Genomic DNA, 70,339 nt, shown 5'->3' with positions numbered 1-70,339 from the left:
GGTCAGACACAATCAGACATAACAGCGAAGATCTCGAATTTTCAAAAATAAACAGTTTGGTGTGAAGAGAGAGTGATTCATTGGCAGAAACATAGAGAAGCATGAACAGGGAATGAACAGCATATTTCTCTACTGATTAAACATTATGACTCAACAGTCCAATATGTGATGAATAGAACTTTCAGGGACTAGAGTATATTGCATGTTTTCAAAATTAATTTTTACTTTAACAATGATACATCAATTATAAAAAAGTCCTTGGTCTAAACAAAATCAATATGTTCCTAAACTACTACTAATTTATATCATGGAGCTCCTCAGTCAATTGCCCTTCCCGTTGTTCATTGAAAAAATACTATCAAAGAGGTTAACAAAGTATTCATGGAAAAGAAGTGTCCTTGTTAAGACCCACTTGGCCAACAGAACTCGCAGGCATTAGTTTTCTCTTTTTCTTTTTCTTTTTTTTAATTTGGTGGGGGGCAGAGTCGACATTGGCCAAATTACAGAACTCGTCAACCAAGACAAGACCCTAAATGTACTGGCGCATCTGAACGAAAGCGGTTGTGGTTCCCTTGTAATAGCTTATCACTTCATTCCACCAGATCCACTTCAGAGGAGGACATTTAGGTCAACGAATAGAGCATAATGGACGTACAACAGTGTATGTCTATCCAAGTATGTGAAAGGTTCAACATACCAAGTAAACCTAGATTAAAATTCCCCACTTGGTGGGATTTCACTGGTTTGTTGTCGCTGTTTACAGAACAAAATTAACTGAAAACAGCCATAAAATGATAAGAATCAGGTACAATATGGGTTCCATAGATAGACATCATATGGTAAATATTCTTGAAGTATCACATATTTAAGTTGAGAAAGTACCTAGTGGGCTCTGGCCCAACAGCTTCACATAGTTCGTACAGCTGGTTAGCAACCATGTATCGAACGCGCCAAGACTTGTCCTGGTTATTAGGAGAAAAACACAAATTATGAACAAATGAAATTTCCATCCAAAATATGTAGATTCTTCAAGACAGAGAGGATCATTACTATAATAGTACTCAATATTATCACAAAACTTTAATAATGACACCTACAGTAAGTTCTTTTATCAAGGCTAAACCAATATAATGGATCACCGAAAGGTTTAATCCTTCAGTTTTAGCGCTTTTTTACCTATTTTTTACTCCTACAACTGTACTTTCCGCTAGCAAATGAAGGCAAGTGCACCAAGCGTTCTCTGGAATCATATTGTGTTACTATGTTAAGACTTATTCGTATATTTCATACTGTAAACAAAGTAAAAATGTACAAAGACTGTAATGAAGACCCATCATATCACATTCATCCTGTAAAGCTTATTTTGGAACAAACTCACTCTAACTTAACAAGGTGACTGAACCACCAAGATTTAGCATAAAGGCTTCACCTAAATGAGCCTATACTCAAGCAATTCATCCATGATTCTTTTCTCATTCCCCTACTCAGACAGCTTGTGGAAAAACGGCAAGCAATACACCAAAATAAATTTATGATCCCCATCATATTTTAGATAGGCTCACCTAGTCTAACCCTATGCTACTACCTAAATGCTTCATATGAAGATAGTGGCTAGGATTTGAATGCAAGGTTCTTTTCCATATCACATACATCGGAAACATTCAGAGAGCTTATGCTACTACCTAAAAGCTCATATGAAGAGAGTGGCTAGGATTTGAATACACGGTTCTTTTCCATATCACATACATCGGAGAAGAATAAGATGACAGAGCACAGCAAACTGTTAAACCATGTGTGCGTGACTTTAGTGACATTCAAAGAACTTAAGGACTATATCTTTGTGAGGAAACACACTCTAGATCAAAGGGCACGCCTAATGTGCATAATTAAATAGAGATTCGACAAGATATGAGAACTATATTTATTTAGATGAAAGATGATAACTACTAGGAAATTAAGTTATTGTTTCACTAGGAGCTCAATCAACCATCAAAAAGAAGTTGTTACATGATGGAATTATTTTTATAAGTGAACAAAAGAATCTAAAGCATGGTGCAAGGTGCGAGATTTCAAGGATCTGCATGAGTCAGGACAGCACGACTCCAAAGTTCAAACACAAACTAGAGAGTACCTGAGAGAAGTTGACAATGACAGGCAGGATATGTGCCACACAGTCCTGGGGCTCCAACAGCTTACCAAGTGCAGCACAGCCCTCAACAGCTAATAGGCGCACAGAATCCTGATCTGGAATCAGAAGACATTAGATAAGCAACAAAAATATGTTTTGAGAAAAAAAACACTAGAAAACCGACAATTGATTCCACACTAAAACGCATCCTAAAGGAACTTCACATTTAACCAAAAATAATTATTTTATTGCTGTAAGAAATAGGCTATATAAAGTAATATCAACTTAAAAAGCAACAACTTCATAAAGTGAAACTAACTTAGAAACCTTTAAAAGAGAGAAATTTGGATAGACCCTCTCTAGTCATAAGTTGCTAAATATAAGTGAATATATTACCATCCTGGGTAAGATCATCAAATATTGACATGATGTCACTCTTCAGGTAAGCAGATTCAACTGTAGCAGCAAACTTCCCCAAGTTTGTAGCAGCCGACCTTCGCACCATAGGCATGTCGTCTTGACACAATTGGCTGTAAATAGACCGAAGCTCTGCTTTCAACATTTCTGGGGCACTTGAGTAAGCAATATGAAAGAGCCCACATGCAGAAACCCTTGCTGTGAACCATTCACCAGCTGCTAGCCTCTAGTGATTGGAAAGAATAGGAAGATGTATAAGCATTTGACGAATCACAAACCATGATATTAAGTAAAAGACAAAAAAATATACATACGAGTAATGTTCAGAATTTCACAGACTAGAATTATATTAGAGATTGCAAGTGAAAAGATAAAAACATATATGGGTGACATTCAGAGTTTCACATGTTAGAATTATATTAGGGATTGCAAGCAAGTAAAGGTCTTTGTATGTTTGCGTAACTACCCTAATGTCATAAAAATGAAGGAGCAAACAATGGTAATAGTCATAGTCAAACCTTCACAAGTGGGACGAACCAATCAACTAAATCACTCTCCCTCATCTGGGATCCAATTCTACACAATGACTCCACAGCTTTATCCCTCACACAGGTCTCCTCAACTGTACAAAGGGTCTCTAGAGGTGGGAGAAGAACATGAGCATGCTCCACACCTCCAACATAAGGAATAAACACGCCCAACTCTTCTGCCATTGCCAGCAACACTTCATCATCGTCGTCATTGTTTTCACTCAAAAAAGGGATCAACTCCTTTCTGGTTCTTTCCTCACCGAGTGCACGCGCAATAGTTGATAACCTCCTAATAGAATTCAACCGCAATTGGATATCATCATTCTTAAGTTCATCTATTAACACAGCTATCGGGTACAATGGCTCATCTACCATTGCCATCCTCTCAAGATTCTGTTAGAGCTGCAAACACCAAACTTCAATCAAACAATTCCGAAATGTGAATCCACAAACAACTATAGCAAAACTACAAAAGCATCCGACCTAAATCCACCCAAAAAATCAAATTTTCATCTGACCAGCCAGATCCAAAACAAATCCAGCGCATAAAACAGGAAAATAATCGAATGGAACGCTCAATTTACTAACATAACATACCTCCAAATCTGAGATCTAGACAAAATCCCTAGCGAATTCCAATAAGAAAATATACAAAACAAATACCACCTAGGAATCAAATATTTAAGCTAAAAATAACTTAAACTAGAAAGATGTTAACAGCTTGTTCCAAATTGAACCAATTAAGCTCCACAAACACTCTCTTACCAAAGAAAAATCGATTCTTTAATGCATGTTTTTTCTGTTTATGCCGGAAAATGATAAGAAATCTGCCCAAAGAGGAGGAAAACAGATCGTTACCGGTGGAAATTTTGCCGCCGTTCGCCTGAGATTCGAGCTTGAATTTCGTCAAAATCTAGAGAGAGAGTGAGAAAGAGTTAGAAATGGAAAAGAGAGATATTTGCCTACTGATGAAATGACAATGTAATGTTTAGATGGGTCGCTTTTCATTTAGGCCCAACAAGATTACTTGGGCTTAAGATGGCTAAAACCAATTGGGCCTGTTAAGCAAGCAAATAAACAAGCCCACTTTTAAATTAAGCGGAGGTTCGATTTCAGTAGTTCAGTTGGTTGATTAGATTCTCCGTATAGTAATAGAATGAATAATAGTTTGGATGTTTTATTTATATTTAAACATATGTTGTGCGCCGACATGTTTGAACTCCAACTACCAATCTATTTTGTAAGAAGTTTTGGCGCTTTAAATAACTTTCACGTTTAAATTGCTTTTGGCGAAAACAACAAAAATAAGTAAATTTGGTCTTATGCAGTCTCTATCATGTGTAAATTTATTTACTTTCTTTATAATAACTTTTGGATTACGTTAATATAAGAACTCGTACGAATTTATTTGAAAAATGTCAGACGTCCTAATACGTTAGAGGTCAAGCATTGACCATTTAGAGATCGTTGGCTACTCATTTGGATCTTTCAAATCAAATAATTTGTGATACCAAGCAAAGAAAAGCTCAACTGATTAAGTCACATTTTATTTATCATATTAATTTCATTTTTCTCCTTGATTAAGTCATATGTTTCTTTGACCACACACAATATACAACTACTGTGAGAAAAATTGATAAAATGATTAAAGAGCCTCTCTTAAGTCTCAAATGACCTCCAAATCTTAAAATAAGCCAAATAATTCTCTCTCTTAATTAATGACAATGACTTGATGAGGTTAATTCGAATACAAAAGTGATGGTACTTATCTAAGTTAAAAAAAATTTAAAAAGTAATTAAAATTCAAGATTTATATTAGTTTAGTTTGTTAGTTATATAAGGTTACATTTGAGCGAAAAAATATTAAAAGCAACTACCGATTAAAAGGTTAAAAAAGAATATTTTAGTCATTTTTGATAAATTAACGATATTTTTTATTCTTTTCATCTCAAAAATAATGTGTTGATATAATATCATCAAATCTCGTATAGAACATTACAAAAGGATCTCCTTATTACTATAGTCTCAAATGCACTATGACTCATTCATTAACCATTTCTCTTTATATCTCAATGTAGAAAGAAGAATCAAATCATAACTTAAAAATTAATGATAAGAGCTGAGCAATTTGATATTACTACTAATATTTTTTTTGCCTCGAGTGTGTGTATATATATATATACACGATAAAAGAGATACCTCATATATACATCAACATACATATTTCATGTTTCTAATTAAACTTCTTTCCTCCTTACACAACTATAAAACAAAAGACAATTTTTGCCTATATAATATCACACAAACTTATTTCATCATGAACATACTTGATAAAGAGTTATTATTTTCATTTGGTGTTCAATATTTACATTGGAGTTCGATTAGATTCAAATTCGCGCTGAAAAATCCCATTTTGGAAAAAGCGCTTCTTAACAAAGACGACTCCATACTCAAGGAAATTCGAATCTGAAACATCTAGTTAACGATGAAGGAGTACTTGATAAATTCTTCTAACTCTTTACACTAATGGGCTCTTTAAACTCTGCCCTTTGACTTAATTCTTCAAAACAATCAACCACATTTTGTAGCCTTGCAACAAATTCAATGAGAAGTGAAGCAAAAGTAGCCAAAGACAAAGCACTAGCACTTAAATAAGTTTCAATTTCATCAATTGTATCAATCTCTTCACCATCAAGTATTGAGAGACATGAAGGCCAATGATTTTGCTTGTTGAATAACATGGACTTTGTGACCAATTCATCTTTTGGATATTGTGGAGTATGCAAATCCCTTATGTCAATGGCTGTTTCACTAAGTGATTGAAAATTTAATGGCAAATTTTCACTACTACCATTTTCATAATTTGATGAATCATCAAAATTAATATTTGGTTTTCCAATTTCCCAATTTTTTGAGTTGACTAAGAGATATGACTTGTTGTCTATTTTTTTCTGAAGATTTTGTGCTGTCTCATGTACTTCTTTTAGGATATTTTCATGACTATTTAGCGCTTCCATTTTATGTAATTTTGTTCCTAGCTCACGTAGAACATTTGTAGCGTCGATACCGACTCTTTTAAGCTCATTTTGAAAAACCTTCCTCTTATCTGGTGGTGCCTGCAAATATATTTAAGAATTTAATTTCAACAACATATAACTCTAGTTATTCTAATTTTATAACCTAAATAATTCAGTAAATAATGATATTTTTTTTACTATCATATTAACATGATACATATAATAACATGTGAATGTTTATAGTGATCCTAATTTGACAATCTTAGTATTATGGTAAATAACCCGTTAAAATATAAAAATTATTTCGACCTCTTTTCATGTCTCCATCGAAAATGGAGGATGGATGCAAAAATTAAGCAATATTTTGATTTTTTCTTTCCCTATGTTGGTTGATTGGATTTCCAAAAATGATATCAGATACGTGATAATGTGGGGATCTAGGGATTCGTCTAAATAACTCTGTCAGAAAATTATATTATTTGTATATAATAAGGTGAATACATTTGTTATGCATATAGATAAACACAAGTTTTTCTTGGCTTCGTTCTACTAAAAAAAAAACAATAAAAAACCTATCTTAACAAGTTTTTTTTTCTTTTTAAAAAATGGACTTTGGAGTTCATTTTTTTAGTAATAATATGTTTGTTTGTTTTTTAAATGAAAATTCTGAATCAGTTTTATGTGTCAAATTTTTCAAAAATAACACATTTTTTAAGAACGATATAGAGATATGACGACACCAGTTAATTAGAGAATAAGACCTGAATTTTTGATTGGATACATCCATGTAATGCCATAACCATGAATGCACAATGCCTCAATTCACTGCTTAATTTGACAAAATCTCTCCATGGATTCTTGTGCATTTTATAACGTCCATGAGGTGGCTCCCAAATAGCAAATCCAAGCTGTTCAAACATATACAAATTTTGAATTTCATCGCTAATTACTTGTATAATTAATATAATTTTACGATAATTCATCACTAACTATAGTTTGTTAATACTAAATATAATTATCCATACGTACCAATGTTTGCTCTCGAGTTGTAGATTCGATGACCGATTTGTATCCATTATAGTTCGAGTGATTTGTAGATTCATCACACTCAACACAATTTAAGTATCCATCAATACAACCTACCCAAAAAAAAAAAATAGAATAGAAAGTATTATATAAGTCGTTCTTCAGAAATATGAAATTTTTTTATATCGATATATATATATACCTTCTAAAGACGTTGCAAGATCCATGAAATTCTTAACGACCAATCGATGCAAATCTTCACCAGCCCAAATAGGGCAAATACCAATATTAATAATCAAGCAAATACAAGCACCAAGAGCAATTAGGGCTAAACGAGTTAAAATTGCCACATTATATCCTCCAGTCCTATTTCCAGCCATAATGAGAATACAATATGTCAAAATAAATACTCTATATCCATATTCATATGGTGCCATTGTTGGATATAACTTCAAATATGTTCCACAAAATGCTGCAAAATAAATAAGTAAATGACATTAATTAATAACATCTGATCCGTGTTAATTCATACAGACTTTAAAATTTGATGGACCAGATCGGACTGACTCACTTTTTATGTGGGCCAAAAAATATTCATCTTAGCCCACAAGTACGTGGTCTAGGGGCTTACCAGACCAGCTCTTTTCATAAAAAATTTGTCCTATTATATATGGTGTATATAAATTAAATTCTTACGAGGATCTATGCTACTAGAAAGTTTAATTAATTACCTACGATAAAAATACTGAAAACCCATACAACTTTTTCCCATTCTCCAGCACATAATGCTAATTGAGCAAAGATGAAAGCAAGCATCCCAGCAAATAATGTACCCAAACCACGATTAAATCCTTTAATAAGTGTTCCTCCTGCCAAAAATAAAAACATTTACATTCTCGTTATCTCAATTTATGTGTCACAGTTAAATTATAGTAGCAAAAATATCATGTTGCAACTAGCAACAATGAAGCACGAAATATCCAGATAATACTAAAATCGAAGTATAAGATTGTAAATGAGTAACAATAAATGAAACTAGACCGCACTCAACTTACTAACTTTCTATCCTAATTCTTGACTCTCATATTTTTGTTATCTACTGTGATGTCCTCAGTAAACTAAATAGACCATGTCTTGCTTAACCAGATCTCCTCAAGACTTTTTTCAGTTTACCTCTATCTCTCCTTATATCTATTATAGACAACTTATCACTCCATATTTTTGTTATCTGCGATCATGTCCTCAGTAAGCTAAATGACCATGTCTTGCTTAACTAGATCTCCTCAAGACTTTTTTCAGTTTACCTCTATCTCTCCTTATATCTGTTATAGCCAACTTATCACTCCGATCCTCTTCACTAGGGCATGCCCCGATGCATTCTTCTCATCACATATCTGAATTATTTCAATTTTGTATCTTGTATCGTATCCACAACGAAGACTACTCCCATCTTGTTCCTAATTCGATCCTATCACTTCTAATATGACCACACATATATCTCTGACATATTAAATTACAATGATAAAGCAGAAAAAATTAATTACACTGACTGTCAGTATATATAATTTAAATAGGGATGTCAAAGTTTAGTACCTATGGTGAACTCAAACATAATAAGAACTGTTAAAATTGCCCATATTGAGAACTGAGCAATCTCTGGAAATGGTTCCTTCCAGAAAATAAGAAGAGACACAAAAAATAAAGCAAATCCCATTTTTAATGAAAAAATGATTTTTCTTGGATCATTTTTACCCATTTCAATTGCTTTTTTAGCAAAATCTTGAATATTGTTGAAGTAAATACAACAACCATTTCTTTTTTCATCATGTAACAACAATTTTTCTTTGTTGTAAGAAGAAGAATCCTTCTTGAAGAATTTTTTTATATACATGACCATTTATTGTTGTTGTTGTTGGTATATTTTTTTTCTTGGAAAATTAAAGAAGAGAAAAAGAGGGGATGATTGATCAAATTAAAGAGTCTATTTGTGCTCTCCAATAGGTGTGGAACTTCTCTTATATAAGATATAACTAATTTTTTGTGGGAAAAAAATTAAAGGAAAAAGAGAAAAGTTGTCAAGAGAAAGAAATGAAAAAATGACATAGAAAAATGAAAATAATGAAGTTGGTAGAAATATTTTAAAGAATATCAAACAAAAAACAAAGAAATATTTTATTTTTCTAAAAAGAGAATTAAAAATAAATGTAGAACAAACAAATTAAAACAGAAGAGAGTAGTAATATAAAAATGCACTCTATATGTATATTGAAGCTTAACTAATTTAAATTTATGTCATATAGTGTTTATTCGGAGAAAACGCTCCAATCAAAAAAGAAAGTACATACCCAAAACTCATAATTAAAACTTCAGTTATGGAAGGAACATTTCTCTACTAATTTCGTCACTCTATTAAGAATTGTTAATATCTTGATATTAAAAAAGATGATGACGCTCTAGAAAATAATTGATTTATAATTTTATAATCTGACAAGTACATAAAAAATATTATTTACATTTTTTTTTCTTTATAACTGTTTTAAAAATCATTTCTCATTCTTTGAACAATTATAGGCTTGAAAAAAAATATCATCCATAAAAGGTGTTCCTTAAAATCTTTTTTTATTATTTATCTTAGTTTGAATTTGTTGGATCTGTTTAAATGCACCCGACAAGTTTACAGTGATTTATATCCTTATATTTATTATTCTATAGAAAATATTGTAATTTATTAAAGTGGAAAAAATTACTACCACTAGATATAGTTAAATACAACATGTTAATTTATTAAAGTGGAAAAAAAATACTACTACTAGATATAGTTAAATACAACATGTTTACACCTTAACTCAGTTTTTTAGATTTGCTGCATTGGGAGTTGCGCGAGTCGATTAAATATATGAGTTTAACTACTATCTATCGACGGTGGACAAAAAATTACACGGGCATATTATTTTTGAAAATATTTAATTTTTTTAATTAATATATTTTAATATTATTAATATTAAAATAAAAATAATAACAGAGTGTTATATGGTAACTTGAATTATAAATTAATTGTACAAATTTAATTAGGATTCTTATTTGTCTTACCAAAAATAAAAAATACATAATTTCTTGTGTTTTCTTATTGGAAAGCACTTCAATCCTTCAAAGAAAATCATTGCCAACATATTATTTTTTTTTATAAGAACCGGTACTTGTTGCCATTGAAGCAATGCTAGCAAAATATTAATATGAAACTATTCCAGAAACATAAAGTGCAACAAAATCAACATATTCAAACTTATAAGAGTAAGCAAACAAAATCAAACACTATTAAATACGGCCCATGATTTAATCACAATTGCATTCTTGGTTACAAATTTTATTCTTTCGGTGAAAATTTTTTGTTGCTATACGTTGTTATTGCTGCTGCTATGTATCAGAGAGTGGAGTATCCTTGCTAACATATATGAAGGCATAAAAGAGTAACTAATTCACTATGAATAAAAACACAATCAACAAAAAAAACTAAAGCTAAAACTCTGAGTTATTGTATGTAAACTTAAAAGAAAAAAAAGTCTTGAACAAAAAATATCCCTGGATTTATATTCTGCCAAAGAAAGAAAACAGAACAAAATGAATTTTGAATAATTGTCTCTCTAGACATCCTTTATAGTTTTAAATTCCACAAACTCCAAGTCACCTTGTAGATTAGAAACCTCTTTGATATGGATACGAAGTTGCTCTCATCAAATCCTGAAACAGTAATTGTTTACAAATGCATATATGCTATAAATAAAATACATACAAGCGCAGTAAAATAAACCCACCATAAATGAGGTTGGATATGAATCAGCACGACCACTTTGCCCTTCAAAAGGTTCTGAATATGCTGAGAATTCCTTTAAAAATGATTAAATAAAAGAAAAAATTGTTAGCTAAAAAGAGAATGATACATAAGAATAAGTCTTAGTCAAAATTCACATAATTTATCAAAATAAAACCTTACCATTGTAGGATCTGCATTAATGATTGTTTCCCTGCTATTGAATTCCTTTTCAACATTAATGTGTGAACTGAAAATTAAGCAAATAATTGAAATATGTGATTTATTCAATGAATTCACATTAAATTAAAGATCAAACTATAAAATTACCTTACTCCTTTGCCTTTTTTTCTGATTTTGGTTTCTCTTTTTGATTTCAGCGAAGAGCTTCTTTTAACCTTCTGAGAACTTTCTAAACCACTTTTCATTCTCAAAGAACGAGGACGTCCTTTAGTAGCCACGCATGGAGGGTCAAGCAAACTAAATTTTTCTCTTTGTTCACTTGAGTTCAAATCATTATTTGACTCGTTAACTTGATCATCACAAACATTATCATTATCCTCATATGGAAGTTCATCAAGTTCTTTACTTAGTTGCAACAATTTCTGATATGTAAATTTATAATGCTTTTCTGAACGAGTAGCTCGTTCAGAGAGCCCAAGATAATGTGTCATAATGTTATTAAACCATATAGTAGAAGACTTCAGATTATACGCAAGCGATCCTGCACTTGAAATGTCATTAGCTTTTTCTGTAGTTGCATACCTTGTCCATCGATCCAATAAATAACATGGTGGAAGCGAGTGAATCTGTTTCTTTATAAATATCATAAGCACATGTCTACACAAAATTCCCATGAACTCAAACTTATGACAAGAACAAGTAGCATTCTTTAATTCAAGATTCAACCTAACAATATATGTCGGTGTTTCTCTCTGAAACAAATGCACTTTATAAATATGTATCCCATCCTGAACCTCAATTTTTTCTGAAATAAATTTTTGAGATTGAGTTAACTCTTCTTGAAATTTTTGAAATATTTTTCTGGTATATATTTTGGCTGCTTCATCCTCCATTGGATATAATGTTTTCAAGATAGCCTTTGAATGCTTTGTCTTATAATCCTTCTCCCTTACTTTGTCATACCTAGCGTCAACAGCTTTATCATATTGCGTCACAAATACACTCATTGGCGTACTAGAGTTAAGATAATCTTTAAAGTATTTATTCATACTTTCACTTCTTTGAGTTGTTGATATTCCGGCACAAAAAGTAGTTCACACATATGCTGGAATCCATTTCTCGCGAATGGTGTATATCTTACGCAACCAAATATGCTCTTCTAAATTGTACATTTTCATTATATCGATCCAAGCAATTTCAAATTCCTCAGGAGTTGTTGTACAATGTAAACACTTACTAAACTTATTTTTAAAATCATCAAATGCATGAAAAACATGACTTAGATATTCAGGAATCTTCTTCTCAATGTGCCACATACAAAAATGGTGTGCACTATTCAGGAACACCTTTGCAACTGCATTTGTTATTGCAGCATCTTGATCTGTGATTATTGTACGAGGGGAAATACCAAACATTGCCTCTTGCCAAGTATGAAGTAACCACTGAAAAGTTTCTTCCGTTTCATCCCAAAGAAGAGAACATCCAAATAAAATGGATTGGTGATGGTTATTAACTCCGGTAAATGGAACAAAAGGCATCTTATATTTATTTGTCAAGTATGCAGGATCAAATAGGACAACATCTCCAAAATTCTTGTAAGCTATCCTAGACCTAGCATCTACCCAAAAACAATTAGCTAAATGACCCTCCACATCCATTTGTATTGCATAAAAGAATCCTGGGCTATCAGATTATCGCTTTTGAAAGTATTTCAACATCAATTGTGCATCTCCTTTCTCAAGACAATTTTGCCTTTTAGTGCTCAAATAATTCTGAATATCTCGTCCAGTTATATTGAGATTCTCTATGCCTCCCGCCTGAGTAGTTAACACTGATGCGATTTTACTTGGACGAATACCAGAATTATTTAAGAGATCAATAAGATTTTTTTGAGCCTCTGATTTTTTTCTTTTTGATCGCAAGAATTTCTGACTATTAGGAGAAGCAAGTTCATGATTATGATTCAAGACAAGCCTAGCTATAACCCACTTTTCTTCTTCTTTCTTGGACATATATATCATCACTTTGCACCCCTCTCTAGTCTCATCTCGTTGCTTATTACTCTCAAGACATTTTTTTGAACGAAATCCTTCTTTTGAACAAACAAACTCTTGATCAATAATGGATTTATCTTTTCTTGATCTACTAATTCGATTTTTGCGCACACTAAAACCATTACGATGAGCATAATCAAGATAAAATTTAAATCCAGTATCAAGTGATTGAAATTTCATACCGATGTAAGGTTCTCTTAATTCTTGCTCACCTAGTTGAGGAACAAAAGATACAACTGCATTCATGTTGCTTTCTATATCCTCCAAGGAATCTTCAATTCCTTCTGCATTTTGCTCTTCTAAATTAGAGATTTCAAAAGTTTCCTGCAATACACAATTATTAGATATTAGACTGATAGGGTAAGTTAGCTTTAAAATTTTAAATATTTTTCATGGCTAATGTATTGAACTTCTTCAATTTGCTAAAAAGTTCTTAAACGTATTCTTTAAATATCTTCATCACTACAAAACATAAATTTCTTCATACATTAAAACAAGAATATTTCTTTGAAACGTTTATTCATGTTGCGTAAAAGACTTAATAAGTTATGTAAAAAAAGATATACGAGGAAAACGCTACCATGATAATTGTTTCAAATTGCTTCAATGGTGGATAGTTGGTTGCTTCAATGGTTTATGTAGAAAAAGAAGAACGTTAATACAACTAAGAAAACACAAGAAATTATGTATTTTTTATTTTTGGTAAGACAAATAAGAATCCTAATTAAATTTATACAATTAATTTATAATTCAAGTTACCATATAACACTATGTTATTATTTTTATTTTAATATTAATAATATTAAAATATATTAATTAAAAAAATTAAATATTTCCAAAAATAAAATGTCCGTGTAATTTTTTTGTCCACCGTCGGTGGATAGCAGTTAAACTCTAAATATATTTTCCGTCACATTTTATATGTCATTTTTTCACTTTGCACTTACAAAAAGAAATGATGTAACTTTACCCTTCTAGCATTATTTAATTTTTTTGAAACTCAAGTTTCATTGAATATAAATTAATTTATTTTGATCATTAATTTAACCAATAAACATGAATCATTTACTTAATTTTTCTAAGTTGGTCAAATGTATATTTTCATTTTTCAAGGCCAATAACTCATAAGAGTAAAAAGAAAGAATGTGGTAATGTATGCATTGATTTTATAAGATGACAAGTATTATGGATCAATTATTTATAGAAAGGGATGACTTATTAAATGGGACGTATGGAGTATTAACAAGAATATAAGTAGAATTAGGGGTGTTTGTAGTTCATTTAGATCGGTTATTGATTAAAATCAAAACCAAACCAGTTTAGTTGACTTTTTTTAAATTTCTAAAATCAAACCATACCAAACAAAAAGACATAACCATCGATTTGGTTCGATTTTTCTGATTTGTTCTATTTGTAAGTAATAATTTTTTTGACGACGTATGTATCTCGACAGAACACAAGCACCAATTACATGAATAATCTACAGAAAAGCTAATGTCAGTTCAATTAAGCAATACTAGAGTTAGCATTACACAATAAAGTGATTCATTTAAGAGAAAGTGTGACTATTTTATGTGATGTACAGTAGGTAAAGACTGAAATGGATTTTGATGGACTTGAATTTGAGATTATTATACTTGGGCTAAAGTGTTGGCTTGAGAAAATTGTAAAATTAAAGACTTAAATTGATTAAAGTTTAACAAAATATTTTTAATTTATTTAGGGATAATACTCAATTACCCCCTAGCCTATACCCAAAATCCCTACGACACACCTTAGCTTTGATGAGGTCCTATTACCCCCTCCAACTTTTTTTTAAGTAATTTATTACCCCTTGCGTGCCTACGTGGCAATAATAATCTGCAAGGTCGATTTGTTTGTTGAACACACACTGGGACCCACTGTTTCAGCTTTCGATAAAGTTACTTTACACTTCCCAAGTTTGAAAAGCTGGCGTTTACTCTTTTCCAAATTAATTTTACCAAAAAGTAGATGAAGTAGGAAGAGGGAAAGTGTTGCATGTGTGGACGGGATTGATTTCAAAGGTTAGAAATTAGATTTCCAACTGAAATTTGATTTTCGTTGTTGGATTTTGGGAGTTAATTTTTGGTTGCAGTGTAACATTGAATCGTTCTCATCCATACACAACTTATTCAACTCGGATTTTGTCATAACCCTAACTTTATAAACATTGTAAAAAAAAAATAAGAATTAATAATCGACATAAGAAGATGTAACGAATATATTAAATTTTACTTTACCTTTTCAAATCAAGGAGCTATTTAACTTGAATGATAATGGATGGAGCTTCTTCAAAAATGAAGAACCATGAACATGGGGTTATTTTTTGAAAAGAGGAAGAAGATGCTTTTGAGAGAAACAATAAAATTTATTTTTGAATTTTTTTTTAAATTGCTTTGACACGTGGCTAACTTTTATTGGTCATTGTTAGCCAAAATCTGCACTCACTCTGCACTCATGCGCCCTACATGGGTGAAATCACGACTATTGTCACGTAGGCACGCAAGGGGTAATAAATTACTTTTAAAAAAAAGATGGAGAGAGTAATAGGACCTCATAAAAAATAAGGTGTCTCGTAGAGATTTTGGGTATAGACTAGGTGGTAATTGAGTATTATCCCTATTATTTAAGATAAAGAAAACTGAATCATCAAATATTTATTTAAGTAAATTGTGGTTGGAGTGAATCTTGTTAGGTGTCACAATTGGACTGCTCCTTTAAAAAATATGTATATATTTTCTTTATTTTTCTCCATTTTAAGATGACGTAAAAATTAAAGGGAGGTCAAATTGTTAGGATCTATAATAATAAATATACATAGGGACATTATATTATGTTGTGACATATGCCAAGAACAATAATGTATTACCTAAAGTATATATAGAATGATATTAAAGTTGTTGACTATTTTCAATTATATTATAAGAGAAATATTGAAAATAAATAAATTTTAAAGTGGTTGTTAGAATGATATAAGTAAATGAAGTACTTAAAATTTACTAAATAAATGTGATAAATTCATGTATTACCAGATAATTTAATTAATTCAATTAAGTAATTTGACGAGTAAGTATATATAATTATATACATATACATAAAATATATAGTTATTGATTTAATGTAAATATTTGATGCAAATAAATATTGAAATATTTTAATTGAAATTAAACATTTATAAGTGTACGATTTTCTCAAAACTCTCTTCCTTGGTGAGAGGAGAGGATAGGGTAAGGAAATATACGCTTAAATTATGGCTCGTTTTATTTGTTCTCTCGAATATACAATAAATTTTTTCATTATATACTTTTAAATCAATTTGTTTCGAAAATAATGTATTATGTGTATTCTTAAGTGTCCGTTATTTAGATAAGTCAACCACATAAATTATATCATCTCATTTAATTCTATTCAATAAGCCATAAGATTATGGTATAATATGACATATTTTATATAAGTAGCTTAATTACTTAATAGAAATTTAAAAACACAAAAAAAGTTTAAATTTCATAAATATTTAATTATATATACAATTATCATCATAATTAATTTGAAACTACAACAGAAGTTCACAAATTTTTAATTTAGAATCGACTTTTATGTTTAATAAATATATTTAGAATCGTAATTCAAATATCAAAACAATTGAAGAGAAATTACAAACAGTAAATGGGTCAAGTCGGTGTAGAAATTGGGCCGACCCGAAACTTCCAGCATTCGACGTGTATGGTTGAAAGCAATCTCAGCTTAACAGTAAAACAGTAATCAAATAATTAAATTAATTTAATTTGATATAGACATTTTTACACATGTCCACGTCATCAATTTTTTTGGAGTTATGAAAGAGTCTATAAAATTGATAATATTTACCAAAATATACAGGATAATTACAATAATAAAACAAAAAGGCAAGGGCAAAAAAGCGAGAAAAAAAAATAGCACTAATAATGATGATGGGACAGAAGTGGAATAAACCATATGTCATTTGTTTTTTTAATTTATGTGAAAAAATAGGACAAAAGTACAATTTTAAATGCCGTTCAAATCATGATTTTATTTAAGTTAGTAATAATTAGGTTCATTAGAAGATATAATTTTGATTTGAAATATTAAAATTTTATAATTTATATGATTATTACATAATCATGTCAAATGAGTAATTTACATGGTAATTTATAAGCAAGGTTTCGAACAATTTGAATAATTTAAGGTGTCGTATTAAAAAAATCACATTTTCTATGTTTTCTTTTTAAAAAAATAAATTTTTGTGACTTTGTGTTATTATACGTTCAAATACACATCATTTTATAAAGTTTACAGATTAAATTAACAATTGTGAATTTTGATATACTCATATAATTTCAAGAGATTGTGTGTAAGGAGGGTTAGGATTGTATAAAAAATAGCTAGTTACTATATTATATAGGGGTAATACTCAATTACCCATCTAGCCTATACCCAAAATCTCTACGACACACCTTATCTTTGATGAGATCCTATTACCCCTCCATCTTTTTTTAAAAAAAGTAATTTATTACCCCTTGCGTGCCTACGTGGCAATAGTCGTGATTTCACCCATGTAGAGCGCATGAGTGCAGAGTGAGTGCAGATTTTGGCTAACAGTGACCAATAAAAGTTAGCCACGTGTCAAAGCAATTTGAAAAAAAATTCAAAAATAAATCTTATTATTTCTCTCAAAAGCATCTTCTTCCTCTTTTCAAAAAATAACCCCATGTTCATGGTTCTTCATTTTTGAAGAAGCTCCATCCATTATCATTCAAGTTAAATAGCTCATTGATTTGAAAAGGTAAAGTAAAATTTAATATATTCGTTACATCTTTTTATGTCGATTATTAATTCTTATTTTTTTTGACAATGTTTATAAAGTTAGGGTTATGACAAAATCCGAGTTGAATAAGTTGTGTATGGATAAGAACGATTCAATGTTACACTGCAACCAAAAATTAACTCCCAAAATCCAACAATGAAAATCAAATTTCAGTTGGAAATCTAATTTCTAACCTTTGAAATCGATCCCGTCTACACATGCAACACTTTCCGTCTTTCTACTTCATCTACTTTTTGGTAAAATTAATTTGAAAAAGAGTAAACGCCAACTTTTCAAACTTGGAAAGTGTAAAGTAACTTTATCGAAAGCTGAAACAGTGGGACCCGACGCGTGTTCATGTCACGACCCAAAACGGGTCGCGAGTGGCACCCACACTTATCCTACTATGTGAGCGAACCAACCAATCTAAACCCCAATCATTTCAACCATATAAATAGAAAAACAATGCGGAAGACTTAAAACTCATTAACAAAATCAATAATCAACTTCTAAAACTCAACTTATCATTATCCCCAAAATCTGGAAGTCATCCTTAAATTACTAAAGCTAAGAGTATCTAAGAAACTAAACATAAATAATGGCTAGTCTATGCCAGAACTTCAAGGCATCAAGACATGAAGAAGAAGATCCAGTCCAAGCTAGAAGCTTTAGCTCACCCTAAAATCTGGTGTGACGAAGACTGACTAGAGTTGCGGTTGAGTTGAAGATGACGGTACGTTTGCTGCACTCCACAAATAACAAAGAAAAACAATTACAAGTAGGGGTCAGTACAACCACAAGTACTGAGTAGATATCATCGGCCAACTCAAAATAGAAAACAGTATATATCAGATAATAACATAAAAATCAACCATATTCCTCAACAGGTGAAAGCAACAAGTTCACAAATCATGTGTAACCACATCAAACACACCTATGAGAACTCAAGTCTCCACGCCATACTCATTTGGGATATAGGTTCTTTTCATTCAAATTTATTAACATAATTTCAAGATTCATTATCTTTATTCCTCTTGTGTCGGTACGTGACACTCCGCTCCCCTACTACTATGTGCCGGAACGTGACACTCCGATCCCCTAATTCTATGTGTCGGTTCGTGACACCCGATCCCCTAATTCTACGTGTCGGTTCGTGACACCCGATCCCCTAATTCTACGTATCGGTTCGTGACACCCGATTCCCTAATTCTACGTGTCGGTTCGTGACACCCGATTCCCTAATTCTACGTGTCGGTTCGTGACACCCGATCCCCTAATTCTATGTGTCGGTTCGTGACACCCGATCCCCTAATTCTACGTGTCGGTTCGTGACACCCACTCCACTAATCTCATTCTATTAATTCATCAAGCCTTCTTTTATACCAAGGCATCATCAATCTCATTACTTTAGTTCATCAAGCCTTCTCTTATACCAAGACATCATCAATCTCATTACTTTAGTTCATCAAGCCTTCTCTTATACCAAGGCATCATCAATCTCATTACTTTAGTTCATCAAGCCTTCTCTTATACCAAGGCATCATCAATCTCATTACTTTAGTTCATCAAGCCTTCTCTTATACCAAGGCATCATCATTAACAAGGTAAATTTAGGATTAGAGATTCAATAGACTCATCATGCTTATTCATCACTAGAAGGTTTTATAATACTACCCAACACATATCATTCACTATTAAGAGTCTACTATGAATAACATAAAAACCATAACCTACCTTCACCGAAGATTAGTGATCAAGCAAGCAAATTCCCCAAAGTTTTGTTTTCCTCTTCGTTTCTCCTCTCTCTCGATCGTTCTCTTTCCCTCTCCTTGTTCTTTCTATTTTTCTTATTCAAACCCTCTTTCTTTTACCCTAATTAACACATAATTAATTATAAAAGATGATGAATTAACCCATTAATTAATTCAAGGTTATCTCCTTTACCCTCAAGTAGTTAAATTATTAACATTAACCCACTAAATTTATAATTATAGCAGGAATAGTCCAAACGTCCCTTAAAACATTTAAAGAAATCCGACTCAGCTTGGGATTACGCAGCCTGTGACGGTCCGTCCTGCTGCTTCTGTCACAGAGTTCAGAGACTCAATTCCTTGAAGAGTCTGTGACGGTCCGTCGTGTCCACGACGGTCCGTCCTGCCATGTCGTCACGAAGTTCAGAGAGTCGATTTCAGTACCCAAATTTCAGAATTGTAAGTGTTTTGGAACGAGACCCCTTCGACGGTCCGTCGTGCCCAATGACGGTCCGTCGTGGGATCTGTCGACCAAGACAGTTTTTCCAGAAATAAAATCTGCTGCTCAAAACGACTAAACAGGTCGTTACAGTTCAACAAACAAATCGACCTTACAGATTATTATTACCACGTAGGCACGCAAGGGGTAATAAATTACTTAAAAAAAAGTTGGAGGGGGTAATAGGACCTCATCAAAGATAAGGTGTGTCGTAGAGATTTTGGGTATAGGCTAGGGGTAATTGAGTATTATCCCTATTATATAAAATTATGAATCCTTTTAACAAAATTTAAATTAATGGATCAAGTTTTATAATTTTAAAAATTTAAAATCATAATAAAATCCTACTTTTGGAGTTTTTAAAATTGAAATTTTGTGGAGATTTTATAAACAAATGTTAATTTTAAATCAAATCTTCAAATTGGGATCCCAACTCATATGACAGAATTGCATATTTAAACAAAATTAAACATGATAAAGTGTTTTTATTAGATATTTTTAATTAAACTTGTGAAAAAATAACGAGCACTTTCACAAGCATCTAGTATGTAGATAAGTTAATAGCATATCTCTCTCTTTAATTATAAATAGTAGTATCAATGAAAATAGATTAGAAATTTCACAATCAGTTGAGATTATAATTAAAGAAGATGATAGTATAAGTGATTAATTTATCTATATTATAAGCATTTGAGAGCAAATATTTTTACACATTAGTTCTATTTAAGGATGTTCATGGTTACGATTATTAATCAAATCAAATTAATTAAAAAAATCGATATTTGATTTAGTGAGTAGGTTTGATTTTTAAATTTTAAAAATCAATATTATTTGATTTGATTTTGATTTTACTAAAAAAAAACCGCAAAATAACCAAGCTGAACCGATAAATTAGATATACAAATTTTAAAATTATTCATATATTATTCATAAATAAATGAGATAATACTCAATTACTCCCCTAGCCTATACCCAAAATCCTTGCGACACACCATATCTTTGATGAGGTCCTATTACCCCTTTATCTTTTTTTTTAAGTAATTTATTACCCCTTGCGTGCCTACGTGACAATAGTCGTGATTTCACCCATGTAGGGCGCGTGAGTGCAGAGTGAGTGCAGATTTTGGCTAACAATGACCAATAAAAGTTAGCCACGTGTCAAAGCAATTTAAAAAAAAATTCAAAAATAAATTTTATTGTTTCTCTCAAAAGCATCTTCTTCCTCTTTTCAAAAAATAACCCCATGTTCATGGTTCTTCATTTTTGAAGAAGCTCCATCCATTATCATTCAAGTTAAATAGCTCCTTGATTTGAAAAGGTAAAGTAAAATTTAATATATTCGTTACATCTTTTTATGTCGATTATTAATTCTTATTTTTTTTGACAATGTTTATAAAGTTAGGGTTATGACAAAATCCGAGTTGAATAAGTTGTGTATGGATGAGAACGATTCAATGTTACACTGCAACCAAAAATTAACTCCCAAAATCCAACAACGAAAATCAAATTTCAGTTGGAAATCTAATTTCTAACCTTTGAAATCGATCCCGTCCACACATGCAACACTTTCCCTCTTTCTACTTCATCTACTTTTTGGTAAAATTAATTTGGAAAATAGTAAATGCCAGCTTTTCAAATTTGGGAAGTGTAAAGTAACTTTATCGAAAGCTGAAACAGTGGGTCCCGGCGCGTGTTCAACAAACAAATCGACCTTGCAGATTATTATTATCACGTAGGCACGCAATGGGTAATAAATTACTTTAAAAAAGTTGGAGGGGTAATAGGACCTCATCAAAGATAAGGTGTGTCGTAGGGATTTTGGGTATAGGCTAGGGGGTAATTGACTATTATCCCTAAATAATATATTAAAAGAGGTAGTTACTATTTTTTTTTTTTGTCATTTATTTTGATTAATTTAAGATGAAAATAGAAAAAGAGGATATATATATATATATATATATATATATATAAGCAATCAAATTGTGTCACCTCACAAGATTCCCTCCAACAAAAATCTTTCACATGCATTTTGATTTATTTTCTTTAATTTAAAAAAATATGGTCCGTCGAATTATCATTAAAAAACGTGTAGAGCTCACATGGTTTTTTTCCCTCCCCTTTTTTTTTCTTTCTAATATGCATCCCTTTTCATAATTGGATTTAATTATTTACTTATTTTTGGTAATTTTGTATTCTTTTTGTAAATATTATTTTATTTTGCACGCAAGAAATATTCAATTATAGAGACAAAAGTTTTGGAAAAGGTCATTTTCATTTTTGTTACACTTAGCACATCGAGACACATCACAAACACTCCACATATCATATCACAATTAGGAATATAGAGCATGAAGATATATATATATATATATATATATATATATATAATAAAGTGATATTGAGTTCGATACGAAAGAAAATGTTTTCTTAAATACTAATTAGGATAAATGAATTTCTTATTTATTTCTTAATTGATTTCTTAGTTGATGTGAGATTCTTTTTCTTAAGTTGGGTGTCACATACACCTTATTTCATGGATTCAACGTTCTTGTTGAGGTTTATTCTATCGTATGAAGTTTGTCTATATTAAACACTGAAATTTATCATGCTTTATTGGGATTTGTCTAGACTCAATTGAATTTTGGTCCACATCAACAAGATTAAGATAGAAATGACTTCGATACCATCTATAATAACCTAGTGTGCTAGTGATATTGTTCGCTCTTGATCCAGGCTCACACAATTTTAAAATGCGTCACAGTTTGAAAGGCATGCTTACCTTTGTATATCTAAACATCTCTCATGTATTTTGTCGATGTGAGATTTCTTATCCTAAACTCGATTGTCATATATGAGTATTAGGAATATCGATAGAAGTGTGAAGGTGAAATGAAGTGTATTACAAGACAGGGAGGACATAATCAAAGGCAATGTTTAGAATTTCGAGAGGATGAGTGCGCTACTATGAAAAGGTGGATCTAATATATAAATTTTACCAATTTGATATTTAATCACTTGAACTCGTTGAACCTTAGAAATTATAGATAAAAAATTAATTCTTATATGCGTGAGAGATGTTATCCAATTTTAGAATGAAAGACAAGACAAATGTAAGATGCAAATTTCTATCCTCAATAGAGAGTTGCACCTAATTATCATCGCATTATATAATACTCTGAGGATCCGTTTGGTAGGAGGTATTAATCAAAATAGTTTATAGATTATATTTTAGTCCAAGAAAAATATTGTTTGGTTACGCTATTTAACATAATCCATAGATTAGTTATACCTCATACAAGGTCTTATCTAATCCCTAGAAAAGGGAGAGATAGCTAATCCAAGGTTTAACAGTCCTTGGATAAGACCCCTAAATTACTAAACTATCCCCAAATCCTTTTTCCTAAATTTCTTATGTAATTGAATGTTCTTTTATTTTATTTTTAATATTAGGATATTATAAATATTCTTTTAAATTCTCCAACTTTGTTCCATATAATTTGATGATTTCACAAACTAATTTTTTTCCTCTTCATGTTTGATTTGCTATATTGGGTTGATTTTTTAAAATATTTTTTTAATGTTGTTGATTGACCACATGAACTATTTTTTTTTAAAAAAATAAAAATAAAAATAAGTTTCGTCTATTTGAACTATTTAAGTAGTCTTAAAACTATGTTAAATTTAAGGTGTGTTTGACCAATAAATATTGTGCCATTAAAGATGGTGGCATATCACACCTCAAAATTAATAATAGTTTTCTTTTATGTTTTAGTATTTAACTAATTGACTAGTTAAATGAAATGAAAAATCTCACAATAAACCTAAGGATATAATAGAAAAGAAATTTTTCTAGAGTCTTACCAAACATAAAATTAGGTGGGAAGTAATGAATCAAACACTTGATAAAAATCAATTCCTGTATTACTAAATCCTGCATTACTAATCCATAGTTTAATAATTCTTGCATTATGCATCTTTGTATCAAACGACGCCTGAGTGTAAAATCACGCATACATATTTAAATACTTTTAAAGAGACTATAACATTAATCTATATAATTTAAGAAAAAACATAAATTTAAGTGAATTGAATGACTCCTTTTAAATACATCCCTAAACGCAATTAATATAAAATGTCAATACTTACCATTTCTAAAAGTGTTAAAAGCATCTTATTAAAATTATTATTAACATGCTTAAAATAAAATAAGAGGAAAGGGAGAAACACACTACAGATCAAGGATATAGAGGCCTAGGGGGATTATTTTTAAAATTATTTTGGATCTATTCACTGATTAGCAGACATGGGCACATTGAGTGAAGAATATAAACAAATTATAACAATATATTGAGCATAATTTTATAAGTAGATACATAAAATATAAAATATAGGATGTAATATAATTTATAATCTATTTTTTAGGTAATTGATCTCCTATCTCTCTTATACAACAAATTGCATTATTTATTATACTTATATTTTAATTATAATCTTCATATATTTTTTATTTAGTCATTCATGATCACGTTCTTTTAAATAATCTGACAACAAACAAATCACCAATATTTTTCTCTTTGCATTCTACGCAACTATGCCTTCACAAGAAAAGGAAAAAACTCACATCACATTATTAACATATACTATTAGCAAATGATTTAATTAACTCCTAATTAACAATAATTGGCTCTTTAAAATAGTCAACTATATTATAAGTGATCTCAAGTAGACAAAAAAGACGAAGCACTAGCAATTAAATAAGTTATCAAATTAATTGTATTAGCAAATTCACCATCAACAAGTATCGAATAAGAAACGTGAAAGTCTTACTTTTGCTTTTTAAGGGTTCGTTTGGCAAGATGTATCAGTAAAAATAATATATGTATTAGTGAAAATAATATATGTATTAATTTCAATAATAACGTAAATCTCTTGCACTATAAGAAAAGTATGAAATGCATAAAGATTTTCCTGGAAATTAGTAAGAAAAATCGCAGGAAAATAAATTTTCATACTAACTTTTTAAAAAAATTTCATGTAATTCACCATTTTCTTGTAATGTTGTTTGATATAATTTTTCAACATATACATAAATAATAAAAATATTAATTACCTACCCTATGGTGTTATCTTATGTATAAATACATAGAAAATTATGATATTAGCAAATACAAAGATCTTTAACATAAGTAAGGTTTTAGACAAAATTGTCGCGAAAGTGTATAAAGTCAAAAGAATATGGAAAGTAATTTTGTAAATAAATAATTTTCTAAAAATTATGCAATGTGTTTTTAATATATCTAATACACCAAAAAAATAATTAATAATAAATAATATCAGCATAACTAATCATAATATTATTAATTATTGCATTGCTGATACACAATATTCAACACTATTGTTATATATACTACTAAACAATCTCTAAATATTGTCCTTTATACCAAACACATCGTAAATCATTAATCTTCACTTTATTTTTCTTTCGTAGTTTTAAGTAATTAGATTCGATTAACTGTACCGACAAGTTTATGGTAATTTGCGTATTCATATTAATTTATTTCATAGACATTGAATAGAAAAATAGAGTTTGACTAATTGATATGTATATAAAAAATAATATAGTACATAAATCTTACGTATATAAAAATCATTCTATTTGAATAATTACTCGAATTAACATTAATATAAGACAGTGAGACAATACTTTCTTAATCAATCATCAAGTTTAGTAGTTGGCAAATCAAATAATTATTGAAGTATTGAAATGAAAAAAAGATTATGCATGTCTATTGTCCACACCTTTAAACTCAAATTATTTGGTGATGATGCATGTAGAATTGTGAGAGTTAATTAATATATTAATAAAATAAGTAGAACCAATTAAAAAAAAGAAAGAAAGATATACGTGAATTATGATAGATTCATGCTCAGTACCATTGAAAATTATCATAAAATATTTAAAAAAAATATTCTTAATTAAGTATTTTAAATTCGAGTTTTAAATATAAAATTATCTTTGATAAGGAAAATTTTACTAATATATTAACAAAACAAGTAGAACCAAATAAAAAGAGAGAGAAAGATATACGAGAATTATGATAGATTCATGGTCAATTGCATTGAAAATTATCATAAAATAGTAAAAAGAATTATTTTTAATTAAATATTTTGAGTTCGAGCTTTAAATATAAAACTATCTTTGATAAGGAACACCTTACTCTAAACTAAAGTGAAATTTCTAACATAAATTTAAATTGGTTAAACTTTAAAATAAATATCAAACGTAAAATAAAAAATAAAATAGATAGATATAATTGGCATGATGACATATTCATTTTCTCTATTAAAGACTTAAGTCATCTGCAGCCACTCAAAGTTGTCCGCATAATTCATTTAAACACCTCAACTAAACCTTGTGCCAATTGAACACTTTATTTGTTCAAAAGTCATTCTTATCAGACACAAAATGCTGACATGGCAAAAAACGTGTAATTCACTTTCTTTGAGCGCGTTAATTTATTAAAAATAATATTTTTCCTTTTTCTTCTCTTAATTTATCCCCTAAGTTAATTTTTTAAAAATTTAATTAACAAAAAAGAAGAAGGATAGTTGTCTTCTTCCCTCTTTCTATCATATTATTCTTTCACCATTTTTATCTCTTTTTTTGTTTACACAGCACACTACACTCCTTCCACCTCTCTTTCTCTCACCCTCATTGTTCTTTCCTGCTTTCTTTTTTTTCTTATATCGATTTTCGTCTCAAATATCTCGAAGAAGTTTCATTTACAGTGATAAAAAAATATGAATAAATTTTTTTGAGCAAAACTCTGTTAATTTTTTTTCAATTCTAATAAATAATTTTTTTAATTTTTTTTTCAATTCTAATAAATAATTTTTAATGTATAAAAGATGAAGACAATGTGTGAAAATTTTAATGCTATTGAAATGAAAGAGAATGCATATAGCTTGAATAGACAACAATGGTGTGTCATTGTAGCTCCATGGAAGAGAAGAAAGCGATGGAGAGACACCAACTCCATGGAAAATTAGAAATGGGTTTCTGAAGAAGGAGGAAGAAAGTGGGGAGGGTGGAGGCTTTAATTAATTTTTTTTAATTTTTTAAAATACTTTATGAATTAATTATATAAAGGTTTTAAAAAAAATTAAATGTAATGCCACGTGTCATCATACTATTGGTAAAATTAATATGAAATCGCGTTTAAGATACACGCGTTTTTATTTTTCAATTGATTGTCAGTTTGTGTCAAATAGGTATAAATTTTTTAAGGTTTAAGTGTTCAATAGGTACATTGCTTAGTTGAGGTGTTTAAGTGAATTATGAGGACAACTTTAAGTGGCTATGGATGACTTAAGCCTATTTAGTTTGACGCATTTTCTATATTTGTAGTTTCACGTCACATCTTTGGAATATTTTCATGAATAACTGTTTACATGAGGTGTGTTTTTGGGCCTTTTGAATATTATTTTATATATTTTAAAAAATCGTTAAAAAATTATAATTCATAACATAATAATTTAAAATAGATATAAAATAAATTTGATTAATTCTCAAAATTTTATTAGTGCAATATACATTGAAAAAGGGGAATAACATATATTACTTGGATATTACGTTATAATTAATAATTTTGAAAGCATAAAAAAGAATTGATTAGTTTTTTAAATTTCAACGATACCACAAAAATCAGTAGAAAGAGAAACGAATATATTATTTGAAAAATGTCATATAAATTATGATGATTAAAATTTTATATATTTCAAAAAAACATATAATATTACTATGGGCAAATGACAGAAATCACATACTTTTAAGATAAACTTAATTTGTCCATTATAAATCTATAATTACAGAAATTTCTCAAACTGATTCAATGATATAAGCAGCGATACATTAATCTGATGCGCGAGATACATTAATCGTTAAGTAAGATACATTACATTATATATGATACACTAATCTGATTATACATGATATATTAATCTAATACACAAAAATAGGGGATTTTGAAAATTTATAAAACTAATAAGAGATAATGATAATAAGAAAACTCGAATGTTGGATTTCTGTCACTTTTTCCTATTAATTTATTCATTGTCTTTCGAGATTTATCTATGCTGCATAAAATTGAGACAAAAAACATATATTGAATCCAAATCCATGTTATTACAAATTAGAACATAAAAAAACAATTACTTTAATTTAGCTACCTCTATAATAGTCTTTTATCACAATTTTGCAAAACAAAAACACCTCCCTATAATTCATGATGACTTATTTATCTAATTATTTATCTTTGTATCTCAATGTGATATGACAAAACAATCTTTATTACTTTTCCATATCAATTCATGATACAAGAAATATTCCACACTATCAATATACAAATCTCATTTCCCTAATCCCTTTTACTCCTCACACAACAAACAAATCACCAATACATTTAATTTTCTCTTTTCATTTCACACAAACTAATCCTTCACCCAAAAAAAAAAAAAAAAAAACTCACATCTTGAATACAAATCACATTATTAACATATACATAGTAAACTCTTTTTAACTTTTAACACTACTGGACTCTTTAAACTCCGCCCTTTGACTTAATTCTTCGAAATTATCAACCACATTTTGTAGCCTTGCAACAAGTTCAATTAGAAGTGATGCAAACGTCGCTAAGGATAGAGCACTCGCGCTTAAATAAGTTTCCATTTCGATTGTATCAGCAATTTCACCATCAACAAGTGAAAGACGCGAAGGCCATTGATTTTGCTTCTTAAATGGTGTTAATTTTGCGACTAATTGATCTGATTGTGGCCAATTCCCTTGTAATAACCTTATGTCGATAGCTGTTTCACTTAGTGATCGTGAACTTAATGGTATATTTTCACTACTACTATTTTCACTTGATGAATCGTCAAGGTTATTATTATTATTATTAATGTTTGATTTTCCAATTTCCCAACTTTTTGAGTTGACCAATAGATATGACTTGTGATCTACTTTTTGTTGAAGATTTTGTGCTGTCTCATGCACTTCTTTTAAGATATTTTCATGACCATTTAGCATTTCTAGTTTCTCTAATTTTGTTCCTAACTCACGTAGAACTTTTGCGGCATTTGTACCAACTTTCTTAAGCTCGTTGCGGAATACCTTTCTTTTCTCTGGTGGTGCCTGTAAGATTAAAAGACGTTAAAAAGTTTAATTTCTATATACTGATAAATGATAATGTACAAAGATAATTGATGATAAACAACCCCTAATTTAATAACCTCTAAATAGTTCGATTTTTTCTTAGATTAACTTGTTAACATGACATACATAACAACTTGTAAATGTACATATTGATTAAAATATGACAACTTAAATATTGGAGTATTAAATTAAATAACTTGTTTAAATATGTCGATGGTGTAAAAGTTATTTATGTGTTTTTCATGCCCCTCCATTTTTATAGTGGATGATGGAACAAAAGGGACTACCTAAATAAGACTTTTTGACTACTTATAACCTATGTTTGCTTGATTGATTTTTTAAAAAAATATTATTAAATGTGTGTCTAATCATCCAAAAAATTAGTGTATATTTGAAGAATTTAACAAATTGGTGTGTTATCGTTTGAATAATTCGAGCAACATAGGTTCTGTTTCGAAGAAAAAAAACCTGAATTTCTGATTGGATACATCCATGCAATGCCATGACCATGAATGCACAATGTCTCAATCCACTGCTTAATTTTACAATGTCTCTCCAAGGTTTCTTGTGCATTTTAAAACGTCCATGAGGTGGCTCCCAAATAGCAAATCCAAGCTGTTAAGAAAAATAAAACATTAATTAGGATGTCATATAATTTTTTTCTATTTATCAGTATTAACGGGTAAAGTAAATCGACAGTTTTTTTAACTTGTCAGTAAATTTTATTCAAATACTTAAATTATACTCTATTTCAATTGAGTAACGAAACATCTGATGTATAAAAAGGTTGAATACCTGAATGATCACTCGACTTATAATAACTAGACACCAAGTAGAAGAACTAAGTTAAGTGTCTACACATAATTATTTGATTAAATTGTTCCTCCAAATTTGTGGTTCTCATTAACATGTGATTTGAACATGAGTTATTGGCAAACCATGTGGTTAGGCATTAGTCTTATCATATCTTCACACAATTAATTAGTTTTAAAAAAAACTATTTTTCTTTAATATGACCTATTTTTATTTATTTTTAGAAAAAGAATCAGATCAATTGTCGTTCAATATGTACATTTTATTATATCAGAAGTGTTCCATTATAACACAATATAGTTCGAATGACAAAATGAAATTTCAAAAATTGTCGATATATTCAGATCATTTAATTAGTAAACACATCAATGTTAAAACGTACCAATGTTTGCTCTCGACTTGTTGATTCTATAACAGATTTATAGCCATTATAATCTGAATCATTTGTAGCTTCATCATAATCAACACAACTTAAATATCCATTGATACAACCTGCCACAAAATTTTTATTTTCATTGTAATCAATCATTAAAGAACGACTCTGATCGTCAAATATTTTAACAATCAGAAGCAATCTACTTACGATATATATTAACATTCAAATATATCCCACGTACCTTCTAAAGACGTAGCAAGATCCATGAAATTCTTAACAACCAATCGATGCAAATCTTCACCAGCCCAAATAGGGCAAACACTAATATTTATCATCAAACAAATACCAGCCCCAACAGCAATTAGGGCTAAACGAGTAAAAATAGCCACATTATATTCTCTAGTTCGATTTCCAGCCACGATGAGAATACAATATGTCAAAATAAATACTCTATATCCATATTCATATGGTGCCATTGTTGGATATAACTTTAAATATGTTCCTATAAACGCTGCAAAAAAGAACAAGCAAAAAATATATATGAGATCATATTTATTAAACTTTGAAGTAAAATTAATATAAATAGTCGTCCACATATGCGTGTAGGTGTATATCATGTATATTAGCTAAAAGTTGTCAATATTTTTGACTGACCAACCAACCAACTATATAACATCCCCAATTAAGAATAGGGTATCTTAAAGATTAGCATATGAAAATATGAAGATCTTTATTTAATTAAACCCCCTATTATTAAGTTAGACAATCTCGATCCGTCCAAATTTAATCCACCAAAAAAAATGATTTGGGCCTAGTAGGCCCAATTGACCATTATATTGATCTGTACAAACTATAAGTATACACATTTTTTTTTATTTCATATATTTTATTATATATAGATATAATAAAGAAAGAAAAATAAGTTTTGTTTGGTAATAAATAAATAATAAAAAAATAAATAAACAAAAAATTTTTTTTTGATAAGAGTTGGATAGATTAGACTATAATCTAGTTATTTAGTCCATTTTGATTCAATCCATCTCACCGTAACAAACTTTTTCATAGAATTAGCCAATAAATCATTTATTAACACCAGTTTCAACTTTCAACCCGTCCAAACTCAACTCAGACCGGACATCTAACTCGAAAATCGTAGATATTTATGCTAGTTAATTAGAGTGTTTACCTACAATAAAAATGCTCACAACAATTACAGCTTTTTCCCTTTCTCCAGCCCATAATGCTAATTGAGCAAAGATGAAAGCAAGCATTCCAGCACAAAATGTTCCCAAGCCACGATTAAATCCTTTAATAAAAGTTGCTCCTGCAATTAACAAATTAATTAAAGGATAACTTATACTAAAAATTATTTAATTAAGCTAAACATATATTAATGGGGCAAACATGTCTTGTATTGTCAAATTACACCGTCAATACATAGAACTTATACTCATATACTCATGTACACCATCAAATATATAAACCATTTTTCTTTTATAAAAAATAGTCACTCTTATTTTCAAAATCACAATTGTGAAATGTCACCTATTATTTTTTAGAAAACGTACGTGTAACATTTACATAACATATGGGATTTATTTTTCTTTGAATATACTTTTTTTTAAGAAAAGAAAATTACCTGCTACGACAGATAAAAATATCAATGTTGATAAAATAAAAAGAAAAAAAGAGAGAGGGGGTGTTAGATTTTAGTACCTATAGTGAACTCAAACATAACAAGAACAGTCAAGATTGCCCATATTGCAAATTGAGCAACATCAGTTGGTTTCTTCCAAAAAATAAGAAGTGACACAAAAGATAAAGCAAATCCCATTTTTAATGAAAAAATGATCTTTCTTGGATCATTTTTACCCATCTCAATTGCTTTCTCTGCAAAATCTTGAATATTATTGAAGAAACTTTTCAATTTTTCATATAATGGAGTGAAACAACAACATCCATTTTTAATTTCATCATCATCATGTTGTAGTAGTTTTTCTTTTTCTTGGTTGTATTGATCTTGAGAAGCCTTCTTGAAGAAATTCTTTATGGTCACCATTTCTTTTTGTAGATTTATTGCTTTTCTTTCTCTTGGTTTATATATGAAGTCTGCAAAAAAATAAAAAATAAAAAATGATCAAATAGTTATTTTTGTTTTACTCCCTCCGTCCGGAATTATTTGTCATGTTACGCTTATCGAAAGTTAATTTGATTAATTTTCAAAGGTAAATTAAATTACATTAATTCAATATTTTAAATAAAAAAATTAGATGATAAAACTATGTGAAAAGTATTATAAATTACAATTTTTTGCATATTAATATGATAAAAAAAAATATATCTTAAAATGTTAGTCAAAGTTTTTATAGTTTGACTCTGAAAATAGAAACCATGACAAACAATACTCGACGAAGAGAGTACTAAATATGTGAAAGAAGAATAGAGAAATTAATGTAATAACAGTTACGCTTCAATCCAAGCAAGTTGCGATCGGTTATATAATTTTCCACACTTCATTTAAGCATATAGTATATATTAATATAATATTATACAAAAGAGAATTTAAATTATGAGGGTTAAACTATATATTTCTCATTGGTAATGACACGAGATCTTTTTTTTTTTTTGTTATATTTACATATTTAGAATTTATGTAAAAGTATTATATATGGAAATAATTAACTATATAAAATATATAAAAAGCATGTATGTGAAAAATTATAACCAAACACAATTTTTCTATTCAAAATCGGATATGAAGAAGTATATGCTATTACTTTTTTTTTGCGTCATATAAATTTCAAACAGGACTAAAAAGAGTACTTCAAAATGTATATTTTATTCCTGTCATAATATTAAAAAGATTGTTTTCGATAAATCTTCGAAAAATAGGTATCTAAATCTCTTGAAGGCCATGAAGAGAAAAGATGGTGTCCATAAAGAAAAGACGTGCATGAAAGTGAAAAATTTGAATGATTCTATCTAACACCACCAAGTGTTCATAGTACGGTGGTGAGAACAAAGAAAAGAAACTTCCCACCCACTCCACAATAATTTGTACCAAAAAACAACAAGACTCGGATCTACGATTTAAAGTATATGATTTTTATAATGATCTCGAGTTAATATATATTGATAAAAACTAGATTTTACGATTAAATGTCTGATGAATATAGGATCAAGTCAAAATTTACTAGTTCATGTGAATCCGTAACTTATAAGCTAGGTCTGCCAATCAACGTGACACGAGTTGGTGTATTATATTATTACCTATATAGATTTTGTTTCTTACATTACATTATATTTCCTTTAGTTATGGATTTATCTGAAACAACTTCTCTAATGTAGGAGTTATAAGGTTCGTATACACCATACGCCCTCCCCAGACCTAGACCTAACTTGTAGGATTATGAAGTACACTGTACACTGAGTATGTTATCGTTATTGTTGGTCGGTTATGCTAGAAATTATTGAAAGATGGCATGACATTTCATGGCTTAACATACAAAAAGAGTAATGCTCATTGGAATTTGTACAAGACTTACCAATAACACAACATTGCTCTTTAAACCTGCAAGTTCAATTGGAAATTAAAGAAAATCTATTATTGGGATTTTATTTAGAAATATAACAAACAAATCAAAGAAAACATAAAGGAAAATTACCAGAAATTTGTTACAAGAAAAAGACAGTGATAGCAAATACCAAAAGAAGAGTCCGAAGAAATAACAATATGGTCTAAATATAGATTTATGAAAAAGGTTTATGAAATGAATAAATATGTATCAAGCTATATATATATATATATAAAAGAATTTAGAGCAAGCTTATACTAAAAGACTTATTCATTTTTTTTTTTTGTGTGTGTATACACTAAGCTAAATGACTTTTCAATGTAGCAAAAGGAACAAATTAATTTGTATTGCTAGGCAATTGGTTCACTATGTGATTTGTCTTTTTAATGATCTCTCACAGTTTGAAGAGTTCTCAAAGTTTTCTCATTTTGACAAATTGCGGTAGAATTATTGGGATTCGATTTCTTTATTTTTAATCATATTTCAAATTTGAGCTTCTAAAATTAACAAAAACTGTTGGAAGCATTATACTTAGAAATGAGTTACGTTATATGAATTCTAATTTAATTGGACTTAAATATAAATATCAAACGCTTATTGAAAAATGATTTTTCTCATTTGAAAGTTTATTTTTTGAATTTTTCTTTGTGAAGAAATGAATTAAAAATATAAAGACTTTCTATACAACTCAAACAAACGTGGAACCATTCTGTCAATTTCAATTGCTTCCATTTTCAACTATTAGATCATGTAAACATGTTTTAGTAAGTAATTAAAGAATTCTTTCCAATAAATAAATAAAATTTTGGTACAAATTAGGACTTCTATTTAACATGAGCAAATACATTTGGCAAAAATTTCAGTTAATTATTCTATACAAAAGAGGTGTCACTTCAACTAATTACACGTGTACTATTTGGTATAATGATTTTCAAAATTGAATAAGTTATTTTCTAATGTTTAGTTGCTTGAAAATAGTCTTTATTAGAGAGGAAAAATAATTTTTAAAATTTTTATGTATAAAAAAATGTAGTTAGAAAAATGTTTTTAATAAGAATTTGGTGGATTGGGTTATGACATGCACTATCTCAAACTTAAATAACTTCTGATCAGTCTATTTATTAACTCAACTCATTTTGACTCATTTAAATTCAATTCAACTCATTCATTTGACGTTGTTCTTATCATCATTCTGTAGAACTTACATTTACGACTTGACAACACATCCTTATCACATAGTACCCTAGTACGAACCTTCATTTTATCCAGTCCATTTCAATTATGCAATGTACGATATCATCATCAATCTCCGTTCTTCCGGGATACGACACCTCTAGCCCAATATTAGCTCTTAGGAAAAATAAAACCAAGCGTCACATTGATCATAAAAATATACTTTTTTGTGTATGTAAAGGGCAAATTATAAGTATGAATTGAATTAGTGGTTTCTTCAAATTTGCAACTCATTTTGATCACTTCATAATTAATATGACTAATATTAATATTATTATTTTTTTATTATATGATTTTGTCAATATCATAAAATTCAGCTCAAGTAATGTTTTTTCTTCATAAACTTGAATGAGTAGTACGCATGGACATATATATCAAAAGTCGTCTCTTTTACTAATTATGTAGAAAATGACATTGAAAGAAAAATATTTATGATATATGAACTTCATTTTCAATTTTTTTTCAGATCTTATTAAAAAGATGGCTTTTTATTAATACCAATAAGAAAGAATGTAGCTCTAGGACATTCTTAATATGCCCCTCTTTTGTTAATATTAGAGATTTAATTTCACGAATAGTCAAAGAGGCATACATATATCACACTCATCCACATGTTCAAGGCGCAACATCTATCTCAAAAAATGATTTTCTAAAAATAATAATGATAGACGTGTTAAAAAAGTAATGTGAAGTCATTGTCGAGAGAGTTGCTGACTAATGACCTAAAAAAGTACGTAACATTTGAGAAGCACGAACAATCTTCACCCATGAGATACATTCTACTTTTTTTTGAATAATCAGATAATATTGATCAATTTGATTAGGGATGACAAAATTAATCTATAAAAATCTGATACTCATAAGTTTTGTCTACTAAGAATTGTAAACTTGATAAAAGTTGAACATATTAGACTACGACAAAATACTAACCCATCTTATCTCAAATTTATAATCTTCAAACAAATCGATACCACTCGTTTATCAACACAACTTTAACTCTCAAAAAATTGTTCAATCCGCTCGTTTGACATCCCGAATCAACTCAACGTTGCTAAATATACAAAATTAGTAAAGCTATGATAACTAATGATCATATTTCTTTTGGGCCCAAATCCCATAACATGACCAAAGTCCTCACCCATAGGCCTCTTAGCCCAATTTAAACAACTTTCATTTTTTTTCTTCTATTACCTTATCCATTCTATCATTATCTCAAATTCTCTATACACACTCTTTTTAAGGCCACAATTTTCCCACTTCACTTTTTTTCATCACTAGACAAATATTTTTTTTATCTACACAAAAAATGTTATCAATGTCTGTTCAATCTAGCTTGAAAGGCAATTTGAGTATCCCTTCTTTACCTTCACAAAATCCAGGTTATAAATCCTTCAAATCATGTTCTTCATTATCTTTTAACAACAAAGGTTTATCAACAAGAAGAATTCATAAGATTTTTGCTTCAGCAGTTGCAGAAGCAGAATCAGTTGAAGTTGAGACTTCAGAGTCTGTTGTTCAAGAAATTGAGGTAAAAAATCAGCTCTTTAATTTTCAATTAGGTAACTTTTTTCGATAACTTAGTGTCTAGATTAGTTTTTGCGCTACTCAATTAATTTCATGAATGGTAGTGTTACTTCTCACTAGTAAAATTGAGTAATCTTTGTCTGATTTTGACTTGATACGTAATTTAAGAATGTAAATACTCCCTCAATCCATCTTTACTTGGTCATTATATTAAAAATAGTCGTCTAACAATACTTGTCCAATTTGAAAAACATGAAAACCCTTGATATTGAATACTACTATTCAATATATAATACATTTTCCAAAGCATCAAATTTATATTCAAAGGATAATATAGTAATATTTTAGAATCATTTGATATATACGACAAATCTAGAATTTTTAAGTCTTTGAATTCACTTTTACTATGATTATTTAACACGTACTGTGTTGTTCGACTTTTCTAAATATGAAATGGTAGTCCAACAACTTCTTAATGAAAATGAGTAATAACTAGCAAATTTATGAATGTTTTAATTAATAAAAAAAAGGCATAATTGGGGAAATATATTGATCATTTAGCTAAAAACAGAACAAAAATGGAGTTAAATTATAGCATTACCTATAAATATAAGTTATGTTTCGACAAAAACTAGATATATCAATTCGTACCCTCGAGCCCTAAAATTTTAGTGATGATGAATTCAACCTCTAGATCAAACATTTGTGTCATATACTTGCACCCGTACCAAAACAACATAATGTATGTACATATTGACCCAAAAATAACAGATTCAGTTGAACACTTGAACACATTTAACTCATCCTAGCTAGATACGCCTATGACAAAATCCAATCTCTGACTTCCACCCGTGTCAAATACTCAAACTCGTATTGAAACGTCTACATTATTAAAGATGAAAATAAGAAGTTCAGTTGAATGCACATAATTCATTCCAGATACGTACGACTATATAAATAATAAGCCCAAAAAAGGATAGGATATTATGTTTTGATATCTTATAGTGAATTCTTGGATATATTTTTTTCAGAAAGTTGATATGAAGAAAAAGGTAATTGAGAAGCCAAGGCTAGTGCTAAAATTCATATGGATGGAGAAAAATATTGGACTTGGCCTTGATCAAGTTTTACCAGACCATGGAAGTGTACCATTAAGTCCATATTTTTTTTGGCCTAGAAAAGATGCATGGGAAGAGTTGAAAACAACACTAGAGAGTAAGCCATGGATATCACAAAAGCAAATGATTATTTTGCTTAATCAAGCTACTGATATTATCAATTTGTGGCAGCAGAGTGGTGGAAATTTGACCTAATTGTTGTTTTTGGTATTTATTTGTAGACAAATTGTTTCAACTTTCTGTTTTTGTTTTATCTTATTTTTAACTGTACTATAGTTGATGGAGAATACAATTGGAATCATTTTTGTTTCATTTTTTAAATTGTTTAATGTGTTCTGACTGGACGATAAGATAATCAAAATTTGTGAATAATTTAATAAGATAGGTGAAATGAAGATAGTATCAACAAGTTTTATACGCACAAAATTGAAACCATGGCCGATTTTGTTTTCTTTTAATTCAATATATTTTTTAGCGATTGTTCATCTTCCACCGCCCGTTATATTTGGACTTTATTATGAACTAAAAGCCCGTAAAGTCTCTCTAGTTGGGTTGGTTCATCCTAACAAGGCCCATGGGCTCTATGGCAACTCTCACTTGAAACTTGCGATGGAAGAATCCTCTTTTCGTAATTAGTGGCTATACTAAGGGTAAGTTCCCGCGATGTTCAACTACGACATCGTATAAAGGCCTTCGTGCCCAATGTTTCCTGTGAATTCGAAGTACAGAAATTTTGACAGAAGTTTTTTTTCCCGCGCTCTGTGAATTCTCCAATCCATGGCTCCTAAAGCAGATAACACTGAAGGTAACTTCTCTCGCCGGATAACAGAATTGAATATTTTCGTAGTTGTAATCTTAATTTACAGATTCTAAAGCTTATCGACTTTTTGTTACTTGAAAATTTGCAGGAATCGTGCTCAATTTCGTAAACGAGGTAGCACACAGTTCATCATTTTTCTAACTAGTATATCTAATTCGATGTTTGTAGTGTTACTGTGCATTTTTCTTTGTTTCTTCTTCGAATTCTCACCTGTAATGTGTAAATAAATGTAGTCGAAGGATCTAAGATTTATAGAATTTTTGTTTGAACGTGTTACTATTGTTTACACAAACTGTAATTAACTAATTTCTACTTACTTCACCAGTATGAGCATTCAATTTGAAACATGAAGTGTAATTATGTGCTTAAAATTAGCAGCTATGCAGTAAAAGCTGTAATGCAGTACACTACATTTTCTTTTATTTTGCTTTGAAGATTCAGGTGTAAGTTTTGAAAGCTATTGTTTATCAAATTGATTAGCTTTAATGTAACTAAGCTATTGTATAATATATTTGGTTCCTTTGTAAAAGTTCCATTAAGATATAGAAGAATTACACCTTTAGTTGGATCTTCAAGTGCTTGTTGCTACTGTGTGTGCAGAGTGTATTTCCTTTGCTGCCTAACATAGCTTCAAGTTGCGCTTTCTTGTCTGTTTTTTTCTGGATAGCTGTTAGTTTGTTATTGCCTGGAAATATCTCTGCAAATTCTTGTATTTTGAGTTATACGGTATTTGATTCCTTTTTCTTGTGTGGTGTTTCATGTAGCAAAATAGACCATTGAATGTCCAAAATGCGGCAGATGCACTGCAAAAGTTTAACCTTAAAAAAGCTGCAGTACAAAAGGCGCTTGATAATCTCTGTGACAGTGGTAAGATATCATTTAAAGAGTATGGCAAGCAGAAAATCTATCTGGCTCGGCAAGATCAGTTTGACATCCCAGATACGGAAGAGCTTAATAGAATGAAGGAAGAAAATGCCAATCTACAAGAAAAGCTGAATGAACAGAAGAAAGCTATCAGTGAGGTTGAAGCAGGTACTCTTATTTGATACTCCTTGTTGTTGCCTGTGAGTTATTTGTACAGATTTGTCGGATGGTTTTTGAATTTGATAATCTTCAACTCACCGAGTGATGGTACATGGAAATTATAATGTTTTTGTTGCAGAGATGAAGTCTCTGCAGTCAAATTTGACTATGGAAGAGATACATGCTAAAGAATCCAAACTGAGAAAAGAGGTACGAGATGAAGAGACTCTGTGTAACCCTCTAGAATTTGAATCTGGTCGTCAAGCTTAACTTGAAAAATATCCTAACTTCTTTATCATTTCAAGGTTGATGAGATGGAAAAGAAGCTAATTAAATTGCGGGAAGGTGTTACTCTTGTTAGTCCAGAAGAAAGAAAAGCCATCGAGGGGTTGTATTCGGAATCCTTAAATCAGTGGAGAAGGCGAAAAAGGATGTTCAGAGATGTATGGGATGCCATAACTGAGAACTCGCCCAAAAATCCAAAAGAGTTTAAGGTATTAACAAGTCAATCTTTTTGTATTCTTGCTTGTTCTTCCTTAAGTTCACTCCTAATCTTCATGTGCATTTCAGGAGGAACTTGGAGTTGAATATGATGAGGATGTTGGTGTGAATTTTCAGTCTTTTGCTGACCTGATCCAGCATGGCAAGAAGCGTCGCTAGAGGCTAGTGATTTATTTACGTGTTACATTTTACCGCTTGAGTATACTTGATCAGGTGTTGTATGAGTATATATTTGTAGACTTCGGAATTGTGTTATCTTTGCCATTTTGTAATGTTAATCTGCTTTTCTAAGACCTCTTGTCTATTTTACTCTCATCACTACTGCAAGTTGTCTTAGGTTCAAAAGACAACTGAAAATAGTATAGAAGTTAGACAGTAGAGGACTAAATGTACAGAAACTCTGGCGTTTTACTTCTTTAATATTGGTATTGAGCTGCCACACTCTGGCGTATAAATATGCTTATCCACCTTAAACCGAAAACAAAAAAAAGGGTTGCCTCTCTACCCTCACAGGTAAGCCTGTGTACACACCATCATTCCCAAACCCCACTTGTCAGATTACACTTGTGAGGGGTATAGCTAAAGTTGTGTACGCACCATCTTCCGTAGTCCTCACTCGTGGATTACACTGGGCTTCTCAGTTTGTTCATTTGTGCATATTTTAGTGTCTGATAGAGTGAACTTTGCACAAGTTATACCCCTTTTTTCACAGCAGATAATAGTAGACCATAGCAGTAAAGTTTTGAATCAAAAGAATCTGGATGTAGCTTTGATTATTATAAAATATCACAGCTTCTGTCTAGAGCTTATAATCAAACAAACAGAATATGAAGCTACATTATATTGACAAAAGCATCAAAATATATCCGCAAACTCACAAAATCTCCAAAGATAAAGAAAATATGCAGCTATGATATATTGACTAAGCACAATATATGCACCAACTGGCAAAATCTCAGCAAAACAGTTATTCATCCTTGGTCTCTAGTGATAGTTTTTTCTAGTTCTCATCGATATTGGCTTCTTATTTATGTATAGGTTTTCTGTACCTTGCTTTACGAATCCTTTTGATCTCCTTTTCTTTAACATCTACCCATTCTTGGTTCACCAGTGATAGTTCTTCCTAGTTCTCATTGATATTGGCTTCTTATTTATGTCTAGTTTTTCTGCACCTTGCTTTGTAAATCCTTCAATCTCCTTCTCATTTCCTGTTTGGTGCACCGGAGAACCAAAAACTTCATTCTTAGGATGTTTTAATGACGGGATTCTGTTTTCCTCCCCAACTTCTTCATCTATTTCATCATAAATTACACCATGTCTGGGACTTTTCACCTCATCAACAAGAATGTCGTCTGCTGAAATATCAGAACTTGAAACCGAGACTGATCTCTTGGACTGTTTTTCAAACTTCTTCTGTTCGACTTCTTCCACTTCATCTCCATCTGAGAATTGATCGACTTCAGAATGAAAACCATAGTTCTGACTAGTCTCGATTTTCTCAACTCCCTCATTATTCTTCTCCTCTCCTGCATGAAACTCAGATTTCAAATCCTCACGAGAGTCCGATACATCCCTTGGCTTTTGACTCGGACTCTTGGGGTCATCTGTATCACGTGATTCAGACCGAGAGAGTTCCACAGCTGCTCTTGCAGCTGCTGCTGCATAAGCAGCAGACTCAAACGCTGCTTGAGCTGCAGCTTCTACATCTTTAAATTTTCTCCTAGCTTCATGGTCTACATCTTGAGGCAAAACTGATTCGTGATCTTCAGGCTCGTCCTTCCTTTTCGCAGTGACCTCCTTCTCCTGTTTTCATCGTAAAAGTTCTTTAAAATTTACTTCAGAAGTAGAAATATTTTAGTGTTATAATTCAAGAGTCATCTCGAACATACCTCTGTATTTTCCAACATTATTTCCTCAATTTTCAAAACAATGTTATTCTCTGCAGCAATTTCCTTAAGCACTTTGGTTCTTTGTTCTAAGCTAGGCATCCTTGTTGACAGCTTTTGTATCATCTACTTTTCGAGAAAAAAAAAACAGTAAATGAGTACATTATAAACATTCCATTTTGTTCGTAAACTATACCAGATGATTATTACCTTAGTATTTACTCCACAATTGTTTCTTAACTCAACAGCACGAGCAGCGAATTCTTTCCCAAATCTTGATGTGAAGATACCTCGAAGCTCTTGAAGTTCTGGGAATTCACCACACCTTGAAGCTGCAAAAATCAAGCTCGATATCGCCTCCTTCAATTCCTCAGGACATATTCTACAGACAGATTATGAGAAAGCTCTACTAACTGAGCTACTAAGATTTTCAAAAAAAAATAACACATCCATGATTGAAAACATAAATAAATTAAAAAAAATACTAACTTCTCTTGTTGAATAAGGTTGATTCTTTCAATAGTGAGAAGACAATAGCCTTCTACCATGTCAAACACATCCAACATATTTTGTTCCTTGATTACTTGCTCAACCTACAAACATAAAACGGTTCTGTGAGTTCAACTGAATCTATTATTTTTTTTAAAGTCGAAATATGTACCATACATATCCCTACATGATCAAAACGATTAACATACTAAAAAAGTAAATAAGTTACCCTTAGAAGAGCTCTTTCATGGTACCCAAGGTTTAAGAGCTGAACTACATCAGACCGCGCGATCGAGCACCGTGCTTGGCGTTGGTTCTTGAGTACAGTAACCCTGGAAATGGCTAAATTTGCAGTGGCCTTAAATTTACTAGTTTTAAAGTTTCTTCCTAGTAAAGCATCAAGTTTTCTTCCCATGGCTACTTCACTTTCACTTGTTTGTTTCCTCACTCTTTCAATGAGAAACAAGTAAAAGAAAGAGAAGTATAAACTCTTATAAATTTGAACACAATAAGAGTTTGTTTTTTTTAATGGTTGTTGAAGAGACTAGAGGATAGGAACAAATGAAACTAGCTCAGTTGCAACTTTTGATAATGACGAAGGTTGAATTATAAGAAAATATATTAAGAATGTGGTAGGGAAGTTAATAAGAAATTTCTCAAATATATTATGGTGCAAATGTTTTTTGTGGACATTTAAAATAACCATAAAGTAGTAAAAAAAATTTGGGGGGCTAGGGAAAGGTCAAAGGAAGGGGAAAGCTATTGAGGTTCTCTTAAAATTTGTAATTTAAATTTAGCAGAGATAAATAATAAGAGATATGCATTAGAATATTATGAATATATATAAAAGTAAAATTCTATAATTATATATAAGTAAATTAAAAATAATTATTTAATTCTAATTTAATAAATATAATTATTTAATAACTATTAATAAAAGATAGTAGATAGATCTGGACATCACGATTATATATTTATATATAATATAAACAAAAATTATGTTAAAGTAACATGTGGGGATTTTTCTTATGAAGGAAGTTTTTTTAGTATGAAATGGAAAAATAGGAATTTGAGACGCGGTTTAGAGGTGTACAAATTAGAAAAAATACTAAATGATATTTTTGCGGCTTTGAAACGGTCCAATTATGGAAATTTTTCTCATTTTTGTTTCATGTCTATTACCACAATATTACAATCTGATTAATTTAAATATATATGGTATAAAATATAATTTTTTATATTTAAAGCTCAAATCAGAAGTTATTCGCATTAAAATTTAATTAATTCAAAAATATATTATATAAAATATATTTTTTATATTCAAAGCTCGAATCAGAAATTATTCCCGAATGATCCATTGCCAAAAAATAAAGAAAAGAAGAAAAAAACTATATATGAATTTAATATTAATAAATAAATACATAACAAAAATTCAAATCAGGAAAGTTTTTTGCATTACTCTTTATTAATTACAAAATAAAGAAAAGAAGGGAAAAAAACTATATGTGAATTTAATATTAATAAATAAATACATAACAAAAATTCAAATCAGGAAAGTTTTTTGCATTACTCTTTATTAATTACTAGGAAAATATTGAGTTGTAGCTAAATTAATTGTATAAAAAATATTGAGTATCTTACACGTTTTTGGTATTTTTAGCAATCTGAATAAGAGATTGAAAGTGATTTAATTTTGTCCGTATTAAATATATTTGATTTGTAAGTGATTTAATTATGTATATATATTTTACTTGAAAATAAATTTAATCATCGAATATAAATAAAAAATTATTATGATTATATGATCATATTTAACTTTGAAAAATTTGAAAAGAATTTTTCGATGAGTATGAATCAAAATAGAGAGAGGGCAAGTAATAAAGTTATTTGAAAATGAAATTTTATTTATACTAAAGTCTCCAAGTCGTATCAAATTGCTACAAAAGCTACAAAAATTAGTCCTTATTAGAGGTTGTGTTAGGTAAGCTGATTATTCAAAACTTGTTGACAACTGCTGATTAGCTACTAATTATAAATGCTATAATCACTTTGTTTCTAGAACCTTTCAAAATTAAAACTACCTTGGACGTCATTAGGAAATTATCGAGACTAATATTCTGTTTGATCAAACTTATTTTTATTCTCCAAAGTGCTATTTAATTTTTTTTTAGAAAAAAAAAAATTTTGATCGAGATTGTGAAAAAACAAGTATTTATTGAATGTAATTGTTTTTCAAAGCTTAGAAAAGTAGGTTTTTTTTTTCTTTTCGAAAAGCATTTTCTTGAAAAATACATTTAGAAGCACGGTTAAAAAGTTTGATCAACCGTGAATTACCGTTTAAAAATATTTTAAGATTTATAAATTAAACATATTTTTTCTTTTTACCAAAAAATATTTTTCGAAGTTAATTTTAAAGGAGCTTAACTAGAAACTATTCGACCCCAAACAATATAAAATTCTGAAACAATTTCTACCATACAGAAGAAGAGAAAAAGACAAATTATTATTAAAATTGTAGAAGGATTTAATCATCCTTCATCTCAGGTTCAATAAAAAAATTATCCACATCACCATAAGTTTATTACATAATCATAACTAAAATCGTTTAAATCGTAATATTTATACAAATTGTTTGGCTATAATATTTACATATTATAATTATTATTGCTTAATACAATATAATCATAATTACATCATTATTATTAAAAAACGATGGTAAAATTCTTTATTATTTATAGTTGATTTTCAGTAAAAGCTTTATTTGTCAATTTGTCACACGACACTACGTGCATGCGTTACATGTGTGCATGCGTCGTAATCGTTTGAATCATTTCTTACTTTTTATTTTTATCCTTTAATTACACACTATTACTTTTTCTTTTTTATAACAATAAACATGACATAATAAGATTATAATATCAAAAAATATTTCTAGTGTGTTAGAAATATTTAAAAATCACAAATTTTACAACTCTATCCCCGTATATAATCTCTAACAGAAGCAAATTGGATATCCATTTCGGATTTGTATGAAATAAAATGAATTATTATTATTATTATTATTATTATTATTATTGAACAGTCAATGAAGACTGAAAAGATAGTCAAGTTGAAATTAGAAATTTAAACCTCTCAACGTCAATAATAACAATTTACCTAGCGGGAACATCACAACCATTTATATATATTTGACAATGAAAAATAAATTGACTAGTAATCTATTTTATTATTAGATTTATTTTTATCTAATTTCTGTGTGTACGGTTCAATAGTTTTGGTTTTTTAATAGTATTTAACTATACAGTAATAGACTGATAGTATATTAAAAAAGATTGACACTATCACATTACTTAAAAAAAGGACTCTGTTCGTACTAATAGTGGTAGCACTTTTGTGAGTATATGAACTTGCTTTCGATGTTTATGCCAACTCAATGAATATATATATATTATATTAATCAGTACACATCTTCACCCTTTTTTTTTTCTTTTTTTTTTGTGATTTTAAGTATAAATATTAGGTGATAAATTTGGAACTTTCATGGTACTTTCAGACTTCAGTAATCAAAAGAAAGTGTTAATTTACTTTTGGTTTAGCAAAATTCTAGTGAATGATAATTTCCTTTACGTTATTGCATTTATAGATTTTTGACTTTTTTTTTTCCTTCTTTCATAATCTTTAGCTTTCAATCGTTATTAACCCAAAATTATGTTACAACAATGAAACTTCCATAAGCTCATTTTTTTCTACGTCTTTGATTTTTGATGCAACAAAAGTATACGCGTGGAATCTGATTGAGTTTTGTCATATTAATTGGTATCCTTTTTAGTTAAAAAATTAACATTATATGATTTGTCAACAAATTGGGGACCTCATCTAGTTTATGATTATGAGACAAAATTTCTCTCAAGAGTTGCAATATTTTGGTCCACTGAGATAAAAAAGAAGACCCACACAACTTGCTTCATGAGAAGTGTGGATACTACTCATAACTCGTTTTGAGTCTATCAATTAAGTTGGCTAAACCGCAGAAACTTGAACAAATGAAATATGCATTTCATCAGGTTAAAGTAAAATTCAATTGCTTTGTATGCATACTAGTTAATATGATTAAATACTCCTCTAGTCACATCTATATTTATTAACGACATAAACATTAATATGTATGTATACATTGTATTATATACCTACAATATTTCCTTTTTTATTTGAAATTTTGATCGTTAACGTTGGCAATATGTTTACGAGAAGCAAACATACCATAAGCCTCATTATTCACTTTTTTGCTTTTGATAGACTTTCATCAAATGCTGAAACTTGAAGCTAAGAGAAAACGTAAATTTATTTCATAGAATAAGTGTGAAACATTAACAACCGCTCTGCCCAAACATAAATCTTTCGAGCTGAACCACACACATCGTTAGGATGAAGAAGAATCAAAGCAGACATAAGTCGCGATTCTGAAGATGTTAGTAGGCTTTCTTACCTGAGAATCACACTATCCAGGTTACAAAATCTGGCAACTGTGATGCACTAAAATATCAAAAGGGATAAGCAGAACATCCAGGTGAAGGCGGGAAATTCTTCAGCATTAGTGCAGCACGTAATAGGAGCACTGGTTTAACTAACCATTACATACATACATAGTGATAACATTCCCAAACTCCAAAAGAAGTCGCAACAAGCTAAATCATGAAGCAATATATCGATTACTACAATCTAAATAGAAACCACAGTTACGAAAGGAATCAAGGCATGATATGATCATTTAACAATCTCTGACAATGTCGAGCTCCAAAACAACACTCATCCCTAACATTCAAGCTATAACCTCAAATATAAACACAGGTTGGTGCAGTAAATGCAGCTGAGAATATTTGAAGGCATAAGTGATTAGAGAAAAACCTAACAGACAATCTGCAATGGCAGAAAAAGCTTCTATTCGAACATACATTTTCATAAATTTACTTCACAATACACAAGTGATGGTGTGTAAAGCAAATTTGGTGCTGCATTTTTTTGACAGCATAGCAACATGGCATGTTTTTCTGCTACTCCGGATAATTAGAGTCCAACTCATATAATAGAGAAAAAGATTGAGATCTGCCCTTATGGTTAGAAGTTCAAAATTTCGAGCAAAAACTAAATGGCGACTGTCGAGGATATAGATGACCCCAAACTTTTAACAGAGGGCAAAGTTAAACCTTTCACATAGTTCAAGGGAAAATTGAGCTCTTTACACTTCTTACTTATCCAGACTAGTGATGGGTAATGTCACTTGTTATACACTAAGAAGTGATTTGTAATGTCAAACCGAATCAACATATGCAGGATTCAATGTATTCTGAATATTTTTAAATTTATAATAGCTAATTAGAATGACAAAAAGAATTCAACCAAAAACAAACAACTCAAATGACAGCTGCTATTCTAACTAAAGACATAATAAAATGTAAAAGGTACACACACAGAGATTGAGAACCCATAGACGGAATGCTAAACACTCTAAGACATCAGAAATAGAGAACTAAGTCAGATAGAAGTATGTGAGTGCTTCACCAAAGATAAATAACAAGAGAACCAAACAACAAACAATGGGGTGAGTTAACTCAAACATAGGCGGTGGTGAAGTGAGTTAAAGAAACAGGAATGGACTATGGGTAAACATATCTTACATTCACAAGTACAGAAACAAGAGTAAAGATGCACTTCAACTTTAGCAAGTCAATTCACTAAAATCTACGTATGACTTCTCGAGAAAGAGAAGGGAGTCGAAGCAGGCCAGTACAGCACAAATGCAGGACAAACGTGAGACGGTAAGAGTGAGGCGACAGTGCATCAGTAAAAGAGACTTGGAGCCCTAGCATAAACTAAGCTGAGCCTAAGCTTGGCATCAGAGCTCTGGGCTTCAGCCTTGGGAGGGTTGATTGGGCTAGAAAACTTTTTAAACTGAGGAGTACTGTATAGAGAACCCCAAAACCTCTTTCACTTTGATCTTCCAGTTAACTGAAGAACCTTTTTTTTTTTTTGAGAAACTGAAGAACCTTAGTGAGAAGCTGATACTATCAAAAAACATAAACCGTGAACCAACCAAAAACAGAAAAATCAATATTTTCATTTCAGTTAATTTTCTTGATTTAATGCCCACCCCTTTGGTTAAAACCGAAAAAACTAACAGAACTAATTTTTTTTGTTTCATAGTTTTTCAGTCCGTTTAGGTCTAAAACTTTCAAGGTTTGTTACGGTTGAGTTCTTGAAAAGTAAGCCGATTAAACTAAATAACTTATACATGCATATGCTATTTCTCACTTGTTTTGCCTCTCATCTTGGATGTCACATTACTTTTGCAAAATGCAGCAAGATTGGCAGTAGTTCAATTGCAATTTACATGCCTAACTACTTGACTTCTTATGAGCTTTCATATGTTTTTAGTGATGCTTTAATTTGCAACTCTACCTCATTAAAAATATGATTTTTGTTTTACAAAGGAAAATAGCTCCTTTAGGTGCTAGTCTGAATTTAGATATTCCATATTTCTACCTTCATCAAAAAAAGAAATTCCCTATTACTACATTCTACTTGAGAAAATTTTAAGGAAATTACTATTCAGTAAAGCATCTCATAAAAGTCAAGCACCTATCCCCTCTAAATATTATTCGAAATCTGAATTTCCTGGAAAGTACCATAATCCTAAAACAATTACATCAAACTTGAGTGCAGAATTCAATAGGGTGAGAAAGAAAGATAACTAGTCAAATGGTAGACAGGCATTGAGGGATTTAAAGACTCGCGAAATGGTAAGTGTGTGAGACGACAATGCGTCAGCAAAAGAGACTCGGAACCCTAGCATAAACTAAGCTAGGAGCCTAGGCTTGGCATCAGCCTTGGGAGGGTAATTGGGTTGGAGAACTTTTTTAACTAAAGACTAATGTATAGAGAACCCCAAAACCTCTTACACTTAGATTTTCCAGTTAACTGAAGAACCATATTTATAAACTGATAATGTTAGAAACATTAACCATGAACCGACCAAAAACCACAAAATCAAAATTTTCGTTTCAGATAATTTTCTTGATTTAATGCCCACTCCTTTAGTTAAAACCGAAAAAACTGTCCGAACCAAATTTTTTTGGTTCACAGTTCTTCAGTCGGTTTCGGTCTTAAAAGTTTCAAGGTTCGTTTACAGTTGAGTACTCAATTTTTTGAAAAATAAGTCTATTAAACCAAATAAACAATCTTATACATGTATATGCTATTTCTCACTTTACTTTTGCAAAATGCAGCAAGATTGGCTGTAGTTTAATTACATGCTTCTATTAGACACCTTACGAGCTTTCATATGTTTTTAGTGATGCTTTAATTTGCAACACTACCTCATTAAAAATATGGTTTTTGTTTTACATTCGAAAATAGTGTTCCTTCACAGTGCTCATCTAAATTAAGAAATTCCATATTCCTACCTTCATCAAAAAGAAATTCCCCATTTCTACATTCTTACTTGAGAAGAATTTTTATGAGGAAATGATTATTCAGTTAAGTATCCATAATAGCCATGCACCTGTCCTCTCTAAACATTATCTGAAGTCTGAATTTCCTGAGAAGTACCATAATCCTAAAACAACAAACTCGAGTGCAAAATCAGTTAACAGGAGAAAGAAAGATTACTAGTCAAATGGTAGTCAGGCTTTGAGGGGTTTAAAGACTCGTGCCTATACATCACACCTCAAATCCTTCGAGAAGGACAAACCTTATGTTTAAAAAACGTAGAGTCACGAGTTGAGCTTGTCATAACTAACAAAGTTTAATGGCCAAAAGATGGATAGACAGAGTCAGAGAGGCTTGGCAGAGGAGCAATAAGTTGGTGCTTAAGAAGGTGGAGGAAGAAAAATATGAGAGGCTTGTCAAATGTTCCTTGAACATGCAGTTGGAGAAAAATTCAATGCATCTTGGAGGAGGGATCTAGAAAGTCAAATTCCAATGCAAGCTAAACAGATTTTTTTTTCATTAGTGTTCAGGAAAAGGGACAATTGAAATTTGAGATAGATTTGATCCACAATGGCCAAGTTTATCAGCAAATCCAGTTAAGAACTTGAATTATATTCCATGTAGGTCAATTTCATGGAAGACAAGCAAACTTTGAACGTAATACATTGATAGAAGAATATCAGGTTTTCAAAAGATAACCCACCTTTTACACCAGAGACGTAATGAAATTCAAGGATACTTACTAGAACTGCAGATGCATGGAACCACACCCTAGCAAGACAAAAAGCCATATCAATACCACACTTCTCAAAGGGATGTAGACAATATTATTCTTAATGAACAAACAGCAAGAAAAGAAAATTGACAACTCACTGAAACAATTCTCACTTCAAGGCTGCATCTGATCATTCTCCAGTCATACATTGCTCCAGGATGACCATACCATGGATCAGATGCAATGCAACTTATTAGAAAGTGTTCCTCGGAAAAAAATTTAAGAAATAGAAGAAATAACACAGACTCCAAATTATTTCCAAATAATATAGAACCTTTAGCTCTTGATAGTTTTACTATTCTAACCTAAGGAGGCTCATTGACAAGCCACCCTCAGGTCTGCAATTTTTCAGGCAAGACCAAATTAAAGTTCAGAAATCATAACTAGTCAACAAAAATTAAAAATTGGCACGAACAAGAAAGCACAAATTATCACTGATGTCTGAGGAATCAAGTAGATTCACAACATTTAAAGGGAGTCACAGTAATTCCTAACAAACAAACCAAGGTACCTTCTCCAGGGTGCCTTTTAAGCATCTAAATCACTGAATCTTGCATCAAAGCCCTGGTAGATATCCTGAAGGAAAAAGTAAATTAGACTTTCCAGGACCCGAGGATTCTGAACAGTATGTAAAACAAAAGAGAGATGATACACAATTAAGAAATAGGCCTGAAAACTATATACTTCCACACAAATAAACAATTAATTCAGAGATTTGAAGACAAGAAGAGTCAAGAAAACTAAAAGTACAGAAAGGGAGAAAAAAAATAAAAAGACAGATCCCAATCTACATTCAGAGTGAACAGATAATTCGTTGTGTTTATTTACAGAGACATATGAATAACCATGCTTCTGTCAATATCTATTTTGGCACAAGTTATTCTCCACTCTCAAGACTTGAATCCAAAGTACCACTTGAGACATGATCACTATTTTAAAATTGTATGAAGCTCTTTATAATATCACCATCAAGAATTAGTACAGAAGGGAAAAACGCCTTTGGCAAGTTATCTTACGATAGAACAGAAAACATTGCACTGAAAGAATTGCCAAGATATAGATCTCCCAAAATCAGCAATCTTCTCTGCAACTTCAACCATGCCAATCTCCGAAGCACTTAACCCATGATAGTAGATAAAGACATATAAAGCCCAATGATTAGAGAACTGAAAATAAACTAAGATCATATGATCATAATACACTAGTATCTAGTGCAACATGTCCCTAGTCATAAAATCATTGTTGTCATTCACTTGCCCGTGATGAATGGGTGGCTCAATGCCTGGGAAACAGTCATTCTCTTTTCTGGATCTAACACAAAAATTCTCTCCATAAGATCTTTGAAGTGAGCCAACATCTTTGGGTCTTCACCTGGAGAGCCAGAAATTATTGAACTGATATCTTTTGGCTTAATATTAACAATCAGCTTCCTTATAGCCTGCAAAAGTATACAAGTGCAACCAAAATTTAATATACAGCAAGGTTATCATTAATGACTATCAATGGTTTGATTATCTGGGAATGACAAGACAGCCTAAAGTCTACAAGAAATGACCTTCTTTGTAACAGGATCCTCTTCGATGGCAAGAAAATTGAGATCTTGGTCAAAATGTTGTTCTGTAAATGCACCCTGAAATAAAAGAACGGAAAGAATTATTGTTTCGATACTGACTATATCATGTCAATTATTAAGAAAGATGCAAAACCTATAAAAGCATCACCACCTACTGCAATCACCTAGAATTGTCCGCAGCAACTAATCAACCAGGTTAATAGCTTCAAATCATAAAATTCCTAATTGGCGTATGGTAATATAGAGAATATCTAAAGACGAACCTTTCTAAGCATCTTTTTTGGAAATGGACCTTTCAATTCCATATGAAGACGAAGCATGTCATTATTAGTTGGACCTGGAAATAATACTTTCCCAGCATAGAGCTCAAACAAACAGCAACCCACTGACCATATATCCATCGGGTGATCATACGACAATCCAAGAACTGCAACATCACATAATACAGAAACTTAAATCAAACAAAAGCATACAATTCACAAAATTACTTAGATCAATGTCAGAGCACTGAATAATAGAAAAAAGAGAAAGGGAAGTCCCAAAAATATAAAAAGCAAATATTGAAGAATTGATCTTACTGATCTCTGGGGCACGGTAAAAACGGCTCACGAGGTATGGAGTAATTTCATTTTTTCCAGCAAACATAGCATTACCAAAGTCACAAAGCTTCAGCACATTTTTTGCTTCATTTACCTAAACAATTAAATACGGAAAGTTAACATATACATACAATTTAAGGGAAGCAAAGTAAAACTCTCAGCAGATGTCTAGTCGGAGAATTAGCTAGCCCACGGAAAGAAGAAGATACACAGACAGTTGACTTACCAACATGTTGTCGGGTTTAATATCACAATGAAGCACACCACAATTTTTTAAATGCTTCAAAGCAATGAAAAGTTGCTTTGCGTACGTCCTCACAGCAGTGAGTTTGAGTCCAATGTTACGTCCAAACTTCTTCAAAACCTCCCGGAGATTCATATGAAGAGACTCAAAAACCAAACAGAGATGATTCCGGTACTTGAAGCTAGAAATAAAACGAACACAGTGGCGCTTGTCTTCAGGATCTGCACCAACTAGTTTTTTCAGTATGACCAACTCTTCCATACCAGCTTTATACCTAAAAAGGATGAAAACAACATAATTAGGCCACCAGAGCTATCAAGGACAGCACAAAATGGGGAAACTAAGAAACAACTCACATTGTTTCATTATTGCGTATCATTTTAATTGCTACTTCCTCAGGGTCACCAGGTCTAGCCTTGAGATCTTTAGCGCGGACAACAGTAGAAAAGACTCCTTTACCATGAGCAGCAACGATCTCGTAACGGCCATCAAGAATTTCTCCGAACCGATAACCTGCAAACCAACAAGTAGACATCAACTAAGACAGCGATTTTCAGCCATCAAAGCAAAAATTAATCAACATAACAATCTTCTCTGAAATTATTCCTGCCAATCTTAAATCAAGATTTTTTTATAACCAAGATATCCCCGAGGTCAGAGACGCAAGGTTCTAAACTTGATAGATAATGGGGAAAAAAATATCAACTAGCAAAAAAAATAATCTCAACTTGAAATATAAAAGAGGACAAGACATTTTTCCCTTATGTATAGTGTTTTTGAACCTGAATAAATATTGCACTATTATAGTTATTAAACAGAAGCAAACAGAAAATGAGTCATATGTTACTCAAAATTTATCAAGCATTTTGGATAAAATTAACAAAGGCTATCATGAGCAAAAAATGAAGGAATATGGTGTCAAGTATAAGATGTAGTAGCACTAGCATATAGGTAAAAGCTAAAATACGAAAGATCCTGGTAACAAGTGAGATGAAATACTTACTATAATACCCTTCGGGATCATCCCAGTTATCATGAAGGCCACTGCGCTCAACTGCCACACCATCTCCTTTGCCCTGACAGACAACAAATAAAAACCAACGAAAAATGAAATTCAGGTGCTTATTACATAAACAAGGAAAGGACTTCCTATAAGCATGGTAACATGTTTCCCACAGTTTTGGTACAAGCACAAAGCAAGAAAACCATCCTCTTTTTCTCTCTTGTTAGAGCGGAGTTTTCATTTATTATCGTTCGGGCAACAAGGAGCAAGGAAATATAAGGACGCATACAATCCAGGGTTCTAACAGTACATTATATTCCTAGACATCAGACTTTAAACGGAAATTAAATGGTATTACAAAATCTCCAACAGCTAAAGAAACAGACATAATGTAGTGAGGTATTTTGTAGTCATGGTTTCCAAAATGGTTCAACCGTTTGTCATTTTTGGTTCAGCAGGAAAGAAAGGTTTGCTCACAATTAGTTGAATTAAAGATAAATAAACAATGAAATGGCCAACATAACAAGTGCTACATTGGATTACCTAACAGTATGCATGCTTTTACTGCCCAATCTCTTCAACATTAAAAGTCAACACAAGCTAAATCCAAGAATTAGCAAACAAAAAAATCTCTAACGATGTTTCTAAGATAGCAACTGACCATCTTCCTGATGCCAGCAGGCGATTCTCCAAATATATCGTCACAAAACATGTCAGCCGACCTCTCACTCTGCAAAGAGTAGTAAACAGAAGTAAATCATCAGATAAAGCCAGCATTTAAGAAAAAGAACTATTTGAGCAAAAGGCAGACATAGAAGGCAAATTACTGCATCAACTAATTCTAGAACAAACATTAAGGACAAGAACTAAAGATGTCCCAGTGAATAGTGTTGAAAGATAAAAAAGCAGAATAAATACCACCAGTCAACCAGAAAAGAAAACCCCATTTAAATCTCAATGGCATGTGACACACCTTTGGAGTACCCTGTCCCAGTCCACCAGCTCCAGAAGCCAGCACATCACCAATCTGACCACCCTGCAGAGGTGATTTCCCAACAGAAAATGTTGGCTCGACATCTGCACCATTGCTCTTAGCATCAATAGACTCTTGCACAACATTCTGTCTGATTGCCGGTTTTTTTGAAGACTGATCCATGTGAATCTCAACTAGTGCAAATAAATGAGAAAGATAGTTAGACCCCAGAAACTCAACCCAGACATGCAAAGGATTGATAGAGAATATCTTTAGCACAGAACTCTAGAATCATATACAGTGCAATGCAAGACTTCATAAAACCTGAGTGACAACAGACTCCAACTAACATCAGAAGATCTATAAGACTATAACATACACATTTAAGAGAGCAAATCCAAAATTCAACTCATTAAGCAGGCATAACTTTGGCACTTAAACTGCGATGCGGAATGGGTGATTGATTGGCCAAAATACAACATTCACAGCATATATTCATGAATATACAGATGATAAACCTGAAGGTGCTTTACCACCGTCGAGTTTAACAACAATAAAATGAAAAACAGAAAAAGACCGACCAAAGACTTGTAAATCATGTAAACGTATAGAATAGGCCAAGTTTTGAATATTAAATACGGCAAAACAGAATCAAATAATATATCAAGAAATCTCAAGTCAAAGAAATTACCAACGTCCCCAGATTGAGTAACTTGTTCCTTCGGTGAGTTCTTAATCTTATATTTTTCAAGAATAGCTTGCCTTCGCCTTCTGCTCTCCTCCTTAATTCTATCAAGTTCATCTTCTTCATCTTGTTCAGCAAGCTGGAAAACAACTTTTTCCTGATAATCCTCCTGTTCAACTTCATCTCTGCAATACACAAAAAATGAGAAAAACAAGAACCACATATTAAGTAAAACACCTCTGCTGAAGAGGTTCTGATATCAAAAGTCGCTAGCTAGAATTAACAATACCTTCTCGATCTCTCACTCTCTGTCTCTACAGCATGTTGCTTTGTGGTCTCAGTTTTTAAGTGATTACTTGTCCTTCCTCTCTCAATGTCAGTCTCGTAATGTCTATTACGTCTATTATAAGCAACACTGTCATCCTGATGCCTGCTGTACCTATCACTATTTCTATCCCTATCTGCCTCCCTACTACGTCCACTGCTTTCCCTATCCCTATTCCTCCTTTCTCTCTCTTCCCTCTCCCTCTCCCTCTCTCTCCCTCTCCCCCTCTCATGTTCTCTTTCTCTATCCCTTTCCCTATCTCGAGCTTTCTCTCTTTCCCTCTCTCTGTCCCTCTCCCTTACTCTTTCCCTCTCCTTATCGCTCTCCCTTCGCCTCTCCTTATCGCTCTCCCTTCGCTTTTCTCTAGCCAACTCACGCTCCCTGTCTTTATCTCTTACTCTATCCCTGTCATTCTCCAGACTACTCTCCCGAAATCTATCAACACTCTCCCTGTTATAATACCTGTCTCTAGAGGATCTGCTGTTACCAGAATTATGCTCCTTTTCCCTGTCCCTTGAAGAATCTCGGCTTCCATGTCGATAGTCCCGGTTGTATACAATTTTTTCATCATCAAAGTTACCTTTATATCTGCTTTCCTTTTCATATGTGTCATCTATCTCACGAGACTTAGGTACAAGGAAAGACTCCTCCAGAACACTTTTTGATCGTGATCTTCCTCTGGAGCGATCTGGTGACTTGGATGACTTTGTAACATGTCTCTCTTCAGGGTGCTCATAATGTGAAGATGATACCCTAACAGATCTATGCCTCTTTCCAACATTTTCAGGAGTCGAGGATCTTATTATTCGATCCTGTACCTCATTCTCATCCTCGTCATAGCTCTTTTGTTTTGTAATTTCTTCAGCAGTGATACTATCTTCTTTCTGTGGTTCAGAGTCCAATTTATGAAACTTATCTATGTAACTACCATTGGCACAATGCTTGTCACTAGACTTCCTTTCTCTAGACCTATCAGCCTTTCTACTTTTGCTTTGCTCATCATGCCGTCCAGAAACAGTGTAATCTCTGTCAACTTTTTCCACATTGTCTGCAGGCCCTTGTTCTTGAGCTTCATGCAATTCCTAGACAAGAAATATGAACTGAATTAAATGATAAAGTACAATTTTCCAATATTTTAGCAGACAGAAAAGATTCAAATTTTAACAGCCACGAGAAAGTTTCTTACTAATAAAAAGAAAGCCCTCAATCATCAGGACTTCAAAGCTCTGTATGGAATACATAATTCTCATGTCTGTTTTATGCAACATACTTATTAATCAAACAGTTGAAACAACATCAATTTAACATATCTTGGACACAAAAAATAGTAAAAATCTAAACAAAGGTCCCTTTTTTGGTTGCTTACAGTTGAAATGTTGTATTTGAAAACATAAGTTTTTCCCTACTTACCAAAAAGATCACTTTTCTTTTTTCAAAACTAAACTAAATTGTATTGTATTGTTAATCTTCAAAGAACCATGAGCGCAACCAAACAGGCCCTGGAAGAATAAATAAGTAAATAACACGATATTTATACAGCAATTAAAATCGAAAGAAATCTGAACAGACCATGTTCAAATCATCTTCATTCCCCAATTTTTCTGTCACGGTAGTCTCATCAGCATCACCAACAGCAGCAGTATCCACAACATCATCCTCAATGATTTCTCCTTCCTCCATATCATAATCAATCCCTAAAGTAGAAACACCAACAACAGTACCAATCTTCATCTCTTCTCCAGGTTTACCACCATTCTCAATCTCACTTTTTGATTTAACCATTTCCTTCTCGGATTTCGAATCGGATTTCTCAAGATGCTTCTTGCTATGATGGCGATGGTGGCGATGGTGGCGATGATGGTGGCGGTGCTTACGGCGTTTCAATGGTTCTCCGGTATCCTCATCGGAAGGAGAAGATCGATGGTGTTTGCGACGGGAAGGTTCATTGGAATCGCTGGCCATTGGAAAAGTTAGGGTTAGGTTTTGTCGGAAAATTATTCGGGGCTAAGGAAGATCCGATTGAGATGATGATGAGTTATAGAGAGAGAAAAGCGAAGGTGCTATTTGGAAATAAGAGAATAATACTAATTGGGTACTGAGGTTTATAAAGTTACACATTGGCCCCTTAAGGTTTTGTGATTTGTTTGAAATTAGAGGGAAAGGGACCGAAAGTGGACTTTCTCATTGCTAGCAAAGGATAAAGTTGAGCATGATTTAGTTTGATCATAAAATACAATAATTGAGTTTTTGTATCAGAAATAAGGACGATGAGATGAATACATGGATATATTAGAAGCAATAAGATTATGAATAAGGTTATTCAAGAGAAAGTGATATTGTGCAAATGATGTGTGTTGATGCCCCAATAAGGAGGTGCGAGAGATCGCTTATAGAGGGTACGCGGAATAATAAAAGTAAGCTGAAAAAAGTATTGTGAAGAGGTGATCATATATGATATGGTGCAACTTCGTATTATTAAGGACATGACCCTAAATAGGAAGAATTGAAAGTTGTTTATTTGGTTAGAATGTTATTAGGGATGGAGACTGGAGTGTTCTCTTGTCGGGCTTGGGTTTAGGCTTGTTTTGTATTTGTCATAGTACTGGACGTACTTTTATAGTTCTTGTCTTGTATTGTTTATTTTGTTTCAATTATCGCATTATTTTATTGTTGTTATTTTTTCTTTTGGGTAGACTTTACACTGAGGGATAGACCTACGTGGGTGTCGGGACCCTAACCCCCTAGGCAACAAATTACATTATATATATATAGGGTAAAACTATGTATATATTGATATACTACTTTTGAGTCATCTAAATGAAAGAGAAGAGATAAGACAACAATTTGACTTTTGTTAAATGCACATTTATATTTTTACTAGTGAACTTATACGCGCTTCGCGCGATTATAAGAAATGATAAGTTATGAGTAATTTTATTAAGTATTATATAAATAAAGATGTGTTTGTAATATAATTGTTAGACCTTGATTTTTTATAGCAAAGAATAATATATAAATTTAATGCATAATTAATCTTTTGAGTTTTGCTGATATCCACTCCATAGGTTGATCATAATTTAATAATTTGCATCTTATTTTTTGAGTCAAGCTAAAATATTCAAATAATAAACATAAAGAATATAAAAACAACAAAAAAATAAATAAATCAATGCGATGATTTCTGCATAATCTAACAATATCTCTTAGAAACATAACAACAAAAAAAATTAAAGTGATGATTTCTATAAAATTTTGACTATCTTTATTTATAGACTATAATATCTAATATCAATATGATTATTAATTACTTTAGAAATTAGAAAAATAAAAAGTTGCTAATGTAATGAAAATAAATATCATTAAAACTTATATTAAAGAAATGACTTTTTAGTTTCTTAACATTTTATTGAATACTCTCTCCATCCGGAATTATTTGTCATATTGCGCTTATCGAAAGTCAATTTTATTAATTTTCAAAGGTAAATTAAATTACATTAATTTGATACGTTAAATAGAGAAATTAGATATTCTAAAACTACATGAAAAGTACTAATTACATTTTTTTGCATATTAATATGATGAAAAAATACATCTTAAAATGTTAGTCAAAGTTTTTATAGTTTGACTCTTAAAATAGAAACCATGACAAACAATTTCAGGCGGAGAGAGTATGATAATTAAAGAATTGAGTTGTAAATGAAGGGAAAAAAAAGAAAATCAAAAAACAAAAAATCAATTATTAATTAATAATCAGTTATACTTTTCCAAAAATAAGAAATTCAGAAGCTACAGTTTTGCTTACATATAAAAAAAAAAATAAAAATATATATATATATATATATATATATATGTATGTATTTACTTTCACAAAAAAAAAAATAGACTCCTGCTACTCAAAAAAAGATGGAAGTTTAAAAATTAAAAAAGAATAAGTTATAAATAAATTTCTGACAAATTACAAAAAAAAAAAAATCTTTAAAAATGAGTGTGATAGAGATTTATCAGAATTTAAGAAGTGTTTTATTTTTTAATAAATGAAAGAAAATTAGGAGAATGAAAGAAAAATTTTAGAAAAATTAACTAATAGTATTTTATTAATGATAAAAAAAATAAGATATTTTAATTTTTTTCAACATTTTACAACAAATTAAATGAAATTAATTGAGAAAAAATGGGCAGAACATATTCATGGTAATAAAAGGAGACATAAATAAAACATATATATTTAATAGAAATAGAAGGTACAATGTTAAATTATGGAAATAAGAATCAGAGTTAAATACATTTCTTTTTAGAAAATTATAAAAATAGAAGGCAGAAAAAAGAATTTAAATAAAAATAATAAATTGTAGTAACAATAAAGAAAAATGAAAATTAATAAATTGTTATAATGATGAGAAATTTGATTTTTTTTTAAAGATTTCATAGATTAGAGAAAATAAAAAATTAAAATATGTAACAAAATAAATGACTGCAAATTAAACTTAAATTTTAGTTATATTACATGAAATATTTTCTTTTTTTTTAAAAAAAAACACAAATGTTCTATCAAGATTTATTAATCAATAAAAATTAAAAAATAGTATATCTATCAATTCCAAAAGTGGAATCGATTCTCAATAATCAAAAAGGAAAATAAATTATAGCACTAGCTAGATTAAAAAAGAAAAGTAAATAAACAAATGCAAAAGAATGGCAAAAGCTTCAGAGGTTTTCAAACTCCATATTTAGTTGTCTTCTTCGATCAGCAGCGCATAAATCCATGGCTATCTCGACACCATCATATTCGTCCGACTTTCATCTTTTACAAACAATCTCATGTCCAACATGTAGCAATCTAATGGTATGGTTTATATAGTATTCAAATGTTAATGTTAAAAAACATTTCAAATTCTCTAATTAAGTGTAAAGAATAAATTTTCTTAAATTTTACAATTAAGAAAAATGTTTTTAAGGTAAGAATTTGATAACTGAAGCTTTTATGTATGATTTAATGTGGGAATGATTAAATACTATGCTTTAATATTTACAAAAATATTAAATAATATTTTATATTTTAAAATGAAAAAATACTTTACACCAAAAATCTCCAATAAATAAATAAAAAAATCCAGCCCTTAGAGGCATGCCACATCAGCAATTCTTGATTCACATTTATATATATATAGAGATTTTTCTGAACCCTGAGTGCTATGTTTTTTTTTTTATTTGTTTGTTTTTAATGCACTTGAGCCGATTGCCTTTCACAAACAATCTTCACACCTATACGCAAGTAATGGTGGATCTACCACTGTTTGCATTACTTATCTTATTAACAGATATGTTTTCTTTATTGTTTTCTTCTTGTTTTGTTTGAATTTGATGTATGAGAGTTCAGAAACAACTTTTATATCTCCACATAAATAGTGATAATATTTGTGTATATTTTATTCATTTCATGATAAAATTTCACTGAATATATTATTGTTAGTATGTTTTGTACTTAATATATAACACATGCACGATATTTATTATTTTTATACTAATATCATTAGTTAACGCGAGATATACATGTAAAATTCATACACTAAATTAAAAAATATAGTATCAAAACCTGTCATAGTATTTTTCTTAATTATGTCAACTTAAAAAAAAACATTTCAACATGTATAACCACCATTTAACCAAAAACAATATTTTTTGGAAAAATTATCTAAAAATACAATTTATTTTGCTATTTTTAAAAAAAATTTCAACCATTTATAAAAATTCTTATTCTACGCGATGTATCAGTCGGATACATCATATACATCACTTTATCTGATGTATCGAATACCTCATTTTACATGATGTATTGGTCGATTACATCAGTTTAAGTGATTAATCAAAGAGATACATCAGTTTGCAATTTATCAGGACACACGCAATGTATTGTGAGGTCACTTTACATAATGTATCACGCGATGTATTAATTGGACAGATCAATATACATGACTTATCGAGATGTTGAATGATGTATACAAAACTGAGACATGATATGTCAGAATATATTTGAATTTAAATGTGACGTATTGAAACGTTTGAGATGTATCTGAATTGGTTGAATTTAAATGTGACGTATTGAAACGTTTGAGATGTATCTGAATTGGATCAAATAAGAATTCTTTTTGTAACTTTGAGTTTTTCTTTTTTAAAAATACAAAATAAAACAATCTATTTGGGAACATTATTCCCAACGAACTTTAGCCTACGCCCCCAAATATACAGCAACCAAATCGGCGGAAAACTCAAAGCTACACTTAGAACTAATACTTCCTCGTCTTCTCCGCCATTTTCTTCTTCATTTTCTCCATATAAATCTTAACTCAATTTACCATTTTCACAAAAAAAATTCCCCAAATTTTAGCTTCAATGGCGTCACTTCAATCCTCTGCAATATCCTTCTCATCTTCCCTCGGCCGTTTCTCATCCACACGCACAATGCTTCCTCAGAAACCCAGAAAATACAAACTCCCGGTTGTTGAATCGAAGATTCGAGAGATTTTCATGCCGGCATTGAGCTCAACGATGACTGAAGGAAAGATCGTATCTTGGGTTAAATCGGAAGGTGATGTTTTGTCTAAAGGTGAATCTGTCGTTGTTGTGGAGTCGGATAAAGCTGATATGGATGTTGAGACGTTTTACGATGGGATTTTAGCTGTTATTGTTGTTAACGAAGGTGAAACTGCACTTGTTGGTGCTCCTATTGGGTTATTAGCTGAAACAGAAGATGAAATTGCTGAAGCTAAAGCGAAAGCGAAAGGACAATCTGGGGGTTCTTCTTCTGGATCGGAGAGTACTCCTGAACCTCAATCTCCGGTTGTGGTTTCTTCTGATGAGCCGAAGAAAATTGTTGCAACCCCAAATGCGAAGAAATTGGCGAAGCAGCATAAAATTGATATCAATAAGGTGAAGGGGACCGGCCCATTTGGACGGATTACATCGGAGGATGTTGAGAAAGCTGCTGGAATTACTCCGGCACCGTCCAAGAGTATTAGCCCACCTCCTCCTCCTCCTGCTGCTGCTCCGGCAGCGGGTGCGCCAGCTAAAGCTGCTCCGGTTAGTTTACCAGAGATTCCTGGGTCAACAGTTGTTCCGTTCACAACAATGCAAGTTGCAGTGTCCAAGAATATGGTGGAGAGTCTCTCTGTTCCAACATTTCGTGTTGGGTATCCAGTTATTACTGATGCCCTTGATGCTTTATACCTAAAGGTGAGTGATTTAAATTTGAGACTTTAGTTGCAAACTTAGTACTCCCTTCGTTTCAATTTATTTGTCTGGCTTTGACGTGATGCTTCGTTTCAATTTATTTGTCTGGCTTTGATGTGATGCAGAGTTTAAGAAAGTAAAGTCTACTTTTTTAGTCATGGTGGTCTTAAACTATAGGCGTGTAGAATGTAGCAAAATATCTTTAATCTCGTGGTGATAAACATGTCAGCTGAAAAGTTACGTAGTTACGTATTAAAGAGTTGTTAAAAGAGAGAAGAGACAGTCCTTTTAAAACGGATTAAAAAGGAAAGTTAGACAAAAAAATTAAGAGGAGTATAAGTTATACTTCAATTTAATAGGGTGTTCACAAGAATTTTCACTCACTTGGCCTAAGTGTTGTGATGGAAGAGTTGCAGAATAACTGTGTTCTGAAATGAGGTGGTCACATGACTTAACACAGACTATTATGTGATGCATAGTAAAAATGTGCAATTGGTTTTAGATTCTGGAGTTTAAACATGGACTACCTTGTGATTGAATTGATAAACAGGTCAAGAAGAAGGGTGTTACAATGACCGCATTGTTGGCCAAAGCTGCGGCAATGGCACTAGCTCAACATCCAGTTGTGAATTCTTCTTGTAAAGATGGAAAGAGCTTTACGTACAACAGCAGTATTAATATTGCTGTTGCGGTGGCCATTAACGGTGGGTTGATAACACCGGTGCTTCAGGATGCTGACAAGGTAGTATCACTGAATCAAGTCTCTCTTGTTTTGGTTGGTTAAAATTGTTGTTGATTTTGCCAAAGATGTTAAGTCATAGACTCATAGGTGATTCTTATTTTTATCTTATGTTGGTGCAGTTGGATCTGTATCTGTTGTCTCAAAAGTGGAAGGAACTGGTAGAGAAGGCTAGGGCTAAGCAACTACAACCACATGAGTACAATTCAGGTTATTTTGTTTCCATTGAATTTATAACTGGATTTCTAGGGTATCTCAGGGGAGTCTACTGAGGCGTTGTGATTTCCAAATTCAGGGACTTTCACTTTGTCCAACTTGGGCATGTTTGGTGTGGACCGATTTGATGCTATTCTTCCTCCTGGCCAGGTGAGGGGTTGGATGTAGCTGATTTTTTTTTCCGATACATTTCATTGTGTTGTTAGGAAGTAACATCAACTTAAAAACTGAATAATGTTCAGGGGGCTATAATGGCTGTTGGAGCATCAAAGCCAACTCCTGTAGCTGATGCTGATGGGTTCTTCAGCGTCAAAAATAAGATGCTGGTATGTCTTGCATTCTCTACCCATTTGAAAGTTGTTTTAAGTGCTAGGTTTGACTGAAGATAACTTTAGAAGTGAAATTTATTGACACATATCATTGCTCACTCTAATTAGATAATGTTGCCCAACTAATTTGTCTATACTCTAGCGACTCAAAATTCTTAGCTCTCGATGAATTTTTATGTGAACTATGGTCAGTTCCTAATTTCCCTTGAATTCTAGAAGTTGAAAACAAAGAAAATAAACAAAATATGATTGTATACCATTTATTTATTTTTAAGGGCATGTTTTTATAGATTTTCAAAGCTTCCATCTCCCTTTCAAGTGCCTGTGGCAAAAACCCACCTTTCTAGACACCATATAATTAGTTTGACTGATAATTCGGTAGCTTTTGTTGGATTCTTAAATGGCTGCGTCATCTTTGTTATATTACTATACTTAGACTTGCTGTAAAGGGGTTTAAAACTACCTAAGTCCTGAGTTTTATAATACAAATGTTACTTATTAATTATTTTTTTTAAAAAAAAACCTTATGTGATGAAGTCAATTGTTTTATCTTGTTTCCATAAGATTTTCTTCTCATTTATCTTCGATAATTCTTGATGTACTGATGATCTTTACCTCATATAGCTAAAATTAAAAAAAAAATTGTAGATGTTACGGATATCAAGAGATTCTTGTATGTTTCCTATATTTTCCCTATGTTGAGTAGATGGGTTCCTGCATTCCTACCCTTCATGCTTCTCAGGGTGTCTTTTTACTTCTAATTTTATTAGCATGGTAGATGCGTCATGCATACAGTCTGGTAGGCCCTAGAGAGTGATAAGCAAGTTGAAGTCGAGGAATAGTTTTCAGAATGAGATTAACCTATGTAAGTTATGGATCTTGGAAGGGATGTACCACAGGCGTCTATTGTACACAGCCCTACCCTGCATTTCTGCAAGAGGGTGTTTCCACAGCTCGAACCCGTGACTTCCTGGTCACATGGAACCAACTTTACCAGTTACGCCTAGGCTTCACTTCCGAAGTGTTCCAGACTTTTATCGGCTGGACCTTCGTGCATATGGACCTAATATATTTTGTCTGTGAAGATCAGTTGGGAGATTTTCTGCCAACTGGGATGTGGGATCATGTTCATTAGCAAGATAGCCATAGCTTTCCTATCCATTATTGCATGCTCTATAGCACATGGTGCTAAGCAGACCTAATGTGCAAAAAAAATTTCCTTCTATCGTCTTCAGTGTTTGCAGTTTTTAGTTTTGTTGGAGATATTTGAGCTTTCACAATGACTTTTGGCTGAACTGCTAGTTAATATGCTTCTTAAATGTCTGGGATTGTGGGATTGGAACACTATTCTGTAAAGAGCAATGGACTGGTATTTTCTTGCACTTCTAGTTTGATAAGTGGGTCTGGTGATTCTTTTATCCGAAGTAGTCCATAATCTTCAATCATATCTGAACAATTTATGACAATTGCGGACGTAATTGGATCTTGTCAAGTTAACTCAAGCACTACAACAAACGTCAGTCACATCTCTCATCAATTTTGGTTATATATGGATCAAAGAACCATGAATACAGTCTAGAGAAAAAACTTCAATCTCATTTGGTCCATCTACATCCTACAACCAATTTGGGGTGGGTGCACGCATCTCAAAATGTAGACACTTGCAAGGGTTGTAAATCATCAGAAGGGTTGCCAACAGTCGGTGTTAATTGTGGTGAAGTTGGCTTCATTTTCCCCTTGATAAGTGGTATATGGGATTGGTAGATAAAGAACTTAGCTTTAATTTTTCCGCTAATTCTTGGTTGTTCCAGTAATAAGCACTTGGTTATTGCAGCTCGAAATTACTGAAATACGTCAGTCCTTACATGCTGAGTTCTATGGGTAATTCTGAGACTTTCTGATTTGATATATGGTCTCCAATTTTGCGTCAGCCAACCTACATAAAAGGCTGATGAGATTTTTCTTATGGAAAGTTACCATCTCACACTAAAGGCTCTAGATAGTAGATAGTGCCTCGCTTCATGTGCTGGCCTTCTATTGGCTGGTTATAGTTGACTTGGTTCTAGATAGGGTCGGGGTTTGTTAATTTTGAAGCCTTAAGGCTATAATCATGAATATCCAGCTAGTCTCACGAGATCTTTTTGAGAATTAGTGTGGCTTCGATGGATTACGGTGGATTTCAGTTCTAGTTAATAGCATTTCGGATTTTATAAACCTAGGAAGCCGTGGTTTATGATGATAGTGGTACTTATTGAATCTATCTCACATTTAAGTTTCCCTCGTATGAAGGTAGACGAAGAGATAAAGTTTGTTCTCTTTACTCATCGTCCCAACTATGTAACAAGAATCCAATGGCAAGTAACATGTGGACAGGATTTCTTTCGTCTCTAGTGTTGTTTAAAGTCTAAAGGAGATGTAGCAACTATGATGCCTCAACTCCAAACTAGTTGGGATCCTTAAATGAATTTTCTATATTCATTCCACTCCATTTAGTTTTAAAGAGGACTGACTCGTTATAAATTGACTAGTTTTACACTGGTCATCAACCTATTGCAGTCCTTATCCTTTATCTGGGTTTGGGAGTATTCTTGGCATGTATTTGTGGGTTTTTATTCTTGGGTTGACATTAGTTATCTTTGGAGTTAAGATTGGTTTGCTTTATGACTGCTATAAAAGGAATTAGTTTTGATTTTTTGAAATGTGAATTTGGATTTGGTTTTGAGAATTTTTTGTGTTCTGAAACATATCAACTCAAACACAAACATTTTAGATGCTACCATACTGGAGAAAACATAATTAAAACCGTCTAAACATTTTTTTTTAATTCTTTACTAAATGTACTTTCGACTGTCTGAGAAAAACAGTACAAGAGAAATAAATTGCCAGAAGCAAGGCAACAGACGTCTCAATTTGTTTCCAGCCTTCACCAAAACCGACTACAGTTGGTTCCCAAAAATCAGGTTTCCGAAAATCAATGTGCCTGGTTTTAAACACAATAGAACTGGGTGGGTGGTTCCTTTAATCCTTGGTCTTGCTGGCTTTTTCATCTCACAGTTTCATCTAAACATAATGCTAACCTTGCTGATTTACCTATATGCATGCATCATCAAGTGCATTATTAACTGATTACCTTTTGACCTTTCCTTTTCACGATTTTCTCACCTTCCGAAAACCCACTATCATTTCCCTTAACGTGAAAGTCTGCTACCTATCGAAAATTTTTTCTGTATATTTCCCTTCTTTGTCTTCCTTCTTGGGCTTAAAGAACAGTAACTGTTGGTAGAAGTAAGACCGGATAGCTACTGAGAATGCTTCTTTAATCATAATCATGTGAAATATGTAGTTTTTTTCTTTGCTTACGGTTGAAACCTTGCTTTTGATGTCTTAACTGAAGCCTCATGTGAACTTGTATGATAAAGTGATGTTCGCATCATCATAAGAATAAATTCACACTTCACATTTTAAATCTTTTACAGGTAAACGTCACAGCAGATCACCGAGTTGTGTATGGCGCGGACTTAGCAGCCTTCCTTCAAACTTTTTCCAAGATTATTGAGAATCCAGATAGCTTGACAATGTAGATGGAGAGCTAAGATTAGCTGGTACGCATTGCAACTGATATATGTGTTGCACTAAAAAATTTCCAGTAGTTCAAAGTGAGCCTCGCAGTGCAATTTTTGAAATTTTATCGCCTTTTTCGTTTTGCTGATTCATTTTCTTCTCTTATAAGAAGCTGTATTTTTCTGGATTGCAAGAATGTGACTGGTTTCTCAGAGATGAAGATTTAAATTATTTTAGTTGCATACCAAATTTGCCTTGAAAAAAGTCTGTTGATTTACTCAAAAGTTGTTTTTTATTAGACTGTGCAATTATAATCTCAGGGCCGTTTGGTTACTGGTTAGAGTTATGCAGGGTTTAGTTATATATGTATTAGTCGTGCAAGATTTAAGTATGAAGCTATTAATTATAGGGTTTAGTTATGTAGGTATTATTTAGTTACGTAGAAATTACGTTACATGACTAACTAACTATTGAATATTGAGTTTAATATAAATTAATATATATATTGTTTACAAATAAAATAAGTAAATAACATAAATTCTCCCTTAAAAAAGATATTTTATTTATACTTAACTAGGAATTCTGTATTTTTTCTCTTTATATTTTTAATGTTTAAAGCTTATAAAAATAAAATACTATTAATATATTTCAAGTACATTATATTATCCTATTTTATATAATGTAAATTGCTATTTTAGTATTCCAAATTTATAAATATTATATAAATTGACATTCCAAATAAAAATTAATACATGATACTTAAATACGTGAATGTATTTAATAATATATATTGCAAATATATAATTAGCATATGCGCTATCAAAGTTATACATTTCTATTCATAATATTGATAAATATTTTTTTTGATTTTTAAATGAAAATAAATGAAAAGTTGTTTGTATACCAAAAAAAATAGTAGGGAGAATAGAATACTCATGTAAAGTTTTCAATAAAAAAGATTTAAAAATAAATTAATAGGGATAAATGTGTAATTTATCTTTCTAATATAAATATAATTAATACTCACATAATTTATTCCACCTTCTATCCTGCATAACTTATACATAGATCCTTCATAAGTTATGTATGTATTAATTATGTGGATTACAAAAAATGCAATCAAACAGAATAAAACTAATACAATGTATTATACATGAATAACATGTGCTCTTATATCATAATTAAACGATCCCTTAAGAAATAATTATCCTTCTGAATTGCATAGAATGTTTACTCGTATATTTCACAATATTATTAGATTGTTATCTAACGCTTATAATAACTTACCTACATGTTTTGAAGGCCTGTCTATTCGTTTATTTCATGCCTATTAAGGAAACAATGTATATAAGGTTCTTTATTTAATTCATAGTAAGCAAAATAAGTGAATAGTTCAAAGTTGAACAGAATCATTATGACTTGTCTCGAAATCTAAAAGATATTTATTTTGGGACAATTACTTTTTGATAAAGCTAGATTTATTATTTTGAGAAGGTGGAGTACTTGTTTGTGATAGCCACCAATATTTTATTAATTTAATTTGATTAGGCCATCTACCTATTCTTTAAGGTTCACATTTTTATAACATTAATTACATGTCCACTTTCGAAAAAAAAAAATCAAAAGTAGTTGCTTGAAATGTGTAAAGCAGTGATGGGATTGGTTCACGCTCCATTAGTTTCTTCTTTACCTACATTTTATTGATTCCGGAGCTAAAAGGGTAAAAAAGATTTACAAAAATTTTAAAATGGTATATGAGTTTTTTAATCAAAACAAA

The 70,339-nt window shown here is 31.2% G+C and overlaps 10 protein-coding genes across 19 annotated transcripts in view; 3 read left to right on the top strand and 7 right to left on the bottom strand.

The window, feature by feature from the left end:
* The window catches only part of LOC101259540 (serine/threonine-protein phosphatase 2A 65 kDa regulatory subunit A beta isoform), a 7,303-nt gene extending 3,218 nt beyond the window's left edge, over positions 1-4,085 (bottom strand). Inside the window, exons 1-5 of one of the 4 annotated variants that reach the window (XR_011221088.1) lie at positions 3,934-4,072; positions 3,064-3,477; positions 2,525-2,771; positions 2,132-2,244; positions 883-962 (exon numbers count right to left, since the gene is read on the bottom strand). Coding sequence is in view for 3 of the 4 variants with exons in the window: in XM_069297798.1 (XP_069153899.1) it covers positions 883-962; positions 2,132-2,244; positions 2,525-2,771; positions 3,064-3,456 (833 nt within the window). In the remaining variant the exon portion in view is untranslated. Of the gene's footprint in view, positions 1-882; positions 963-2,131; positions 2,245-2,524; positions 2,772-3,063; positions 3,478-3,840 lie in introns of all 4 variants that reach the window. The other 3 variants (XM_069297798.1, XM_004238897.5, XM_019214032.3) reach the window with 3 other exon arrangements.
* A 1,300-nt stretch (positions 4,086-5,385) lies between these two features.
* On the bottom strand, positions 5,386-9,221 carry LOC101259245 (aluminum-activated malate transporter 9-like). Its single transcript, XM_004238896.4, has 6 exons — positions 8,712-9,221; positions 7,850-7,987; positions 7,321-7,590; positions 7,122-7,231; positions 6,854-7,000; positions 5,386-6,191 (listed from the first exon to the last, which is right to left on the bottom strand). Exons 1-6 carry the CDS (start codon positions 9,013-9,015, stop codon positions 5,586-5,588), a joined length of 1,575 nt encoding a protein of 524 aa, XP_004238944.1. The 5' UTR covers positions 9,016-9,221; the 3' UTR covers positions 5,386-5,585.
* A 2,982-nt stretch (positions 9,222-12,203) lies between these two features.
* LOC138348457 (protein FAR1-RELATED SEQUENCE 5-like) lies at positions 12,204-12,767 on the bottom strand. The gene has a single exon (XM_069297654.1). It carries the CDS (start codon positions 12,765-12,767, stop codon positions 12,204-12,206), a length of 564 nt encoding a protein of 187 aa, XP_069153755.1.
* A 33-nt stretch (positions 12,768-12,800) lies between these two features.
* On the bottom strand, positions 12,801-17,952 carry LOC138348456 (protein FAR1-RELATED SEQUENCE 5-like). The gene is made up of 2 exons (XM_069297653.1): positions 17,911-17,952; positions 12,801-13,487 (listed from the first exon to the last, which is right to left on the bottom strand). Exons 1-2 carry the CDS (start codon positions 17,950-17,952, stop codon positions 12,801-12,803), a joined length of 729 nt encoding a protein of 242 aa, XP_069153754.1.
* A 10,635-nt stretch (positions 17,953-28,587) lies between these two features.
* On the bottom strand, positions 28,588-32,826 carry LOC101246926 (aluminum-activated malate transporter 9-like). The gene is made up of 6 exons (XM_019213897.3): positions 32,376-32,826; positions 31,846-31,983; positions 30,901-31,170; positions 30,666-30,775; positions 29,939-30,085; positions 28,588-29,449 (listed from the first exon to the last, which is right to left on the bottom strand). The coding sequence occupies exons 1-6, from the start codon at positions 32,716-32,718 to the stop codon at positions 28,835-28,837; spliced, it is 1,623 nt and encodes a 540-aa protein (XP_019069442.2). The 5' UTR covers positions 32,719-32,826; the 3' UTR covers positions 28,588-28,834.
* Positions 32,827-36,686: 3,860 nt separating this feature from the next.
* Positions 36,687-38,421, top strand: LOC101258952 (small ribosomal subunit protein cS23). Its single transcript, XM_004238895.5, has 2 exons — positions 36,687-36,995; positions 38,023-38,421. Exons 1-2 carry the CDS (start codon positions 36,774-36,776, stop codon positions 38,302-38,304), a joined length of 504 nt encoding a protein of 167 aa, XP_004238943.1. The 5' UTR covers positions 36,687-36,773; the 3' UTR covers positions 38,305-38,421.
* A 342-nt stretch (positions 38,422-38,763) lies between these two features.
* LOC101258653 (homologous-pairing protein 2 homolog) lies at positions 38,764-40,744 on the top strand. Its single transcript, XM_004238894.5, has 6 exons — positions 38,764-38,914; positions 39,018-39,043; positions 39,694-39,961; positions 40,092-40,162; positions 40,258-40,446; positions 40,523-40,744. Exons 1-6 carry the CDS (start codon positions 38,887-38,889, stop codon positions 40,610-40,612), a joined length of 672 nt encoding a protein of 223 aa, XP_004238942.1. The 5' UTR covers positions 38,764-38,886; the 3' UTR covers positions 40,613-40,744.
* A 449-nt stretch (positions 40,745-41,193) lies between these two features.
* LOC101258366 (vacuolar protein sorting-associated protein IST1) lies at positions 41,194-43,878 on the bottom strand. Its single transcript, XM_004238893.5, has 5 exons — positions 43,058-43,878; positions 42,829-42,932; positions 42,550-42,721; positions 42,343-42,465; positions 41,194-42,256 (listed from the first exon to the last, which is right to left on the bottom strand). Exons 1-5 carry the CDS (start codon positions 43,241-43,243, stop codon positions 41,558-41,560), a joined length of 1,284 nt encoding a protein of 427 aa, XP_004238941.1. The 5' UTR covers positions 43,244-43,878; the 3' UTR covers positions 41,194-41,557.
* A 3,274-nt stretch (positions 43,879-47,152) lies between these two features.
* LOC101246632 (uncharacterized) lies at positions 47,153-58,741 on the bottom strand. 7 transcript variants are annotated; one of them, XR_011221086.1, is made up of 17 exons: positions 58,060-58,741; positions 56,455-57,572; positions 56,172-56,350; positions 55,481-55,674; positions 55,169-55,237; positions 54,508-54,580; positions 53,861-54,017; positions 53,487-53,778; positions 53,240-53,354; positions 52,925-53,088; positions 52,644-52,718; positions 52,346-52,526; positions 52,105-52,204; positions 51,600-51,664; positions 51,187-51,239; positions 51,057-51,084; positions 47,153-47,314 (listed from the first exon to the last, which is right to left on the bottom strand). XR_011221086.1 is itself a non-coding variant. In XM_069297797.1 (13 exons), exons 1-13 carry the CDS (start codon positions 58,450-58,452, stop codon positions 52,101-52,103), a joined length of 3,114 nt encoding a protein of 1,037 aa, XP_069153898.1. In that variant the 5' UTR covers positions 58,453-58,741; the 3' UTR covers positions 51,857-52,100. The 7 variants fall into 7 exon arrangements, 2 of the variants coding, with proteins under 2 accessions (XP_069153898.1, XP_004239418.1); XR_011221087.1 differs by having other exon boundaries at positions 51,187-51,251; positions 51,601-51,664; XR_011221085.1 differs by lacking the exon at positions 47,153-47,314 and having other exon boundaries at positions 50,218-51,084; positions 51,187-51,251; positions 51,601-51,664.
* A 3,840-nt stretch (positions 58,742-62,581) lies between these two features.
* Positions 62,582-70,033, top strand: LOC101257857 (dihydrolipoyllysine-residue acetyltransferase component 4 of pyruvate dehydrogenase complex, chloroplastic). Its single transcript, XM_004238892.5, has 6 exons — positions 62,582-63,720; positions 64,268-64,459; positions 64,579-64,666; positions 64,752-64,822; positions 64,915-64,998; positions 68,478-70,033. Exons 1-6 carry the CDS (start codon positions 62,881-62,883, stop codon positions 68,580-68,582), a joined length of 1,380 nt encoding a protein of 459 aa, XP_004238940.1. The 5' UTR covers positions 62,582-62,880; the 3' UTR covers positions 68,583-70,033.
* The last annotated feature ends 306 nt before the right edge of the window (positions 70,034-70,339 follow it).

This window comes from Solanum lycopersicum, chromosome 5 (assembly GCF_036512215.1).
Source record: "Solanum lycopersicum chromosome 5, SLM_r2.1".
NCBI classification, from domain to species: domain Eukaryota; kingdom Viridiplantae; phylum Streptophyta; class Magnoliopsida; order Solanales; family Solanaceae; genus Solanum; species Solanum lycopersicum.
This window is presented reverse-complemented; position numbering and strand designations above follow the sequence as displayed.

Excerpts from the sequence above, each read along its gene's own strand:
- LOC101259245 (XM_004238896.4), bottom strand. The coding sequence starts at position 9,015 with ATGGTCATGTATATAAAAAAATTCTTCAAGAAGGATTCTTCTTCTTAC. Across the intron at positions 7,001-7,121 it reads CAACTCGAGAGCAAACATTG|CTTGGATTTGCTATTTGGGA; the intron begins GTACGTATGGAT and ends ATGTTTGAACAG. Across the intron at positions 6,192-6,853 it reads GTATCCAATCAAAAATTCAG|GCACCACCAGATAAGAGGAA; the intron begins GTCTTATTCTCT and ends ATATATTTGCAG.
- LOC138348457 (XM_069297654.1), bottom strand. The coding sequence starts at position 12,767 with ATGGATGTGGAGGGTCATTTAGCTAATTGTTTTTGGGTAGATGCTAGG.
- LOC138348456 (XM_069297653.1), bottom strand. The coding sequence starts at position 17,952 with ATGGATGGAGCTTCTTCAAAAATGAAGAACCATGAACATGGG. Across the intron at positions 13,488-17,910 it reads TGAAGAACCATGAACATGGG|GAAACTTTTGAAATCTCTAA; the intron begins GTTATTTTTTGA and ends TGTGTATTGCAG.
- LOC101246926 (XM_019213897.3), bottom strand. The coding sequence starts at position 32,718 with ATGGTGACCATAAAGAATTTCTTCAAGAAGGCTTCTCAAGATCAATAC. Across the intron at positions 30,776-30,900 it reads TCTTGCTACGTCTTTAGAAG|GTTGTATCAATGGATATTTA; the intron begins GTACGTGGGATA and ends ATTTTGTGGCAG. Across the intron at positions 29,450-29,938 it reads GTATCCAATCAGAAATTCAG|GCACCACCAGAGAAAAGAAA; the intron begins GTTTTTTTTCTT and ends TTAATCTTACAG.
- LOC101258952 (XM_004238895.5), top strand. The coding sequence starts at position 36,774 with ATGTTATCAATGTCTGTTCAATCTAGCTTGAAAGGCAATTTGAGTATC. Across the intron at positions 36,996-38,022 it reads CTGTTGTTCAAGAAATTGAG|AAAGTTGATATGAAGAAAAA; the intron begins GTAAAAAATCAG and ends TATTTTTTTCAG.
- LOC101258653 (XM_004238894.5), top strand. The coding sequence starts at position 38,887 with ATGGCTCCTAAAGCAGATAACACTGAAG. Across the intron at positions 38,915-39,017 it reads TAAAGCAGATAACACTGAAG|GAATCGTGCTCAATTTCGTA; the intron begins GTAACTTCTCTC and ends GAAAATTTGCAG. Across the intron at positions 39,044-39,693 it reads TGCTCAATTTCGTAAACGAG|CAAAATAGACCATTGAATGT; the intron begins GTAGCACACAGT and ends TGTTTCATGTAG.
- LOC101258366 (XM_004238893.5), bottom strand. The coding sequence starts at position 43,243 with ATGGGAAGAAAACTTGATGCTTTACTAGGAAGAAACTTTAAAACTAGT. Across the intron at positions 42,722-42,828 it reads AACCTTATTCAACAAGAGAA|AATATGTCCTGAGGAATTGA; the intron begins GTTAGTATTTTT and ends ATCTGTCTGTAG. Across the intron at positions 42,257-42,342 it reads TAATGTTGGAAAATACAGAG|GAGAAGGAGGTCACTGCGAA; the intron begins GTATGTTCGAGA and ends CGATGAAAACAG.
- LOC101246632 (XM_069297797.1), bottom strand. The coding sequence starts at position 58,452 with ATGGCCAGCGATTCCAATGAACCTTCCCGTCGCAAACACCATCGATCT. Across the intron at positions 55,238-55,480 it reads TGGGACAGGGTACTCCAAAG|AGTGAGAGGTCGGCTGACAT; the intron begins GTGTGTCACATG and ends TACTCTTTGCAG. Across the intron at positions 53,779-53,860 it reads ATACGCAATAATGAAACAAT|GTATAAAGCTGGTATGGAAG; the intron begins GTGAGTTGTTTC and ends CATCCTTTTTAG.
- LOC101257857 (XM_004238892.5), top strand. The coding sequence starts at position 62,881 with ATGGCGTCACTTCAATCCTCTGCAATATCCTTCTCATCTTCCCTCGGC. Across the intron at positions 64,823-64,914 it reads CTATTCTTCCTCCTGGCCAG|GGGGCTATAATGGCTGTTGG; the intron begins GTGAGGGGTTGG and ends AATAATGTTCAG. Across the intron at positions 64,999-68,477 it reads GCGTCAAAAATAAGATGCTG|GTAAACGTCACAGCAGATCA; the intron begins GTATGTCTTGCA and ends AATCTTTTACAG.